General features: G+C 35.5%; 2 protein-coding genes across 2 annotated transcripts; both read left to right on the top strand.

The window, feature by feature from the left end:
- The first annotated feature begins 13,933 nt into the window (after positions 1 to 13,933).
- On the top strand, positions 13,934 to 17,849 carry LOC120346019 (uncharacterized). The gene is made up of 5 exons (XM_078114925.1): positions 13,934 to 14,098; positions 14,281 to 14,343; positions 14,990 to 15,115; positions 15,449 to 15,675; positions 17,538 to 17,849. The coding sequence occupies exons 1-5, from the start codon at positions 13,999 to 14,001 to the stop codon at positions 17,730 to 17,732; spliced, it is 711 nt and encodes a 236-aa protein (XP_077971051.1). The 5' UTR covers positions 13,934 to 13,998; the 3' UTR covers positions 17,733 to 17,849.
- Positions 17,850 to 23,529: 5,680 nt separating this feature from the next.
- LOC144425895 (uncharacterized) lies at positions 23,530 to 29,413 on the top strand. Its single transcript, XM_078115664.1, has 8 exons — positions 23,530 to 23,812; positions 23,945 to 24,028; positions 24,651 to 24,704; positions 24,908 to 24,970; positions 25,150 to 25,212; positions 27,365 to 27,466; positions 27,750 to 27,967; positions 28,967 to 29,413. The coding sequence occupies exons 1-8, from the start codon at positions 23,530 to 23,532 to the stop codon at positions 29,156 to 29,158; spliced, it is 1,059 nt and encodes a 352-aa protein (XP_077971790.1). The 3' UTR covers positions 29,159 to 29,413.
- The last annotated feature ends 26,607 nt before the right edge of the window (positions 29,414 to 56,020 follow it).

The raw sequence follows: 56,020 nt of genomic DNA, 5'->3' as shown, positions 1-56,020 counted from the left end.
ATTGCCAATACACAATGTTATAAAACGTGATTGCAACTGAATTCGTTTAAATCTGATGTGACAATAAATTCAAATAGCAGTTTTCTTTAGAAATTTATGCGTTTTAACTCGCCAATTCTGCAAGGCCCTCTATCAATGCCGTAAGATCAATGACAAAAAGAAACAATTTTTGTGCTTGCAACTACTAAAAAGGCTATCTTAAATAAAGGTGCAGCCCGCGGCTTTGCTCAGCTCCTTTTATTTGGCCACCCTGTAAAAATGATTGCACACCCCTGGCTTGGATGAATGTATTAGCTTTGATGTCTACTGATGATTGAAAATAGAACCAGTATTCATTTATTTCATGTTTACTTTGAGCCGAAAACTCAGCGTTTGTAATAAGTTTAAGTATATTTTACATGCAGTGGTAATTCATGTTCATTAGAGCGCTAGTGAGATTCGAACTTGTATGTTCGAGAGAACCAATGAGAACCAATGAAACGTCTGCCTGATTGTATTTTGTTCTTCTAGATCCATCATCGATTAAAATATAAATCATCGAATTCTGGTTTAAAATTTATACGATATTTGTAATAATTACAGAATATTACAGTAAATATCAATCAATAATTATTACAAATAATAACTAGTTAAACTAAATTGCGTTTGATAACGATAATTCTCAATGTTTGAATTTTTCAGTTCTGCAAACTCCTCCGTTGAAATTGTAGTTTAGTTAAATAGGAATTGATTGAATTTTTTGTCAAATTGATTTGTTTTAGAATATAAATTTGAGAACTCATTAGTGATATAGTGATAAATTCAGATTTTGTTTGATATATATTGGCAAGGTTTGGAGTCTTAAATTTGATTTACCCAAGTTTATACGTATAAATATAGTGATGTCACAAATTTGGCTGCACTGTTAAAAATTTTTACATGGAATTCCATGGTAGCAATTTTTACGGTATTTTCCAATTAAAGTTACTCAATTTGCCATGTAAAAATTACAGAACAATCCCGTTTTCACAGCCCAAATTGCAGGGAGTTCCCAGTAATATTTATCAGACTTTCCGAGTTGATTTCACGTTTCATCTTAATTTCAAGTGAAACCAACCTGCTTTTCCCTGTAGAAAGTACACGACTTGCATGTATACTTGACATGGATGTTCGTGTAGTATGCGTGATAGAATTTCCCTGTATATGCAGTTACAGGGAATTCATTGGCAGCAATTCAAACTTGGTATTCCGTGTATTCTCTAAGTCAGGGATGTCTAACCCGCGGGCCGCATGCTGCCAACTTGAAGTTTTTATATAAATACGGACATAAAAACATATTTACCATAAAAATTACCTGGTATGATATCAAATCTTACTAGAATTTAGGCTGTAATTTAAATTTCAAGCGACTCCGGCATAAGAAAAGCGTTTTCAAGCGCCATAGAACATGATTCCACAGAGAGCCACTCAAAGGGAAACATCTGTGGCGATACAATGAGTTTGCTATCCATTCTGAAATCACATACCAGTACTTGTTTTATTGATGATTGTTGAACCACAAAAAACAAATCCACCGGTATATCTGGAACAAAAAATATGAAGCTTGAGGATGAAAATCGGGAATATCAAAAGGATTGGGAAGAGTTGTAAGACAACGATATATGCCTAATAAGCCGTAAAGATGTCTAATAATTTGAAAATTATGAAGTCAAAGCATAGGAGTAAGCTGACGAGCAAAAATTTGACAAGCCAGTTAGTTACATTGTGCGGTATCAAAACTACCCGTTGATATTAAACAGTTGAGCAATGACAATCGAAAGCATGTTTTGCACTAGAAAAATTGGTGACTTTTTTTCCCCTTCATTTTTTACGCCTATGTATGTGCATTTTGCATAGAGGTTGAGTTGAATTTCATGGTCTTGGTGTACATCTTGTGTTCAGAAATCCGCAAAACTGTTGTGCAATCCAGGCAATTGATTCAGCGACGCTCAAATTCTAACGTACATCGGAATTGGGTTGGTATTCAAGTTTGGTAAAAACGTTTGCGGCCCGCATGGAATTTCCCCATGTGAAAGTGGCCCGCGACACTAAAAAGGTTGGACATGCTTGCTCTAAGTAACACCCAATCTTATGACAGATCAACTAAAACAAACTTAGAGAAGTTTATTCTCAAAAACAAATCACTAAAAAATTAAACATAAAAATCACAGGCACAGACAGGGGGCGTGGTAACGACCCCAAAACTTTCAATATGTTTTAAGGTGATTTTTAAGCATATTTTCCATCACTATATGTCATCGAAATAACAAGTTTCTCAGCATGCACCAAGTCTTAAGACAATTTCCAAATGAACCCAAGCTAGCAATCCTAATATTTGACCCCCATCCCCCAAAAATATATTGTTTTCGGTTTCCAAATGGTTACGGTCCAAATCTGAAGAACAGTACAATATATTAATCGAGTTTGATTTTGAAAATTAGTGGATTTCCCAAAATCAGGTTTTCGTGGGAAATTTTAACAAAAAACAGCCAAAAATATTTTCATTCTAGTATAGTCTGGAGCGATTTTCTAGTGTTTTGATTCTCCAGTGCGGTATTCCTTGCATTCTAAGTAAAAAAGTCTTGAATAATTGAATACCGAAATTTGTTGAATAACTTTTTGGCAAGCAAAAAGACTGAAAATTGTTCAGAAAAAGGTGTTTTTTTCTCTAGATTTCCAACAGGTCAATTTAGGTACTGATATACATAGTCACCCATCTCTCGCTCATTGTACCGCCATTGATAATGGACGTTCACAAATTCAATATGCATATTGAACACGTAAACGTCCTTAACCAATGACAGTACTATGAGCAAAGGATAGGCGAATGGATATGAGGACTCACTCGTAAAATCTACTTGGACAATAGTTGAAAATCTAGAAAAATACAACTTGTTTGATCGATTTTGAGTTTTTTTAATTCTAGATGTCTTACATAGAATACAAGGAATATAACTATAAAATATCAAAACCCTAGAGAGAAATCGCACCAGACTATTACAATGAAAGTTTTCATACAATTTTCTACAAAAAATAAAACGATTTTAGGGAAATCCCCCATTTTCACAAAACCGAACTTTAAAAAGAAAAAAATGTGATTTCCTCAATGTAAGCTAACAGGGAAACTGGATTAAAAAAAACTGTGAGTTTTTTCGTTACACAGTGTATTCGAAATTATATATAGTGAGTTCGCATATTTTAGAGGTTGCTATTTTCTTCAGCAACCTCCGAACCTTCGAGTTGATCTCATGTCGAATTTCCTTTTCTTCAGTTTTAGAATCTGGGTAGTTGTATGCAAAAAAATATATTTACTCACTATCATTAAGTTGTCATAAAATGCTCAATAGAGGTTGTTTCAACCTACCTTTGAATGAACTCAAGAATAGAAGCAGTCTTCTTTGGGTACACCAAAGGCAAAAATATGCCATGAATAAATACGTTATTCCATTAAAAAATCCTCCACTGTTGCCAATATTATCCTCTCAATAGACATATAGTAAGAATATTAGAATGTCAGAGAACCCCCTGTGAAAAAGGAAAGTGTACTTAGCTCAAACCCAAAGTCTACATATTTGGAGAGACTTACAACGCAGTGCTATTGACACACATCAAGATAAGATGGTGGATCGTTTTGCCTAAGAACAGGAAAACCGCAGTGTGAACAGCAAAAAATGAGTCTCGAGTGTATAACATGAGAAATCACAATACTACTTGCGGACGAGCACGTGAAAGATATATTTAAAAACAGGTCTTATTCATCATTGCTCAAATTTGGCCGATTCTAGCACAATTGGCAAGGAATTAATGGTAATATTAGAGATTTAGGAAACATGATATCGAAGTTATATGCTTTGTGAGTGTGCCACTTGATTTTTTTGTTTATTATGACCACATATGGTAAAAGCACTTCTCTCTGTAATCCACCACGTAGAAATGCATTATTGGTAACACTTACCTGCAGACATTGATCGATTTTTTGTCGAAGTTATTGAGAAACTCATTTTGCCCTGCTTTGTAAGTGGAATGTTCGTCTAGAAACCCACTCTCAAATAGGAAGGGCCACCCTGTCTGAATGTCTGCAATCGGCAAATTGTTACATTATTGATATCACGTCTGTGTTCCGTGTGATGCTTTCATAATATGGTATCTCCCGCAATAACTGCAACTTTTACAGATTTCTTATACCCTAATTCTAACATGCTCTAATTGAGATTCCTGACAATCATGCTGGAAGTTTGAAAAGATTTCTGACAACTTGTTAATGAACAATTTAAATCCATTTTTGGAGCATTTACATATAGGCCTATAAGTCATCTTAACTTTCTTACATTATATAGCTATCACATAGTTCGGTAATATACTGGTATCGCCTACCCATCAGTATAACTCAAACCTCCTACATTGATCAACTTCCTCATTAAAACGGAAGAACTCGCCTTCTTGGTCAATGGCGGATCGCGGTTCGTGATAGTCAGTCGCTTTATCGCTTGCCGCATAAGTTTTGGCGCGAGAAAAAAAGCGTCGGTGATTGGTTTGTTTAAAAACGAGAGAACACAGTAGCCAATAGAAAAGCAAAAGAGATGATGTACAGTGAAATCCCTTCGTTCTTTCAAGAATTCTAAGTATATTTTACGGCGTCACAAAAACAGGGAAGTGAAATGTATTTTTAACTGCCATTTCCTTGTTAAAGCTACGAAAATTTTTAACAGTGTAATTAACAAGCAATGAATTCAGTTTTTGTGTAAAATCTTCCGTTTTTCTTTGCTGTTGCTCAGCGAGATCAATTTGAGCACGGCTCAGGTTCGTTAAATTTAAGATAATTTATCTCACAAGAACGTAAAGCTTGAAATTAACTGAATAGGTAGAATTCTGAAAAGATCAACAAAGAAGTACATTGCAATAAGTGCCTTAGAAATTTGAAATTATGGCGGTGTTTTTCACGTACTAACTTTTGGTGAAGAGAAATGGTCTTTGAGCAAAGTTTCACGCGACAACAAGTTTCATGAGCTCCCGAAACTATTCAGAAATATCATGGTGAACTTATTCAGAGGTAAAGAAGACCCACATCTCAGAGAAGTTAGGGGGGAGCTTTGAATGGCCGAAAGTTACTGAAATCACATAGAACTATGGTGGTGTCTTACATATTTTCAGAAGTAATTAGTCTCATCTTTGAGCAAAATTATTGGGGATCACAAGTGCCAGGGACAACTGAGACTGTAAAAAATCCCACCTCATTAAATACCGGACCTATATTTAGTTAAACTGCATCGTAAACCACAGTCAATTTTTTATTTTTCACTTGTAGCGTCAAAAATTCAAACATGTGGTGCATCGATAAACGTTAGGGGTTCGATCGGCTGTCGTTCTTGAACCGGTATACCGTCAGCCACTCCCACGACTCTTACCTCAACCCCAAAAATTGAAGCATGAAGAACATCACACTCTAACAAAAAAAGAGATAGGCTAGAGCGAAAATAAGATGAATTCAGAAGTTAAGTAGGTTACTAGAATTTGTATAGTTTGGTGATGGAAGATATGCAAGTTCGCTGAAGCAAGATCCCGAGCTCTCAACTAAAAATGTAAAGAGTACCGATAGAAGAATTGCAAGTTTGCTCAAAGCAAGGTCTTGAGCTCTCAACCAAAAATGTGAAGAGTACTGATAGAAGAGTTGCAAGTTTGTTAGATAGATACCAGTACCGGTATTGGTGAAAAACTGTGTAGATCTTTGCGTAGCTTTACGCTTTACACGTGCAGTACTTGCATCAGGACAGGGGCAATTCGATAAAATTCATATGTGGAAATAGGCTCGGGGAACAGTTCTATTGTACCGTTATGTCATAAACAGTAGTAACAGCACTGCTCCCAGTAATCCCACATCAGTATGTTTTACTGTGGTATTTTGCCTATTGTTATATTGAATCAAGCTTTATCACAGATTTTTTATCTTCAAAATATTAGTATATTGTGTTACAACAATTTGTGACATGGGAAAATACATAAATGGGGGAGGGAATGCTTTCTGAACAAGGAGATACTCGGCATATATTTATGCTAGCAGCATAGTGTAATAAAACAAATACCCATTCTAATTGCATTTGAATTGGGAAATGATAACAGGAAGACGAAAATATTAACCACAATTAAACAAATTTCGATAAATAAAATCGTAAATCTGACTATGTCTGCAAAAAATATATTTCCCCAGATATTAAAAACCCGTAGATTTTCCGGCTGGAACCGTTATTATCAAATTTGGGCTTTACTAACATTTTAAACTACGTTTAATTTTGTATTTCAGAATGTCTCTAAATATTAAAGACACGTATATTTTACGGCTAAAACCATTATTATCAAACTAGGGCTTTATTATCATCTTGTACTACGTTTAATTTCGTAACTCAGAATTTCCTAATGTGCATAATAAACACGGCATTGACGAGCGATAATTGGTCGACGCAGTTTGTAACACGATCGTTGTAACTAAAGTATGACGCCATTCACATATTTTGCTTGGTCTGGTATTAAATCTGGCTTGTGTTAATATAAAATTGTGAACAAACTGCCATTTCTCAAGTTCTATCAACTCCCACCGTTCCGTTATGACACATGCTAGAAATAACTACTTTTTATTTCAATCAAATTTAAATGTATTCCATAAATCGGGTGCTGTTTCTTTATCTAATCATGCTAGGCGTACCATTAGTTGCAGCGCAGGCGTGCTGTTGCAAATTTTCATCAAAATTGTCACTACTTTTAGGTATATAGTTAAATTCACGTAATACAAACTAAGGCTTTCATTGGAATACTGAACTAACAGTTTCGGGTTTTTTTCGCCACACAGTGATACGTAAATCAATGCGTTGAGCTGAACTTGGAAACAAAATGCGGCAGATTAGTAAAATTCAATCACGAAAAATGAACTTAAATTTCCGTTCTGTAATTTAGTGTTTTGTATTGCCGCATGAACGCATTCGGCATATTCGAAACCGCCGAGGACAACGGTAAACAATCGTTCAATGTTTGTTTTTTCTTAGGCCATTCGCTCCATTTTCCAAATTGCGTAAATCTGATTCGTAAATCCAAAATTGCCATCCTTAGTTGAAAATTTGCTCAAAGCAATGTCCCAAGCCCACGTTTGTTCAAGGAAAGTTCTCAAGAAGACTAAAAGAAGAAAGCGCAGTGATAGAAGAAATGCGAGTTAGATCAAAGCAAGGTCTTGAGCCGTCAACTAAAAGTAGAAAGAGTCCTGATAGTACAAATAACTACTGGTGTGGTAACGCCTGTATTGATTTTTAAAAGTATGATAGAAGTTCGGCAAAGTTGAATCATTTTCATATTTCTCCTTTTTTTATTCGATGTAGATTTAGATATATTTTACCGTTTCTTGAGGTAATCTTTTATTTGGGTTTGTCCGAAAGATTTGTCCAAGAGTAAGAGATTTATTCTTCTACAGCTTCGTTGTTCTGAGATGACAACAAATGCTAACTTTCATATTTATTTTTCTTAGAAATCACTGCACAAACCTAAAAGACGTAGCAGACTCGCGTCACTACCTGACATAAATGACATAAATGTAAGTCTTATTGCTATAAAGTTTCACGGGTCAAAGTTCAATCTCATTGCCCATCCTGAGTGAGGTGGTGTGTTATATTGAATCCAGTATTGTGACTTGCGATACCAGCTCTCTGAACGCTTGACATTGAAAAACCTACCAGTACTGCCCAATTTAATACACCATAATCAATTACAGAATGCTCAGTAAAGTATAGCAACAAAGAGTTAGTAAATCAGCGGGTCAGTATAATAAACCCCAAGTTAAAAATTTATAAGGCTCAGTCTAAAAGTCTTCACGAATCGGCATCAAATTTTGTAATTGCTGATCGCAGCCTTATCATATACTTTCTGCCAAGCTTTTGAAACTGCGATACGAAGCAAAATGCATTAACCGTTGATTTAATAGCTGATTCCTAACCATGTTTTTTTTTTAACCTGAAGACAATTCAGTGGACCCGGAGGACGGATCACCCTTGACGTTTGATGAGAGCGAATTAGACGACCCGTTTAAGACTCGGCACGAGATCCCACATGAATAATATTTTACCTTCGATTTATTTATTTTTAAAAACTTTACCACGATAATTTATTTTTTTGAGCACAAATTTAATATCATTGAATTATGTTTGGCCATCAGTTGATTCTCACTAATCATAAGATAGACTAGACAATTTCCCTGAAAGTATTGAATTTTTCAAGTCCGATTTCACCCGTTATCTACTGACATTTCCAATACGAGAATAATCTATATATTTACATTAGAGTTTCAGTGATTGCATGCAATTTCTTTTTCATTTGTATGTTTTTACCTCTATTAAGAGAGATTGCATTGCGCAAGCTCGCAACTTTTATATCGGTACCATTTCCACTTTTAGTTGAGGGCTCGGCACCTTGCTTTGAACAAACTTGCAACCCTTCTATCAGTACTTTTTCCACCACTGGTTTGGGATCTTGCTTTGAACAAACTTGCAACCCTTCTATCAGTACTTTTTCCACCTTTAATTGTGGGTATGGTCCTTTCAGCCGACAGTCAAGCAAAATCTACTAAGATACATCCAATAGTTTTGGCCCTTTTCATGCATATCCGTTTTTAAATTTATTCATTGCACTACCTTGCACGTTATACCCAGTGTTATAGTTAAAATTAATATTCCTGCACAAAGGCTTTGAGATTGTCAAACAGAATATTTATGGTTTTACAATTCGTGTAAATTTGGAATAATTCATTTTTTTGTATATTGAGTGTGTTATAGTTGGGTGCGGAAATAATCTGAAACGGATTGTACATCAAGATATCGTTGTCCATACATGTTCGCCAAACCATTCGCAAATGTTTTTAAGGTTTGAATTTCAGAATAATTATGAAACAAAATTGCTGACGAACTACCATAAACTTTGCATAATTTTACGCTTTTCTTCTATGAGTATTTGGGAAGTTATAAACTGTTTAAGCCAACATTACTGTAGATTTTAATAGCATATGTAAACTTATGTTTTAAAATTTATCGCGATTTCCCTAAAAATGGAATATTGCAAAAACCATGCAATGCATAGGGACAGTCAAAGTTTATTACATTCACGTATATATTCTGAAATTCAGAATATCAAATCTATGACTAATATTGATTGAATTCGCCAACATTTCCTAACTCACTTACATAACAGCAGTCTGGCTGCACAAGTCACTGTTTACACAGAGTTTGTTTGCAATAAAATAGTATAGTATTTGCATATTTATTCTGTAGAAAAAGAAAGCTGGAAAGACAGGTGAATCACATGGCTAACCGCAGCCCCTCATTGTGCTTAGATGAATCGCAGTGGTGAAGCAGGGTAGAGCAATACATTTTCTTAAACGTATAAAATTGAAATAAAGCAATACCTGAAAGCATTTTCGAATTCATCGTCCCATCGTTTAGCTCTGACCATTGATTTGGGTTTCAGGGAATCGCCCATCGCACTCGTCGCTGCAGCCGCCATAGCTTATTAATTAATATATTAATTTTTATTTAAAATTAAGGAATTTCGGCTTCAGATACCAGGATACAGTGATTCCAGTTGTTCGTAGCAGATACTACACATCGAGTTTCGTGACGTATTTTGACTATTGACTATTCAAGTCCTGGTATTGCTATATATTGTGATCTCATAGGCCGGATGACGACCCTTGTTCAGCAGGTGACACGTGTAAAGAAGAGGTCTGAAAAAAATCTTAGGATTGCCGCATTTCGGCGTAGAGATGGCGGGAATTGACTTATAGAGGCCTGGCTACTAGACACGGGGAAATACATATACAGTTCATACAGAACTGTCACCCCTTACACTCGCTGTGAAATGTTAAATGAGGCAATAGGTGTCACGTATGCCCCTCACGCATAACTAATATTTCAGAACATCTTGAAGAAGATCAGAGAACCTAATGTATCGGTCTATTTTGGCATCGATACAATTATAAAATGGCCAATATTTCCGTTACCGGTACTCGTTAACAATAAAATAGGTACATCTCTACTTTTAAACTGTGGTAAAAATTCTGCGTTGTTTAGGCGCATCTACAAGAACTTTTACAATTTCTTTATCGCTGATTGGCATTAATGTAACTAAGACAGCATTAAGCGAAGAGTATCTGATTTTAAACTATCTTATTTTATTGATAAATTGCAAAACACTTTGGCTATTTTACGGCATATAAGCATCTGCGACGTTGTAATGGCGTTTACTTTCAAAATACTTGCAACTGCATTGTTACTTAACTGTAGATTTTAATGGCATATGTAAACTTATATTTTAAACTCATTGTAATTTCTTTAAAAACAGAATATTTAATAGAATAGAATAGAATAAGCTAAATTAATTCTGCGATGTAATTGTTTATTCCATCACGCGATATTGCTAATCCGATTAAGTTCTGAAACTGCGTCACGACATGACAAGCGTCTGCTTCCATAAATATCCGAATGCGGTAAATTTTCAAGCATAAAAGCAACGCAATGGAAATACATCAGTATAGTTTTATATCGACTATATGAGTGCGACTGGTTGATAGAATAGTTTGCAAGATTTTTAGAGTTTGAAAAAATGGAACCTCCTATGATGCTAGTAATATTTGAAAACATTCCGTATGTGATGAGAAGTCTCGATATTGTTGACTTGAATTGATTAGTTTTAAAACCAGATAAATAATAAACGCAACGGCATATGATAGTTAGGCAACCGAGAGCACTTTAGTGCGAAAGCCCAGGCAGTGTTAGAAATCGTTGCGCGTTGGGCAAGAAACTTAGTACGTAGCCTAAGTATATTTAGAGTTTCTGCGTGAAACGAAGGTTTCCCAGCAAACTGTCAGGCCGATCCGGACGAAACTTGGCATGTAGGTCGGGGATGCTGTCCACATGATCGGTCATAGAGAGTGGGCCAAAACGGGCTTTCAGTAATTCGGGCGTGGTTACCTGTCAATCAAGACACGCTCGAGTGATTTCGGCGTTTAGAGGCCGTTTAGCTCGGTTTCCGGGGCGGGAAAGCGTTTGCCCGAGTATTGGGAATTTTTCCAAGTAGTATTGGCGGTGGGAGTGAAGTCTCCGTCCCCTAAGTAGTGGGAAACGCGTGGAAAGCCACGCCCACTTAGGGACTATTGATTTTGGACTATTCTGAGCACTTAGAATGGGATTTCGGGCAAAGCGATGTTCGATTGTTGAAGAGAAAAATTAATCTGATATTTCACCGCCGTCAACTTGGTAATTCCCCCTCCCCGTAACGCTCCAGCGACGTCGAAACGTTACGCACCTTAGATTAAAGCTATCAAGAAACAAAGTAGATAAGAATAGTTGGAAAAATTAGTTAAATGCTTCTTTCAAGATTTTTATTTTCCCCACTTCCCAGTCACGCTCCAGCGATTTTGGCCTATTTATGGCCTCTGAGAGACCCCAGCAGAAATCTAAAGACATGGGCTCGGCTGGAAAAATTATTCGAATCACTTCCAGGTGGAATTTTTTTCCCCATACTCCCCAGTCACGCTCCAGTGACTTTGGCTTATTGTACGCCTCTTAGAGGTTTTTTAGGAATCTGAAGAGATGAGTATGACTTGAAATAACGTTTGAATAATTTTTAAACCGAGTTTTTTTTCTTTAACCCCCAGTCCGATGATTTTATAATATATCTCTAAAACGGTAACAGGTAGAGATGTCATATTTAGGTAATACAAAGTAATTGAGGTCAAGTTTCGTCACTGATGAGTGATCACAGACACCAAAATTAATAAAACTCGACTTCCGTTAGAAGTGACTGTTTTATGATGTGTTATTTAAACAACTCAACCGTTAAAAGACTTCGGGAGTAGCGCGCTGGGCAATTTCCGCCATTCGTACGGCACAACAACTCTTGTTCTTCCATCGCACACCAAAGGAGCGTCCGCTTTTTACCTTGTCCAAAACGTTTTCTTACGATTCCCCTCGTAGCTATGGACGAAGGAGCGACTTCCCCTGGATGTTGCCAAGACTTCCATGAGACTGCAATATGTGCTGATAGATTATGGCTAATATCAATATGGACATACTTGGAAAACTTCGGATAATAACACAAATATTCTGATCATTAGTGCGATATAACAGGGAGAGTGGCAAATAATTATCAATATGCTTCATAGACAGTTAAACAAAGCTACTCCGTCTTTATAGAAGATCACCGCTACTTTAGCATATGCCGCTCTAAAAATGTTATACACCTTCTAATAAGGCCACGTGTGGATAAGCTATGCCATTTTTAAAAGGCTTGAGCTGATTCTGAAATGATCATTTTTAAGATTTTTTACGCCTCATTTTAAAAGCATATGCCTTTACCTTAAATCGGCTATAATTTACAAAACGGTCATATCTTTTATGAATTTGCAATGTCGCTTCCAAATTAACTTTTCCCATTCTATAAATGCTAAGCTCATTTTTTTATTGTTACTATCTCGGCTACAGATAGCGTCATCTAATGTACGGGTTTTTCGAAGTAGATCAAACCTTCTCTGCGCCAGTATGGACGTATATTAATGGATCCTGGGATCCTGCCACAATCCTTCACTCCGAATACAACGCACAAGTCCTTAGTGACAAATAATAATAAATGTAAATAACTTAACAAGGAATGATTACAAATAGCATTATGCGCTCGAAGAGCCCGACGGGAAAAAAGGTTACACGCATGAGCGAGTTGATTAGAGTGTTACATGTAATAATGCAAGGGAAACACAAATAAACTGGCGCTGTGCCCGTTTGCAAAAAACATGATTCCTTGGAAAATGCTTTTGAATTTTATTTTACATTGACATAACGGAATGAACTTTTTAATTTCAACTTGAATTTTTTTTCATTTAGTTTTTACTTTTCTACACTGAAACCGCGAAATAAAAATCTCAATAGTTTTCATATTAATCTACGTCATCGTTTCATGCTGGTGTCAAGATGAAACGGTGTTTCACTGTTCATCCAAGCTTGGTTGTCAGATTGCACATTGTGATTCGGACAGACTAACCTTTGACATTGATAAAAATACCAAAGAATATCCGATCTCATGCAAGTCTAATAGTACTGTTCTTAGCTGGCTTGATCTGGCTTCTAGAAATTTGGGTAAAATTTTTCTTTATTTTCTTGTGCAAGTAATTAACAAACTATTGTTTTAATTAGGCTGAGTTTTGCGTTATTATCTGCCAAGAAATAAGGTTTTTCGATATTTTGTATGATGCAATCGAATCTAAATAAAAAACTTTTATTCAGATATCACAAATATCAGAATAGGATTGAAGAAACTGGAAAAAAAGTTTGATGGAACAATGGAGAGTTTCGGTAAAGAAATTTTTTCTCAGTGCCGATAGTTTTGTATTACAGTAAAATGCAAATTTTTCCCACACTTTGTGATTTCTGTTCTGTTTATTTCAAACTTTTATTTCAACCCTAAGTACTCGAACATACAGCCAACTGTTTAACAAAAAATCATCCTTCAAAACAAATGAGTGAAAGCTCCGAAAAATGTAAGAAAGTGAACTAAAGACCTTAGGCGATATTAACACATGAGAATCTCCTTGTAGCTTTCATCGTTAGATTTGAAATAAACGATCTATTGAGGGAAACTACGAAACAGTCTGATAAGATCAGAGAATTGAAGGAATTTGGTGGAAGGAAGGAAAGATTATTGCAACAGCGTGATGCTTGTTATACTGTAATTGCTAAACTTGGGGAAATGATTTGCAGTTCCGTCAAGTCAAGTGCTAACCATCGCTATCAACATTAAATCATACCCGAGTTTTCAACGCTCTAAGTTATTCTTAATCTTTTTCATATTTTCAGTGCCCGAAGGTTTTTGGCAATAATACAGTACAATAATTTTACCAAAACGAGGGAAATCAGAGTCTTCTATTTTTATGTCCCAATCATATTTTCAATACTGCAACGAATGTGTGTCTTGATCTACTGGATATTCATATTTTTAGACTTAGTTGAAATTCAAGAAATGAATGAAAAGTTGGTAGAAGAAAACAATAAGATGAAGAGAGGTGAGAACCATCAAAAGGGCCTGAATACTGTTGTTCTAGCTTATAGAGATGTTTTACATATTTTCTGGACTCTGGTAACTGCTATGACAAACATGGCTATTTTAACTGCTGCTTTGAAATCCTTAATATAATATTTCATACTGAGCAGCTGAATGTTATTTTAAATGTTATTCTTTCATTAGATTTGATTAAAGTACAAGAAATGAATGAGGAGTTGAGAGATGACAACGAAAAGATGGAGAAAGGTAAAATATGTCGAATAATTTTCGTTATTGACATTGTAGTTTGCTGGGAAATATTTTAGTGCAGTGTGAGTACATTTACTGGGATATATTTTAGGGAAAATGGGACATCTCAGAAATCGTATACGTATCCCATAAACATGATGAGAATTCTATTTGTAACATTTTTGAACAATCTGTACGACCTGGGGATTTTGTGTTTGTCAGAAGTAAATTATTGTAACGTATGAAACGGGGCATTTTTTACAAATTAGAATTTCTTACGAAATATTTTATTGCAAAGTTGGTAGACAGTTTATGCAGTGAAAACATTCTCCCAAACTATTTAAGTAAAGAAATGATATTTTTTTAAATTACTGCAACGAAACACATCACACGAAAATGCTTGCCGTGGCTGTAATATGAATGAAAAAAAACCAGAAAACATTTCAACAGAACATCATTTTTCCGAAGGAACATCAGAACTATCTTATAAACATCAGAGTATGTTTAAAATCAGTAAATATGGCACTAATTTTTCATTTCTACCAATGAACAATTAAAAACGCTAGAGATTTGTAACGATTGAAACTCGCATAAAGGCGTTGTTGTTTTGGAAAGTGGTAGATAGATGGAGGAGGTGTCTAATAATAATTATATGATAATTTAGCGATATCCAGGATTGAACAAAGACTTGCTGTTATGGAGAAGTCTCAGAAGCTTCCAAATAGATCCGGGCAGATTAACAGACCAACAACGAAGACTCGAGGAACATTGAAACCAACTCCTCCTCCAGGTGAATAATTTATCCAATCCAAGTTGTAATTTGTGAATAGTTGATGTATCATTCGAATTAAAGCGATTATTAAACAAAACGATATCCCTACATTCGATGGAGCCGAAGCCGAGTAATGTCAGCAAGTTATAAATGTTATTGGATTTTCTTCTGCATAATTACAACCAAAAAAAACATATTCATTGTTTTATTGGTTTAATTAGATTTTCTCAAGCCGGTTAGTTTGATTTGGGATATTGAAGTACTCTTTGAAGGTGCACCTTTTTTCAAAACATGGATTGATCAACATTTATTACTCGATAAATTTTCACATGTACAGGTATTTTATTCCAGAAAACTGCAAATTGAAGATAGGAAATATCTGTTATTTCGCTGTGATATATCATAAGCAGAATGTCAAATATGACAAAGCAGTTGATATCTGTAAGAAACGTAACGCAAATGTTGGTTTGATTCGAGATGAAGAATCTTACAATGCGATTATGAATTACTTGAGAAAGAATATTCCAACGAAACGAACGTGGGTTTATATATCGACAGGAATCAACTTTGATCCAATGGTTAGTATCATAAGGTTATGCCAATTATTCTCATATGTAGGAATATAAAATACCTTACGAGATGGGCAAAGTGTTAGTCAAAGATGTTTGAGACAAATTGGGTTGGTTCATTATCTACAACTGTTCAGGCGGTATATCGAATACTTTTTTTTATCTGTTTCTGACTCTGGATAAATTTACTCAGAAGTTTTTTTGCAAAGTTTTTGATTGTCTTGGCGTTAATGTCCATCGATATTTGAAATTTGTACCCATATTAATTCCACCTCAAGTTCACAACTTGGGCGCAAACCCAGCGTTGTAATAAAGCTTTAAATTGGTACATGAGCAACAACAAAACGCAAAATAACGAGGTGTCATATATTGGTGATATGCATTGCCCACAGGCTTGTCCATGGGACATATTTTATGTCCAATTCCATCTCGTAGCAATTAATGCTTGTTCCATCCCATCACATGGGACGTTTTCCGTGGGAATCACATTTATTTGTGTCACTCTTCCACCATGAATTAAATAATGGATACAATTATTGAAGAAAAGTGAAAACATTTGAAAGGTAAAATCATAAAGACTAAGGTTATCCATGACGTAATCAAGGTATCACAAATATCTCATGGAAAATACTTGTGTGCTGTCTCTCATTCAATTCGCATAGTCAAGCCTATGCATTACCACAAGACCACTAGCCTAAACTATTGACTCAAAATGATTGACTTTGTTTTGTTATGAAGTTGGCATTATTTTTACACTCGCTCTATCTTGCTTCTTCGTCGTACATTGGAACTTATTTATAGTCGTTTTTAACAACCTACTAATCAGAAGACTCGTCTTACTCTGAACTTCTTAAAGTTTAGTAATATAGTAATTTTGCAGTTTAATACATTCGGACAAATCTTCACCAAGCGCATGAATATGAAGGATTACATGATAACACGTGAGAGACTAGAAATACTTGCGTTCACATTTGACCAAGCATGGGTCGACAATAATATATCGCATTTTGACCGGGTCAAGCATTGTGAGTCAATAGTTTAGGCCAATGGTTCCCAAACTTTTTAGAGTTGGAACCCACTATTTATTACCATAGCTTGTGGCGACCCATTCAACTTAAAAAAATTAATTAAACATTGATGGAGGAAACAAAATTATTTTCTCAAACTGAATTTTCAGTGAAGCTAGTCAGAGAGATGAGCTTGTTTCTTGCTATTTTCCATAATAGACTTGACATTTATTTCAATTTCAGATAGTTTTAGGCGTAAAAAATTGAAAAGTTGCAGTTTATTTCAAAATTCGCTTTTAAATTTGCTTTGCCACCGATCCTAATAACCAGTATAATTAATCAAAGCTTTCTACATATTTTCACGACCCACTGAGATTCCTCTTGCGACCCACCAGTGGGTCGCGAAACATAGTTTGGGAACCGCTGGTTTAGGCTAGTGGTAATGCACAGGCTTGACTGTGCGAATGGGATGAGAGACAGCACACAAGTATTTTCCATGAGACATTTGTCGTGTCATACCTTGATTACGTCATGGATAACCTTAGTCTTTATGCTTTTTACCTTTCAAATGTTTTCCTTCTCCCTTTTTTGCAATAATTGTATCCATTATTTAATTCATGGTGGAACAGCGACACAAATAAATGTGATTCCCACGAAAAACGTCCCATGTGATGTGATGGAACAAGCATTAACTGCTATGAGATGGAATTGGACATAAAATATGTCCCATGGGCAATGCATATCACTAATTTATGACACATCGTTATTATGCGTTTTGTAATGCGATTTTAGGTAATTTATGAAATTAAATGGGCGATCAAGCATAATCCCGTGATATATGTCATCCAATTATTTTCTTTTAAGACTGGTGACGTCACACCTGCAGATTCATTCATTAAATGGAGTCGGGATGGTATTCCATTCACGGGAATTGATTTTGAAGATCGTACAAATGTTTATCTCGATGTTAATTTTAAACCGAGTTATCATGATCATGGGATGGCGAATGCTGCTCCTACCTGGGAGCGTAACGGAGTTATTTGGGAGATCCTGATCTAATTAAATGTCTGCTTGATTGTATTTTTTCACTCTGGATCCATCATCAATGAAATATAAATCATTGAATCCTGATTTAAAATTTAAACTTTTGGTATTTGTAGTAAATACAGTATATAACAGTAAATATCAATTAATAATTTAAATTAGCATAATTAATTAAACTAAATTGCGTTTGATGGAGAAATTTTCAATTTTTGGATTTGAATTTTTCAGTTCTGCAAACACTTTAGTTAAATTGGATTTCAGTTAAACAAATTTGCCTAATAAACAAGCAATAAATTTAGTTTCTGTGTAAAATCTATTGTTTTTCATAATGCTGTTTCTCAGCGGGATCAGTTTGAGTAAGGATTAGGTTCGTTGAATTTACAATAATTTATCTCAAAGGAACGCAAAGCTTGGAATTACCTGAATAAGTAGAAATATAAAAAGGTTTACCGACTCATTCTATGAAATTGCATGGCGTTTATTGACTTTGAGCAATGCTAAATTTTCTTTAAGGGTTTTTTGGCACCGCATCCCAACCCTTCGCTGATTCGATAATGCGACGGAAAAGTATCAACCAATTAACAGAGAAGTACATTGCAATAAGTGCATTAGAAATTTGGTATTATTGCGATGTATTTCATGTACTCAAACATGAGTGAAAAAAAGTCTTCTTTGAGCAAAGTTTCAGGCGACAAGAAGTTCTATGAACTAGAAGTTCTGAAACTATACAGAAATGTCTTGTTGAACTTATTCAGAGGTAAAAAAGTCCCATCCTCTTAGAGAAGTTATGGGTGACATTTGAAATGCGAAAAGTTACTGAAATAACATAGGATTATGGTGGCGTCGTACATGCACTCAAAAGTAAATGAGACTCTGAGCAAAATTCCGGGTGATCACTGAAAGTCCAAAGGCTACTGGGACTATCAAAAATTAAACGTAAATGAATACCGGACTATTATCTAGTTATACTGCATTGGAAGCCACCGTCCGATTCTTATTTCCCAATTGCTGCGGCAAAAGTTCCAACATGTGTTACATCGGTTAAAGTTGGGGGAAATAACTGTCGTTCTTGAACCGTTATCCCGCCCGCCACTCCCTCGACCCCTAACACGACTCGAAAAATTGAAGCATGAAGGTCAACAAACTCCAACAAAAGAAGAGTTAGACTGGAAGATAAAAAAAGCGGAAATTGAAGACAATAGCGTTTATATAATTTGCAATGAGTGTGTACGTATTCTTGCCGTACCCTGGACTAAAGGTAGTATTAACATAAAACACAAAAGACTTATTCATAAAAACATTTATCGAGTCAATAATTACTGGTTACTGAGCAGGGCTAGGCTTATATTCAAATATTCAACTATAAGAATAGAAATTTACTATTTGAAAATTTGGTAACAAGTTACGCGACAGGTCACTTGCGCGTCGCTTAATCAAACGATGGGATTTCACAACTAACTTGCGGATTCTCAACGAAAACACCAGTCTGCACTATAGAGGTTGGATCGGGCCCAAAAATTCCAGCCGGACCCAGGCCCGTGGGTATTAAACCCGACTAATTAACTGGATTTGCAGGTCCGAGACAGGAGCAAACCTGAAATTTCCAATTTTATTAGGAGTTCTTTGAATTGTCATTGCAAGAGTTTAATACAGTATGTGTCGTGATGATGAGGCAACTTCTGTTTTTTGCAGACCACGGTCTCTCGTGGCCAAAAACACGGCCGAAACGAAACGCCGAAACTCATTTATAAAAAGGGGAGGGGGGCGATGGAGAAGCCCGACCAGAACGTAATGATTGACATTTCAGGCCCGACCCGGCCCGAATTTTGGGTCGCTTTTTTAGACATTGCAAATCGCAAAATTTTGGGTGCTAGCAGTGAATTTCCCTCTAAGATTCTTTACGTTACTGCCTTCACACTAGTACGTACACTTCTAGAGCGCCGTAAGTGTTGTACAAACAGCTCAGATTTTTCGAATTCACAAAAATACGAATCAAAAAAAATATAATCGGACATTGTAAATTCTTGTCGTTGTCATGGATTGAATATTGCGCAACAGAAAAGGGTTTACCAGGCTTGTCCATGGGACATATTTTTCTGTCCCATTCCCATCCCATAGCAATTATGCCTGTCCCATCCCATTAGGAAGAAATTCAATAAAAAATGTTAAATTTAGGTTTAGCGTTTATTAAATAGGACTACATGTACGAAGAGACATGCTAAACAACAAAATTTACGGACTTTGTTAACTTTATATTCATAACTAAATACACGTATCCATCAGCTCTTTCACGAAGTATATTGTTAATGCTGATTATATATTGCTCTTTATAACTAACAAGAGAGCTAAGATCAAATATATGAACACGAAGTCCATAACGAATTGTTTTACCATAATTTTCCCGAAAATCATACGATTTTCGCGTCCCGCGAGAAATACAAATGTATGCTGTCCCATACCAACCCATGGAACGTTTGGCATAGACAAGCCTGGTCTTTACACACTAAAAAAGTCAGCTCTTTTAACGAACGCGTAATTGCGCCAAATTTCCGATTTCGAAATTCGTTAAAATTCTGTCGTGTTTGGTTTTACTGCTTCTTCATACAGAGTACGGTTGCAATAAACGCCTTTTGAAACCGCAAAGGTTTTCGCCGGTGAGAAAATAGTCCGCGACCAAAACAGGTTGGGAAACACTGGATTAAAGAGTTGCAAGTTTGCTCTAAGCAAGTTGTCGAGCCCTCAACTGAAGTAACAAAATTACTTTACTGTCGATTTCAATAACATATGTAAACTAATATTTTAAAATCTGTTGCGATTTCTCAAAAAATAGAATATTGCAAAAAACTAAAGTTAATTTTGCGATACATAATTTCTAGGAAACGGCAAAAAAATCTTCGACTATTCAAATTTTCTTGAGGAAGTTTTCTCTAAGCAAGTTCACTCGCTTCAAAAATTAAGGAGATTTATTTTTAAGCTAAATTGTGCGACCAACAAAATGCCCAGAGTTACTGAGTCTATTGGGAATGATAGTGTCGGATTCTTTTTAGTTAATAAGGATTGGCGCAAGACTTAAAAATAACAGCTATGCAGTGAATTAACCATAACTTTAATTATATGAATTTTTTTTTTCAATTCAAACATTATTTTTTCTGGTTTGAACATTCACTCTACACGGGCTATAAGTCGGCGAATGAGAACGGTTACTGAGGCAACAAGTTCTCAAAGATCAGAGGAAGATAATTCAATTTAAAATCTGCGAAAAAGCATGGTTACATAACATAGAGCTGATGGGGGAGAGTCTGCATTTTGGCGTAGGGATGGCGGGAATTGATCTGAAAACTTATAGAGGCTGGCTACTAAACATGTAAAATACATATACAGTTCATACAGAACCGTCATTCCTGACACTCGCTGTGAAATCTTAATTGAGGCAATAAGTGCCACTTATGCACTTTACGCATAACTAATATTTCAAAACATCCTAGGCCAGATCAGAGAACCTAATATATCGGTCTATTTTGCCCACCTCGATACAATCACAAAGTGGCAATATTTCCGTTACCGATACTCGTTAACAATATATCGGTACATCTCTACTTTTAAACTGTGGCAAAATTCTGGGTTGTTTTTAATGGTGCATCCACAAGAATTTTCAAAATTTCTATATCGCTGATTGGCATTGATGAAACTATGACAGCATTAAGCAAACAGTATCTAGTTTTCAACTATCTTATTTTATTGATAAATTACAAAAATGTTTGGTAATTTTACAGCTTATAAGCATATGCGACGTTGTAATGGGTGGCAACTTCATTGTTTCTTTACTGTAGATTTTAATGGCATGTGTAAACTTATGGTTTAAATTCATTGCGATTTGTTTAAAAATAGTATATTGCAAAAAGCTAATATTAATTCTGCGATGTAATGGTTTATTCCATCACGCGACATCGCTAATCCGATTAAGTTCTGAAACTGCGTCACGACATGACAAGCGTCTGCTTCCATAAATATCCGAATGCGGTAAATTTTTAAGCATAAAAGCAACGCAATGGAAATACATCCGTATAGTTTTATATCGACTATATCAAAGCAACTGTTTGATAGGATAGTTCGCAAGATTTTTAGAGTTCGAAAAAAGGAACCTCCTATGATACTGGTGATATTTGGACGATTGTTGGGCAACAATAGAGCACTTTAGTGCGAAAGCACAGACAGAATCAAAAATCGTTGCACGAATATCAAATAGCTAACCCGATTGTGCGGAGATATGGGGGTATATTCTAGGTTTCCCAGGAAACTGCCGGGCCGATCAGGACGAAACTTGGCATGTGGGCCGGGGATAGTGTCGTGATAACATAGAAAAGATCGGGCCAGAGGAAGTGGGCCTAAACGGGCTTTTAGTGGCCCGAGGCTGGTTATTGGTCAATCAGTTCTCAATCAAGTCAAGCTAGAGTGATTTTGGGTTTTAGAAGCCGTTTAGCTCCGTCTCCGGGCCTAGAAAGCGTTTGCCAGAGTATTGGGAATTTTGCAAGCAATATTGGGGGTGAAGGCAGTGACTCACTGACTTTTTGTCTTGGTTGAGTGATCACGGACCAAAAAATTGATAAAACTACGAATATCCGCCAGTCTTCCGGCGCCACAACCCTCCTGCTTCCATCCTACATCAAATGAGCGTCAGCTTTTTACTTAGTCCAAAATTTTTTCTCTCTTGATTCCCCTCGTTGGTAGCGAAGCGACCGTCCCTGGATGGTTAGGCAACCGAGAGCACTCTAGTGCGAAAGCACAGTCAGTGTCATAAATCGTTGCGCGTAGGGCAAGAAACTTGGTACGTAAGTATATTTATGGTTTCAGCGTGAAACGAAGGTTTCTCAGGAAAACTGTCGGGCCGATCCGGACAAAACTTGTCATGTAGGTCGGGGACGGTGTTCATATGAACGGGCCAGAGGAAGTGGGCTGAAGAAGACGCTCGAGTGATTTCGGAGCCGTTTCGAGGATGTTTAGCTCGGCTTCCGGGGCGGAAAAACGTTTGCCAGAGTATTGGAAACTTTTCCAAGTAGTATTGGGGGTGGGAGTAAAGTCTTCGCCCCCTAAGGGTTGAGTAACGTGGGTAAAGCCACGCCCACTTCAGTACTATTGATTTTGGACGATTCTGAGCATTTGGAATGGAATATCAGGCAAAGCGATGCTCGATTGTCAAAAAGAATAACAATTCAAATATTTCACCACCGGCAACTTGGTAATTTCCCCTCCCCGTAACGCTCAAGTGACGTCGAAAAGTTGCGCACCTCAGATTGAAGCTATCAAGAAACAAAGTAGATAAGAATAGTTGAAAAAATTATTTGAATGCTTCTTTCAAGAATTTTATTTTCCCTCACTACCCAGTCACGCTCCAGCGATTCTGGCTTATTTATGGCTTCTGAGAGATCCCAGCAGAAATCTAAAAACATGGGCTTGGCTGGAAAAATTATTCGAATCACTTTTAGGTGAAATTTTTTTCCCCATACTCCCAAGTCACTGCCCTTTTTAAAAAAGCCTGTGCCGATTCTGAAAAAAACGTTTTTCAAATTTTCTAAGCCCTTTTTGAAAGAATATTACTTTTCCTTGAATCCGCCATGCTGATTAAAAATAAACGCCTTTACAAAACGTCCATAATTGTTATAAATTTGCAATGTCGCTTCTAAATTATCTTTTCTCATTCTATAAATGCTACGCTCATTCTGAATTATTACAATCTCGGCTACAAATAGCGTTGTCTAATGTGAGGTTTTTTCTAAATAGATCAAACATGCTCTGTGCCCGTTTGCAATAAACCATGACTTTATTCATTCAGTTAATACTTAACTACACTGAGATGGAAATCCCAATCGTTTACATATTAATCTCCGTCATCGCGTCATCCTTGTGTCAAGATGAAACAGTGTTTCACTGCACTTCCAATCCGGGTTGCCAGATTGCACAATGTGATCCGATTGCTGTAGGATGGGACAGACCAGGTTTCAACATTGATGAACATCTGCAAGACAAAGAGTACACGATAACATGCAAGTCCAATAGTACTGTTCTTAGCTGGCTTGATTTCGCAGCCAGAAATTTGGGTATGGTTGTTTTAATTGCTTGATTGAATAATTAATTTTGAAGCTCAGTTTTAAGTTTTTACCTAGAAATAATTTATTTCAGCAATTTGAATGATGCAATCGAATCTAATAAAATCTCCAATTTTTATTCAGATATCACTAATATCAGAATAGGATTGGAAAAGTTGGAAGACAAGTTTAATGGAAAAATTGAGAGTTTCGGGAAAGAAATTTCTGGTTAGTGTACGATAACCCCTAACAATAAAATGCTAAACCTTTCGCTTTCTGGAATTCATGTTCTGTTTATTTCAAACTTTCATTTCAAAGTACTCGAACATGCAGCCATCTGTATAACTAAAACTTATCTTTTAAATCAAAAGAGTAAACATACATAAAAATGAGAGGAAGTGAACTGAAGACCTAGACGTTATAAGATTTTCCTCGTAGTTTACATCGTTAGATTTGAAATAAACAATATTTTGAGAAGAACCACAAAACACCACACTCTGATGAAATCAGAGAAATGAAAAAAGATTCGTGCGACATCGTGATGGTTTTTTAATCTGCCATCGCTAATGCCAAAATAAATTATTGACAAATACTCAAAGTCTAGTGGTAACTGAACTTAACTTTAAACTTTTTTTCTGTCAAAGCTATCAACATTTAATCATAATCGAGCTTTCAACGCGCAAAAGTATTTTTAATCTTTTCTCATATTTTCAGTGCCGGAAGATTTTTCCAATAATATAACAAAACGAGTAAATGCAACGATTCTTCTCGTCTTATTTTCACGTCCCAATCATATTCTCAATACTGCAACAAACGTATATCATGATCCACTGGATATTTTTATTTTCAGACTTGGACGAAATGAATGAAAAATTGGTAGGAGACAACGATAAGATAAAGAAAGGTGAGAGCAATCAAGAAAGTCTCAATACTGTTTTTCTATTTTACTGAAATGTTTTCACACATCTTTAAACTTGGGTAACTGCTATGACACACAGGGCTATTTTATCTGCTGCTTCGAAATCCTATATAGGTTACAATGGTAAACAATGTAATATTTCATACTGAGCTACTGAATGGTATTTTTAAATGTTATTCTTTCATTAGATTTGATTAAAGTACAAAACATGAATAATAGGTTGATTGAAGACAACGAGAAGATGAAGAAAGGTAAAATATGTCAAATAATATTGTTTGTTGACGAAATATATATCTGCAAACAATTTTTTGCAATCGAGTAACCACTATGACGAAAGCATTCTATGATCTGCTATTTCTAAATGCAATATAAAAATTAAAAACATTATTGTTCAGTTTACTGTGAGCATCAAAATGCTATTTCTCATTAGATTTGACCAAAGTACAAAACATGAATATTAAGTTGACAGAAGACAACGAAATGATGAAAAAAGGTAAACTGACGAATAACTTTCTTTGTTGACATTGTTGTTTGTCGCGATATATTTTAGGGCTGAGAGTGAGTAGAGTGATTTAATGAATACTTGTAACATTTGTGAAAGGTTTGGTGTTCACAAATTCTCAGCTTTTCCCAAATTATTCTTTGAAGTCGTATAAGTATCCCAGAAACATTGAAATATTACCAAACCACTTTATCAAAATGACAATGTTAATCTTAGCATTTGTGAGCAATCTCCAGAACCTTAATTAGGATTTCTTGTTTGTCAATAGAGGAGTATTAAAAAGTTTGAACTTGGGGAATATTTTACAAATTGTTTACAAAATATTACATTGCAAAATTGGTGATCAATTTATGCATCGAAAGCATTCTCCCAAACACTTTATTTAGGAAAGTGATTGGGAGAATGCTTTCGCAGCTTAAACTGTCTACAAACTTTTCCGTGTTTTTTGTTTAAATTACTGCAATGGGACACAGCGACAAAATAATCCTGTCTCGACTGTAATTTGAGTAGAAAAATGACATAAAACAAGTGAAAATAATATGATTTTTTTGTACGCCCGTAGATGTGAACCAAGATGGCGGACACCGTAACGAAGTATGTATACCAAGTTAGAATTAGGCTATAATTTCAGGTACAAATATTACAGGAGTCACTCGGCTAGTCCCCGAACTCGTAATAGAACTATAAAATTAAAAAAAAAGTAATAGAGTTATGGTCTAACCCAGGGGTTCTCAAACTTTTTGTGTTGCGGAGCCCTTGAAAAAGTTGACTATTATTCACGGAGCCCCAAAATAAATGTTAAAATTGTTACTTTCCGAATAATATTCCTGAGTAAGTCAAAAGTACTGTACTTATTTTAAATGCTTAACCTCGTTTAATAGGGTTAATACAAGTCATAAATGAATCTAAATGTAAAAGATGAATTATATATACTAAAGCTGTAAACTTGATACTTGACAAACATATTAATAAATTAGGGGTCGGATCTTTTACCTTTAGATATTTTTGAAAGACTTAAAAGGCCGGTAATAACGTACTCGATTGCATTTTGTTACGATCGCCGATTGTTTTCGTCAGCATGGCGGTGTTTATTCTCCCTAAATCAAAAATTTTCCTCGACATATACATGTATGATGTTATTGTTCCACAATGACGACGAGTATCGCTTTTTTGTTCTCGTGGGGAATTATGAGTTCAATGTGAAAAACATGTTACCATATTATAGTCACCGGAGACGAAATGCTAAAAATAATAAATAATAAATGGTAAATCCGCAACTCCAATTTCTTGATTGAAAAGCGGCATACTGAAATATTAAAACTTAAAATGGGAGATAACACTAAGTTTTGTTTCAGCAGACTCACGTCAGATTAAAAACACGTTCATAGACATTGTGAATCAAAAATTTGGTGTTATGTTGGGTTTTTTTTGGTTATTCGTCGTAGTAACTGCGAAACCGAAACACAGTCAATTGTGCGCGCGATGTACCTATTTTTTCATTCTGAAACTACCGACGGAGCCGCATGCAATGAAATAAATTTCAATCTTTCGTATTTTGCCCCGATCTCTTGTTTTTTAAACGGCGACATCTTGCTCGTGAGTGCGAAAGAACAAAATCAAGCTTGACAAATCCCCAAGATCACAAAAATACGACTGCAATTTATGTATAGTTGGCAGTTTTTCGCGTATTTTATGTTATTTCAGAATAGTAGTCTTTCATTTCAGTAATCCTAATAGTAAAATTAGCCAATTCAGTATTTTAAAAAGTAATCGAATAGCTCGCGGAGCCCCTGGGTTTCTCTCACGGAGCCCTGGGGCTCCGTACGGAGCACTTTGAGAACCTATGGTCTAACCCTAACCTGGTACATATATGATGTTCCGGTGTTCGCCATCTTGGTTCACATACTACGGGACGCCGAGTTTACTGAAGATATATATACAATCTTCTGTGAGCTTGTTTAAGATTGGTAAATGTGGCCAATTATTCCCAACTTTATACTGAACACTACAAAACGTCAGAAGTTTGTGAGGTAGAGAAATGCGTGGCGGAAGCTTCGTTGTTTTGGCAAGTGAAAACAAAACAGATACTTAATTTTCAATACTTTTCAATAATTTAGATTTCAATACTTATATTAACATTTAGCGATATCCCGTATTGAACAAAAACTTGCTGTTATGAAGAAGCCTCAACTGATTCCAAAGGGATTCGCACAAATCAGCAGACCAAAGCCAACTCCTCATCCAGGCAAATATTTCATCCAATTTGTGGTTTATGAATATCTGACAAATAATTTACATTATAGTGATTATAGAACATAACATTGTTTTAAATTATTGAATATAGAAAGAAAATGGGCAATATATGATAGACTTTGTTGCATTCCCAAATACGATAAATTGAGTCGGCTAATTTGAATATATTGAAATATAGTTAGAAGTCTGTTTGCTTTTTATTTGTAGCAACGATTTATAGAGAAAAATATCACTCGTGTGGTTTCACATTGAAATAAACTGTCGTTACTTTTCAGAAAATTGCAAATTAAAGGTTGGAAATATCTGTTATTTCGCTGTGATATATGACGAATGGGATGTCGTATACAAAAAAGCATTTGATATTTGTAATGAACGTAACGCAGATGTTGGTTTAATTCGAGATGAAGAATCTTACAATGCTATTATAAAATACTTGAGAAAGAATATTCCAAGAGGAGAGGATATATGGACCGGAATCCAGTTTGATCCAATGGTTAGTATCTTATGGTTTTGCTATATATACTCTTGCATAAAATATATATAATTTTACCAGATCAGTAGGATAAGAGTTCCGATACGAACAAAGGTGGTTAGAGGCAATATAAGTTTGGTTAGAACAGTATTTTGCGATTGTATTCGTCCGCGTTGCACAATACGTACATGCGCTGAGAAAAACTTGTGGAATTGGGTGATAATTCATCCACATCCCAGCACCAGCTGAATTTGAACCTTCGTCTTGATCTATTCAGAGTTATATTTATAGTATATTCTGTATATAAACCTACTAATACAGTAATGGCTTAACATAGGAGTTCTGTACAAATGTCTGCCCAGCGTGTGGACACGAAGATTTTGTTTTTTATGTCGCATGAGAGACTGGTAATGGACCTTTCCCCGAGCAGCGACTTACTTGTTTACTTCGTGACATTGGCCAATCAGCAAGATGCGAAAAGTGACGTAACAATGCCCCCTTTTCGCATCCGCTCAGACACTTTTCTCACTCAGACAGATTTTCAAGCGTGGTTGTAAACATTACCTCGTTTTCGCGTTTTTGAACTCTATTCGTTAGTTTTCAGTTGTGTTTCGGAAACTGAAATAAAAATCAGATAATTCAATGATCACTCTGTCTTCCTAGGAGTTTTAATTTGATTGCAGTAATAAAAATTAGTGTAGAAATAGCTGTGATAGACTAGCCTGAAATTCTTTACCGGTACTTTTAAAAAACAGATTGTTGTATGCGATGAATCATAATGATGGTTTGAAACACATACCCCATTTTACAGGCGCCAACTCGCAAAAGCACTCTTAAAATAGCCCTGAAAATTTTGCAATGGTAAAGTATAGGAAGAATTTTCCAGGGGTCGAAGGTCGGGGAAAGGTCCATACTTTACAAATGACTTTTTTATTGATGAAAAACATAATTTATGATTTTCAATTTAATGTGTGATCGAGCATGATTCAGTGATGAATGCTATCAAATAATTCTTTACAGACTCGTGACGTCACACCTGCAGATTTATTCACTAAATGGTATCCGGGCGATCCATTTACGGGATTTGAATATAAAGATCGCACAAATGTTTACCTTGTTGTCAATTCCGACCCAGATGAACGTAGTCAAGGAATGGTGAATGGTGATCCTACCTGGAAGCAGAATGGAGTCATTTGTGAGATCCTGATCTAATGAAACGTTTGGATTTATCATCAAAAAAATATTATTTATAGAATCTCAACTAAAAATCATACCATTTGTATTTTGATGAATACAATATATAAGACTGAATATCAATTGTCAACGGAGTTATATGTGAGATCCTGATCTAATGAAACATCTGCCTGGTTGTATTTTGTTCTTCTTGATCTATCATCAAAAAAATATAAATCATTGAATCCCAATCTGAAGTTTGTACGATTAGTCTCTCCAATTATCAATGTAGATAATCAAAGCTATATTAAAGTTTAATAAAAATAGGTAACTTTTTAAACTGAATTTCACGTTATCCGATTAAAAATGATTCCTGATTTTTTAGTTATGTAAGCATACCATTTAAAATTATAATTTATCAAACAAAGTCGATTGATATTTTCAGATTTAATTTACCACATTTTATCGTTTCGTTGATTGAAAATGTTCAAATTTGAGCAAAGTTCAGAGATTTATATTTTTGATTTGAGTAATTTGATGGATAAATTAATACAAACACTTTAATTCGAAATAAATGTAGTTTCCGTGTAATATATTCGTTTTTCTTAAGTTTTTCAGAGGGATCAGTTTGAATGAGCTGAAAGCTGAAAAGGTTTCGCAAATTGTTCGCAACATTGAATAAATACATTAAAGAAAAACTTGCTTATTGCTCGATGCGTTAATGAGTTCAAAATTAGAGCTCGACCGATATATCGGCCAACCGATATATCGGGCCGATATTGCGTGTTTGCCGATATATCATATCGGCCCAACCGGCCGATATATATCAGCTTTAGTCGCTTTTCCACGTTATAAAAAATGAGTCTTTTTCCCCGGGAAATATCTGCGGCCGAGCGTTTTCTTTTTTTCGCTTCTCTCATTTTGCCTCTCAATGAACAGAGAGTTCTCTTCTATATTTCTCTCTTTTATCTCTTCGTGTGGCGCAAAATCCTCGCCTTCGAATATCTTGCGTCCCCATTAGACTTGCACGTAATCGACAAAAATCAATTTCGTAATTACGACAAAATCGATTACGTAATGACCCCGTAATTGCGATATTTTTTTACGCATTTAAACCTATTATAAAAACCATTTGAATCCACTTCTTTTCCGAATGGGACATCGAAGTTTGGTTTTCATATCACCGACAGTACTACACGCCGGCGACAGATGTTAAAGACAAATACCAAGGAGTGAATTCAAATTGTATTTATTCTGATTTTTATCTTTTGTGTTGATTTGATTTTCCTTTATCACCTTCGCAAATTAACCGTCCCAATTTTATGCGATCAATTTTATCATTACCAACACTGGTATACGGATATTTATGAAACAATAATTGCCTTTTTTTAAAATCGACTTTCGTATTGAATAAAAATGTCGGGTTTCCAAGTTATTAATCAACGACGAGCGTATTCTTTCGTTTGATTATACCTGCGCTTGCCTCGCGACGAAGACTTGCTATTGCTCCGTTTTTTAATTATCCGACTTTGCTACCTAGTTAGCATTTTGCAATAATTATTGATGCTGAATTATTGACTTCATTTTATATCAAATCATTTCGCGGCCTAAATGTTATGACATTATTTGCGATAAATTTAGATCACATATTAATTATTTAGCCCGCGGTAAATTCTTACCCGTAACTCGTTGTGAATTAATGCTAATAAATTCTATTTTGTTTTTTAATGTGCTGTAATTTGTATTAATAAAAGTGATTGAGTGGGAAAAGAAAGTAGCCTTCTCTTCCTTTACTCCATAACGGCGGTAAAATTCGTTTCATGTCTGTTTCACGGAGAGAAAGAAAAATACGCCTTCCGGAATAACAATCAACTATCACACATTCTTATTTATCGTTATCAGCGCCGAATAAAAAAGATACCAAATCGTGGAGACAAAAAAGTCTGTCGGTGTTAATTGCGTTACGGTGATAACGCTCATAATAATATCGTTTTGATCGTAAAACCAAACGCTCAAACGGGGTGGCGATTTTACGTAATTTGTAACTTCCCTTCCGTAACTCGAAATAATTACATAAATCCCTAAATTACGTGCAAGCCTAGTCCCCACCTACTACTGTATGGATCAAAATGGACTTCTATAAGCTTTTTACTGATTGCCCTTTCTGGTTTCACAACTCGCAAAAGACAGAGAAATGGCCAAATAACATGAAGTCTTGTGGCTTGAATGGAGTCCCAGATCGAAGTTGAATGTCATTACCCAATACACTCACGATATATCTGGTATCTAAAGACTACTGGTTATGAAAGGGCCAGATTCTATTACAGACTGAGTGAGGTGGTTTATGATATTTGAATCCAATATTTTGATCTGAAAAACCAGTTCTCGGACCACTTGACATAAAAAAAAACTGGAGAATGGAGATGAAAACGGCAGAAAAATTAGAATTTAATCAGAACAGTTATGGTTAGATGCAATGGTTACCCCGCCATTCGTGCCTGGACTCTCCCATCATTACGAGCGATACTGGAAACATCAGGTCGCTTAAACGTATTTAAAAGGCCAGTTTCAGTTAGTAAATTTTGTTCAGCTTTCTTGTTTTTTGATTTTTAACACTGTACGTTTTATTTCAGCCCGAAGACAATTAAGGCAGTTTGCGTAGATAATTTATTTGATTGAGCAGAAATTTAATATCATTGGATTAGGTTGGACCATCCGTTGGATCCTACTACTCGTAACATAGACTAGGAATTTCCCGGACAGTATTAAATGTTTTTAAGTCCGAAGTCAACCGCTCTCTACTGACATTTCCAATACGAAAACAACCGATATATTTATTTTGGAGTAGGTTATTGCATGCAATTTTTTTTTCTCATAGGTATTGTTTTTACTGTTATTAGGAGACCTTGCATTGGACCAATTCTATCATTACTCTTTCCACTTTCAGTTAAGAGCTTTGGACCTTGGTTAGAACAAATTTAGGGGCAGTAATAATCCGAAGTGAATTGTGCACCAAGCTATCTTTGTTCATACAGATTCGCCAAACATACGCGAACGCTTTGTAGGTTTGAATTCCAGGAGAATTATGAAAAAATTTGCTGACAAACTTCCGCAAAGTTTGGGTAATTTTACGCCTGGCTTGTATTAGTATTCGCAAAGCTATAAACTTATTGTGTTTACTCTTTAATTACTGTTGTATTCAGATAACTTTCCTATTGATTTAAATAGAATATCTAAATTATATTTTAAAATTCAATGCGATTGATTTATCTCTATAAATAGAATATTTTAAAATACTAAAACTAATTCTTCGATGTCATCTCATAATGAACTTCACGCGACATCGCTAATCCGATTAACTTCTGAAACTACGTCACGACATACTGAGCGTCTGCTTCTATAAATATACAAATTCGGTAAATTTTTAAGCATAAAAGCGAGGCGGTGGAACTGGTTCCATTACATTTTAACCCACGTACATTTGAACACATGACAATTGCACCTGTATGCTATTGCACTTATGGAATTTATTTTGTTTCACGGATAGGTAAACCCATACTAACCCTAACCCACGGGTTTTAGCACCCGCATATAGATTGAACCCGTGGATATACGCATGGGTTCAAATGTACGGTCACCGGTGGAACTATATCAGTACAGCTTGATATCGACTATATGAAGGCAACTCGCTGATAGAATAGCTCGCAAGATTTTTAGAGCTCGAAAAAACAAGAAACCGCCTATGATACTTGGTAATATTTGAACTTACTTATGTGATTAGAAGTCTTGATATCGTTAGGTATATAAGTCTTAATGTGAGTTAATCAATTTTAAAACTAGAATCATCAACCGCAACGTCATGATGGTACCGGGAGATTGCAATATAGACAGACAATAGATCCCAATATAGTCGAACTCAAAAATTTTCCGATAATAGAACAAATATTTCGCATGTTAGTGCGATGTTAGAAGGGAGAATAGCGAATACTTATCAATATGATTTATGTCATGTGTTGTCTAGCCAAACACATAAGGCATATATAAGAGGCTTTATGTATTATTCAGCAAGCATTTATTACGGATGACTCCTCAGTCAACAGAAACAGTCAGATTAACATACAACCAACACAGCCTAACACAAACACAGAATACCAGTACACGGCATGTCTACAGAGAACATCACTAGTGTGAAGGACATCTTCAGTGACCTATGACCTAACATGATCACTTATCATGACATCCCCCTTGTTAATAAAAATTATAGACATATCATGCATCACTCAGAACTAGATTCAAAGTTGAGAATGAAGCATGACAGAAAGCGTTTTAAAGGGACAATCATCAAATAATAAGCATATTAATATTCTTCAATAAAACGACGAGGTCTTCTTCTATTCCTTCTAGATCTTCTCAATTGTCTTTGTGGTACTTGAACATTTTCCTTTTCTTCATGATCATAAGTTGAGTCAACCCTCGGACCAGTATTGTAGGTATATCTTCTCTTGTTTTCAAAAGATGATATCGATTTCTTCTGTATCTTGTATCATCAGGAGTCTCAAAATAATATGATCTGGGTGTATTATGTTTACCAACCACAATTGCAGGAATCCATTCACCATCACGTCTGATTCTTACAACATCTTGATTTTGTAATTTTTTCATCTGCCTACAGATCTATCATGAATTTCTCTTTGATGCAAATGAGAGTGAACATTCTTTGCAACTTTTGGATTTAAAAATTTCTTTGAAACAGGTATTTTCGACCTTAGCTTCCTGCTCATTAGTAATTCAGACGGTGAATATGACATATCAGAAATTGGAGTATTACGAAATTCAAGTAACGACAGATGAATATCTCTATTAGAATCATCAGCCTTTTTTAGCAAATTCTTGATAGACTGTACAAATCTCTCAGAAAGACTTGCTTCATTGCTTCTTGGATAATTTGGACTTGAAGTTACAATTTGTATTTCCCAATCTGTGCAGAATTTCAAAAAATTTAAACTGTTGAATGGCATATTGTCAGCTACAATTTTTTCAGGTATGCCATGGCGAGCAATTATTTCTTTCATAGCTGATATTACAGAATAACTCGTCTTATTCTGCAATCTCGCAATTTCTGGATATTTTGAAAAGTAGTCAACAACCAACAGATAATCTTTTCCTTTGTAGTAAAATATATCTGAGGCAACTGTAGACCAAGGTATGTTTGGAATCTCATGTGGAATCAAAGGTTCTTTTTGATTACTTCTTCTATGTTTCAAGCATGTTTTACACTTGGAAATATAATCTACTATATCAGCTTTGATATTTGGCCAAAAGACGGAATCTCTTGCTCTTGATTTTGACTTTTCGATTCCAAAATGAGCAATATGAACTCTCTTCAATATATTCGATCTCAGTTTTGTTGGAATTATTATACGCTCTCCTTTGAGAAGTAAATTCTCACAGACCGTTATCTCAACTCGATAATTCCAATATTCGACTACGTCTTGAGATACTTGTGCCCTTTTCACTGGCCAGCCTTTTTGTACAGTTTTATACAATGATTGCATTTGTGAATCATTTTTGGTCTCTTGTAAGTGTTTTGTACACATCTTCTTTCATATCTTCATATTCAAGAAGATTGACATCATATATTTCTTCTTCCTTCTCAGATGAATACTCTGAGGAATCGTATGCTCGACTTAAAGCATCAGCAATATAAAGTTCTTTACCAGCTTTATATTTAACATCCAGCGGGTAAGAATGTATTCTTAGAATCATGCGTTGTAAACGCATCGGAGCACAATGTAATGGTTTTTTCAATATTGTCTCAAGTGGCTTATGGTCAGATTGAACAGTGATGTGAACTTGGCCAAACAAATAGTTTGTAGGTTCAGTAATTTTTTCAATAACATTCAAATCTTCCAAACGATTCCATTCAACTTTGAGCAACTCTCTTAGAGCAACAGGTACTCTACGAGGTGGATTTATTATGGGTTTTACATCAGTTTTAAGCTGAATTTTATGAACAAAATTGTCAATGACTCCCAGGCCATCAAAAATATCAGAGAATGCATCTTCAACATTATTACAATTATGTAAATTATCAATTCTCTTTATAAGATTTAAACTTATACATGCATTCAAACCAAGTACTAATGGTACATCCTGTTTGACTATCATTATATTAATATGTTTTGTGAAGCCTTTTTGTTCACAAGGTACACATATTTTACATTTAGGTTTGATTTTTCTGCCATCAAACATTTTCAATATTATGCTTGTAGTATGTATTTTCAAATTTTTGACTTTCAACTCTTCAAAAATTTTCTCAGATATAACATTGCAATCAGCACCAGTGTCAATTTTGAAATTGACTGATTTTTCTAGAATTTTGACATCAACATGCCGACTATCTTTGTTATTTAATGAATTTACATCATTCAGGCAGTACAATGTTGGTGTTCTGTCTTCAATATTATCAGCATTGTTAGTCTTTGCAAGGTACAAACATCTTTATTTCGTCCAGGCCTTCTTGACTTGAGTCTGCATACGGATTCAAAATGTTCTATTTTCTTGCAATAGTTGCATCTTTTGCCAAATGCTGGACATGATCTTGGAGCATGAAATCTTCCACAGTACTGACATGTTCTTTTTCCATAAGATCTTGACTTCTGTGTCTGCTTTTTTATATTTCTTGATTTCTGCAGATTGTTAATCTCTGAATTTTCTTCTTTCTTGAACATATTTGTATCGCATGCATTCGAAGTATTTTTCATTGCATCGATTTGCTTTTTTGAAGTTTCTATTGTGCGTGCTATTTCAAGGGCTTTCGTGATTGTTGGATCTTTTTCTCTCAACAATCTTTCTTTGACAGAATTGTCACTTTAACCAAGCACAAATTTATCTCTCACCATATTCTGTGGTGCTACAAATTAGCATTGTTTGACTTGTGTTCTCAATCTTGTTGCATATTCAACAACAATTTCAGTCTTTTCTTGCTTGTATTCCCAGAACTTAAATCTTTCAAACAATATACTTTTTTGTGGATCGAAATAGTTTTCAAATTGTTCAACCACTTTATTCAGGTTCTGTTTATCATCATCTTCAGCGAAGGTAAAATTTTTATACAGTTCTAAAGCATCTTCACCAGCAAAATTTAATAACATGGCAACTTTGGCAGCATCAGGTTTGTTGTTCTTCTCTGCAGCAATCAAATATATGTCAAAACTCTGTTTAAATCGTCGCCAGTTTTCAGCTAAATTACCTTGGTGAATATCAAGATTACCAGGTGCATTGAAATGATCCATGTTGAACAGTTATTTATCAGGGCTTTTAGTTTAGAGTTTGGCAAAATTTGATTTACCCAAGTTCAGAAGTATAAATATCCTGATGTTACAAATTTGCCTAGTTATTGACTAGCAATAAATCCCGTTTCTGTGTAAAATCTTTCGATTTTCTTAATACCGTTTTCAGGGGGATCAGGTTAAGCACGGCGTAGGTATATTAAATATATTTTATCTCACGAGAACGCGCAAGGCTTGAAATGAACTGAATAAGCAGCAAATTGAAATAAATAATTACCGACAAGACTCACTCTACGAAATTGCATGTCGTTTATTGACTTTGAGCATTGCTAAGTTGGTTTAATGATTTCTCGTCACCGCACCCTTACACTAAGCAGATTCGATAATACGACAAGAATATATTACCCAATTAAAAGAGAAGTACCTTGTGTAATAAGTGGAATTATATCTGTGTATTTCGTGTACTCAATCAGAATTGAAGGCACCATGATTTACTGAGACTATATAGAAATATCATGACGCACTCATTCAGAGGTATAGGGGACTAGTCGGAATTCGAAAGACAAGTACGTTTCTATAATGAACATATAAGTCAATATAAATGTATATATAAAAAAGCATTCACTAGATGTGGAACCGGTGCTTGATATAATTGTTGCAAATTTGCTCATAGCAAGGTCTCGAGACATCATGTAAAGTAGAAAGAGTGCTAGTAGAAGAGTTGAAAGTGTGCCCAAAGCAATATCCCAATTCCTCAACTAAAAGTGGAAAGAGTACTGATAGAAAGAAGAGTTGCAAGTTTGCTTAAAAGCTAGTGAATGAGATGGCAAACATCTGTGGCACACACTTCCTGACTTCAATCAGTAAGCATTTGTGGTGTTAAGAATTCTTCCGATGAATCACTAATGGGGAGCTAGCTTTCTGGGTTTGTATGCGCTGAATCAGACAGTCGCTGAATTTTTCATCCACGCAACTAGACACAGTTCTAAAATGAATTTTATTTTATTTACTCCACTCAACATAAAGTGCTATAGTGGCCACTCGTGTAAGGTTATGTATTTTATAATAGTTTGAACTACAACTTCTCCAAATCATACTTAATCAGATACACATATGTAACTAAATGCTCAAGGGCTAGTTAAGAAAGGGCACTAGATCACAATCACAAGTATTTTATCAATCAAACTTTTTCATGCACACAACTAGACATATATACTACATATATCGTTGCCGAGAAATTCAATACTTTTTTCAAAATGCAACGAATTCTATTAAAAACGGTCGTTGTTGACACTTCAGGTACCGGAATTCGACAACTGAGCGTACGGACGCCCATATGAGACCATCGGCAGAACTTAGGTTGAACATTATCCGTTTATTTTTCAATATGTATTTGTATGTAATGGTGGCAATTACGGGTCGTTGGGCCTTGTAGTGCAATAAGTATGCACTCTTTACTGCGTTATGTATATATTATTAATGTTATTTATATCAAATTCGGAATCATTAATTTTTTGAGACTCATTTGAAGGTCGCAATCTTCCAAACGCTATCGTCAAAACAGGTGGTACATTTGCCTGTGTTAAATATACATTTAATTTAACAGTAGCCACAATAATGATTGTAGTATCAACAAAATGCATAAAAGTAAACAAGATTCTGCGCTATACTTCCCATACAAGCAGAAGAGATTATAGGTGAATTCGAACATTTTGAAAAATGGATTTCAAAATGAAAACTAGATCTGATTACGTGATAATATTTTGTTTAATTTGAAATGTCACGTAATAGGATATCAATAATTGGTAAAAAGTTGTAAGAGTTCAAAATAAGCAACATTTTTGCCCTACTTATACGGCGCCGCGACCACAAAGTACTTGCGCCAGAAAGTTCAAAAATAGAAGCATAGGTGAGTTCATTGACCTACGATCGATTTATCTGAATGAACGAAAACATACGACATAACTAGGTTAGCCCCTTCTTTGGTCACATGAAAAATGAATACGAGAGAGAATAAATAAGAAAGAACTCTCTCGTTTACATCGTGGCACGGAACAGTAAAAATTGAAAAACCGACCTCGGCATGGATAGTGTTAAAAAAAGGCACTATATGACAATCACAAGTATTTACTCAATCAATTAGGAGTCATCAATTTGGATAATGAGCCTATACCTAACACACTTCTAAATAAGTGGAATGATATGCAACTACTAATATATCGGAATATTTACATAATAAAGCCAATATGTGGGAACACTTTAAAACAATGGGCTGTATTATACAGAAAAAAATGGTAATTGTCTCTATGAGGCCACCTAGCAAAATAACTTGCGGAGAATGAGAGCCATAACTACCTTGGCCCTCAACTAAAAGCGGAAAGAGAACTGATATAAAAGTTGCAAGTTTGCTCAAAGCAAGATCCCGAGCCTTCAACTAAAAGAGTAAAGTGTACAGATAGAAGAGTTGCAAGTTTGCTCAAACCAAGGTACCGAGCCCTCAACTAAAAGTGGAAAGAGTACTGATAGAAAAGTTGCAAGTTTGTTCCAAGCGAGATCCCGAGCCCTCAACTAAAAGTGGAAAAAGAGTTGCAAGTTTACTCAAACCAAGGTCCCTGACCCTAAAATAAAAGGGGATTAAGTACTGATAAAGGGGTTGCAACTTTGCTCAATGCAAGGTCTCGAGCCCACAACTTGAAGTGGGAAGAGTACTAATAGCATAGTTGCAAACGACGGCTAATGTTCCAAAACAAACTTAACAAGGTTGAACCAGTCAAAATATTTGAAATGAATTTTCATAATATATTGAACAGATTTTTCCTTTTTTAGTCGAACACACAAAACAATTAGTAATATGAGATTTAGAAATATTTTTCTAATGTTTAGAATATTCATTTATTTAGATTTGCCCATCTATGGCTAGAAGATTTGCTTTCTCACGGCTTTGTATGTAGTGCACAGTAAATATTGACGTTCAATATTTTCCTTTTTCTTAGAAATCAATGCACAAACCTAAAAGGCGTAGCAGACTCGCGTCACAACTCACAAAAGACAGAGAAATAGCAAATGACATTAATAATGTAAGTCTTGTTGCTGGAGAGTTTCACAAGTCAAAGTTGAAACTCATTGCCCACAGGCCACAACTTTACCACGGACATAGAAATCTTGTATCCAAGAACTACTGGTTATGAAATAGACTCTAGTCTAGGAAAATCTATTACAGCCTGAGTAATGTAGTGTCTGATATAGGAGTTACATATTTATTCCGAGGGAGAGGAAAGCCGATAAGACGGCTCTAATCATATTGCAAAGCACGGCCTCTCATTCGCTTACCAGTCCAAGTCGGGTATTGGATTAGTTAGCCAATTATTTGTGTTTTCGGAAACATGGACTCGTTGATGAAAGAAGCCGTAACTGACCTGTCCTGTATGGGACCATGTATCCTCGCATGGGATTCGGACCTGCAAACCCACGCAGGGTAATCAGAGGTGCGGTGGCGAGCGTATTGCTAACGCTCTCTCTGACCGCTTGACATGTATGGCGACAAAGACTTAGTAAATCAGTGAATCAGTTCAACAATCCCCAAGTTTACTCGACAATGTATACGCCCAGTAAAAAAACTTCACAAACCGGCACGAAATTTCATAATTGCCGACCGCAGCCTTATCCTATACTTACTGCCAAGCTTTTGAAACTGCGATACGAAGCAAAATGCATTAACCGTTGATTTGATAGTTGATTTTAAACCCTGTTTTTATTTAGCCTGAAGACAATTCAGTCGACCCGGAGGACGGATCACCCTTGACCATTAATGAGAGCGAAATAGACGACCCGTTTAAGACTCGTCACGAGATCCCACATGAATAATATTTTATCTTCGATTTATTTATTTTTAAAAACTTTTCGACGATAATTTATTTTATTGAGCAGAAATTTAATATCATTGGATTATGTTTGGCCATTAGTTGGTTCTAACTAATCATAAGATAGACTAGACAATTTCCCTGAAAGTGTTGTATGTTCTCAAGTCCGATTTCACCCGTTATCTACTGTATATATTTATATACATTACACAACAGTTTTCCACAACATACGAAGAAAAAAAATATTCATACTTTTCAACTGGGGAGGGAAGCGGCGAGGAATCAAATCTGGTTATCAAGCAGCGACGCCCAATGATCTAATTAAAAAGATCAGGAAGTTTGGTTGCGGAACTACTGTTTTTATCTAGAGCTGCGTTTCCCAACCTTTTTTGTTCGCGGACTAATTTCTCACTGGCGAAAACCTTTGCGGATTCAATGTGCGCGTATTGCAACCGTACTCTGTGTGAAAAAGCAATAAAACCAAACACAACGAAATTTGAACGAATTTGATAATCAGAAATTCGCTGCAATTACGCCACCGTTAAAAGGGCCGACTTTTTTAGTGTATAATGGCCTTTTCTGTCTCACTATATTCAATCCATGACAACGACGAGAATTCAAAATGTTTTTCTATGTTGATTGTGTTCATGGTAACTCGCGGTTGCGTCGATTTACGACAAGATGATAGCATTACTTGTTTAAAATGCCACAGCAATATGCTAACATATTGCCCGATTATATTTAGTTTTGATACATAATTTTAGAGATCTTGCCAATTTGTTATCATCGTCAGAAAAATCCTACTATCTGCTATAAATTTCCTGAAAGTACAATTTGATTCAGTACTTAGTTAAAGTATATTATATTAGTTAAAATATAGTTAAAGTATATTAGTAAATCAAGAATACATATACACCTTGTTGTAATATTAATTTAATGGTGATGATTTTAATCTGCGGTTGTGTTGACCAAATAAAAGCAATACTAATCAGAAAATATTATGACAATCCGTGGACACAAAAATGCGCTGTAAAGTGACCGATTATATTTTGTTTTGTTTCGTATTTTTGTGAATTCAACAAATCTGAGCTGTTCGTACAACACTTACGACGCTCCAGTACTGTACGTAACAATGTGGAGGCCGAAGGGGAAAGGCCCTGGTATATTATATACTACAGTATCACCCGAAATTTTGCGATTTGCAATGTCTAAAGAAGCGTTTTTAATCGGTCGCGTACAATCATAAAACAAATTTTATGGTGTTCTCCGTTTAGTATTTTGTATTGCCGCTTTTCAATTTAGAAAATTTGGGTTGCCATCATTGACACCAACTAGAAAAAAAAAATTATTCTTTATTGTTCGAACTCGCAAGAAACACCACGCGTGCGCGTGTTTTCTTCGGAAATTCGCAAGTGAGTTGTGAAATCCAATCGTTTTGACGTGTCGTGTCACCTGTTACCAGATTTTTGAATAGTGAATTGCTATTCTTATAGTTGAATATTCGAATTTATGCCCAGCCATACTCAGTATCTAGTAATAAATGACTTGATTAATGTTATGTGAAGAAAAATCGCTTTTTATGTTTTATGTGAATTTTACCGTAAATTGTAACTTGGCTGATAGTTAACTTACGCAATAACGTTTGAGGCCCGCAGTGAATTTCTGGCTCGTTGCGGACTCATTCAAACGCTTCGCGGACTCATTTGAGACCGCGAACTCGGGTTGGGAAACACTGATCTAGAGTATAGCTAATATATTGTACAGAAAATTAATCACTAATATATTCAGGGATATCTCTGGGAAACGGCAAACGAATATCGGACCATTTAAATTTTCTTAATAAAATTTTCTCAAAGCAATATCACGCGCCCTAAAATAGGAGATTGATCTTTGAGCTGAGGTTTGCGACCAACAAAATGCCTAGATCTACTGAGGCTATTAGGAATTACAATATGAGATTTTTTCCCGTGAATACGGATTGGCGCAAGACTCAAAATAGTTCGGGTGAAAACGATTGAAACAGCTATTTCAATATTGCTGATTGGCATTGATGTAACCAAGACAGCATTAGGCAAACCGTATCTGATTTTCAACTATCTTCTTTTATCGATAAATTACAAAATTTTTTGGTAATTTTACAGCATATGCGACGTTGTAAGTTATAACAGGTGGCGTTTACTTTTAATTACTTATAAATTCATTGTTACTTCACTTTAGATTTTAACGGCATATGTAAACTTATATTTCAAATTCATCGTGATTTCTTTAAAAATAGTATATTGCAAAATACTAAAATTAATTCTGCGATGTAATGTTTATTCCATCACGCGATATCGCTGATTCGATTAAGATCTGACGCTACGTCACGACATGACAAGCGTCTGCTTTCATAAATATCCGAATGCGGTAAATTTTTAGGCATAAAAGCAACGCAATGGAAATACATCAGTATAGTTTTATATCGACTATATGGAGGCAACTGGTTGATAGAATAGTTCGCAAGATTTTTAGAGTTCGAACAAAACGAAACGCCTATGATACTGGTAATATATTCGGACTCATTCCTTATGTGCTGAGAATTCTTGATATCGTTAAATTTTAGAAGTACTAATATGAATCAATCAGTTTTAGAACCGGATATTATCAAACACAACGCCTCTTGATTGTTAGGCAACCGAGAGCATTTTAGCGCGAAAGCACAGTCAGTGTCAGAAATCGTTTCGCGTAGGGCAAGAAATTTATTTCGTAAGTATATTTAGGGTTTCAGAGTGAAATGAAGGTTTTCCAGGAAACTGACGGGCCGATCTGGACAAAACTTGTCATGTAGGTCGGGGATGGTGCCCACCTAATCGAGCCAGAGGAAGTGGGCAGTAATTCGGGCGAGGTTACCTGTCAATCAAGACACGCTCGAGTCATTTCGGCGTTTAGAGGTTGTTTACTTCGGTTTCCGTGGCGGAAAAGAGTTTGCCCGAATATTGGGAAGTTATTTTTCCAATAGTTTTGGTGGCGGGGGCAGGGCCTACGTCCCCTCAGTAGTGATAAAACGTGTGACAAGCCACGCCCACAAAGGTATTATTGATTTTGGACGATTCCGAGCACTTGGAGTGGGAATTCAGGCAAAGCGATTCTCGATTGTCGAAGAGAAAAATTAATCGAATATTTCACCACCGGGAACTTGGGTAATTCCGCGTCCCCGTAACGCTCCAGTGACTTCGGAATGTTGTGCATATCAGATTGAAGCTATCAAGAAACAGCGTAGATAAGAATAGTTTGAAAAATTAGTTAAATGCCCTTTTTAAACTTGTTTTTCTCATATTCCCTAGTCACGGTCCGGTGACTTTGGCTTATTGCAGGATTCTGAGAGGTCATATCAAAAATCTAAAGACACGGGCACGGCACACCGAAGGAACGTCCGCTTTTTACCTTGTCCAGAACTTTGTTTAAGATTCTCCTCGCAGGTAGCAACAAAGGAGCGACCTCCCCTCGATGGTTTTTGGAGAAATATAGTCTGATAGATTATGCCAACGTCCAATATGGACATACTCTGGAAATTTCGAACAATATCAAAAAAAGTTTGTATATAAGAGGAGATAAGCAGAGAAGAGGGCAAGCACTTAACAATGTGGTTTTTATGCCAGTTAAACAAAGCTACACCTTATCTATAGATGCTCATCGCTAATATAAGGATATGATGTTATAAAATTATATGTCCTTGTTAATATTGCCATATTGCGTGTGGATAAGCTATGCCATCTTTAAAAAGTCTAAGCCGATTCTGGGAAAGATCATTTTTAAAATTTTCTACGCATCTTTTAGAAAAATATGCCGTTGCTCTAATCGATCACGTTTATTAGGATTAAACGCCTTTACAAAACGCCCATGTTTATTATGAATTTTCAATGTCGCTTTTAAATGATCTTTTCTCATTCTATAAATGCTAGTATGCTACGCTCCTTCTGAATTTTTACTGACTCGGCTACAAATAGCGTTGTCTGATGTATGTAATTCTCGAAATAAATCAAACTTGCTCTGCGCACGTTTGACATAACTTTTTAATTCTAACTAGAACTATTCTTCATTCAGTTAATACTTAACTACACTGAAACGGAGTGATGAAAATCTCAATCGTTTTTATCTTAATTTACGTCTTCGCTTTATCCTGGAGTCAGGATGAAACAGTGTTCCTCTGCTCTCCCAAGCAGGGTTGCCAGATTGCACAATGTGATCCGGTTGCTGTAGGATGGGACAGACCAGACTTCAACATTAATGAACATCTGCATGACAAAGAGTTCCCGATAGCATGCAAATCCAAACTAGCGCTACAGTCTCGAAATACTGCTGACTTGTTTCCTTTAGTTTCCAGAAATATTTTAGGCAAGTATGATAGTTGTTGAAGAGCCTCGTTCAATTAGATATAAAAACGTATGAAAACATTGGAAAAGATACCGTTTACAATTTTTATTTTAGGTTATATATTGAAAATAATATTTTTTTATCCAGTAGATCTGAATCCATAAACATATAGAAGAGCATAGAAACATTGGGTGCGGCATCAAATCTTTGCATTTGGACATGGCATCAAAGTGTTATCATTTACCAACGATTTTATTCCTAATCTGATAAAATGATTTAAATTGATATTAATTGGTTTTCTATCTTCATCCAGATATTGAAAATATCAGATCAGATTTAAGGAAACTGGAAGAAAACTTCGACAATAAAATGAAAAAAATTGATGATACTGCAAATAACGGTTAGAATTCTTCATTCAATCAATTTTTATTGACAAATAGCTAGAAATATGTTTACAAATACTCAAATGTATGTAAAGTTTCTTCATAAATGTTTGTGGTTCTACAAAACATTGAACTGAAATTCAAGATGTTTAAAACAGAGTATATTTTTCAACAGAAAGTGGCAGCAAGTTTGAAGAATATTCAGCAAAAATTAAAGATCTTGAAATGAGAGATAAACAACAATCTGACGAAATAAAGAAATTGAAGAAAGGTTGGTTGTATTAGCACAAATCAAAATTTAGAAAATGAAACAATCCATTTCAATTTAAACTTTTATGAAACACCAGAGGAATTCTTCAAATCGTGTATATTAGAAATGTATAATGAATTCACGCTTTCGTTAAACCTATTAAACGCAAAGTATGAGTGACGACTCGTCTAACATTGACATTCGTGATTGTGAGACTCAAATGGCAGCTGAAATCAGGGAGTGCGGTACAAAACGCAACCTTTTTTTTACTTTTCATTAGGATTTGAAGAGCTACAAACAATGAATAGCAAGTTAGTAGAGGAGCAGACAAAAACTGCGCAACATTCTATTGAGATCAATGATTTGAAAAAAGGTTGTTGCACATTTCTGACTGGTGAAGTTGTTTTCAGTCCCCTTTCTAGTATTTGCACCCAATAAAGCCAAAGATTTTATTGCTTCAAAATTATTAATTAACTAATTTGTTTCGGAGTTTGGCTATGAATGAAGTTTTCTGAGAGTTGGGTGCTGTAGTCGTGAAAAATCTTTCAATATCACACTCGACTCGGTAGTGCTCGGAACTCTCTCTAACTCATTGAATATCCCCGTATTTATAAGAAGCTACACTGACTGACCCTACATACGAGTGAGATCAAAGGTTTTATTGCTTCAAAATTATTCATCTAACAAAGTCAGTACTCTGCATGTTATTTCTTTCCTTAGATTTAGGTAAAGTTCAACAAACGAATAACAATTTGGCAGAAGAATTGAAAAAACAAAATAAAACAAACAAGCAGATGAAGGAACGTAAGGTAAATTATTAAAGAAGTTATATTAGTCAATATAGCAAACAATTATGATAGGCCACAAAAACGTTCAAGGCTATGATAGGTAGCTACTATCACAAAAACGTTTTTAAGCTGATGTTTTCAGGGACAATATACGAAACAAAAGATATATATATAAGAAAGAATTTTTAATATTGTATTCTGAACTTCTAAATGTTATTACTTCATTAGATTTGGTTCAAGTTCAACAAACAAATATAAATTTGGAAAAATAATTAGATAAACAGAAGAAAACGAACGATGAGATAATTAAAGGTATTTTCATGTCATTTTAAATCACTGGAATACAGTCAAGCGCAATAGTTGAAATGTTACAAAGTAGAAAACCTCTTGCTCAGAATAGCAGTTTTTATATTATGAATTTTTTTTATTCATATTTTTCCACGAACTAATTTATACCAAAGTAGATTTTTAATTAATTGAGCGGAAAGTGCGCATGTTTCTGGCTTTTGAATGTAAAAATTATAGGAAACCGGTTCAAATGACAATATTTCCCCGACGAACTACATTTTTGAGTCTGTCTAGGAACAGTAAATTTGGAAAACAACAAAGACTAACACAACATTGGAACCGACTCTTTCTTCAGTTGAGTACTTTATCCAATAAAATATGACATTCTTTTCAATTATTTATTCCAGGAAGAACATGAGCAATATATGATAGGCTTCATTGCATTACCAAATACGACCAGTTGAGTCGACTTATACGATTAGATTTGAATATATTGAAATATTGTTAGAAGTCCTATTACTTTTTATTTGTATTTCGATTTTTTGAAAAATATTACTCTTTCGATTTTGAATTTATAATAAATTGTTGTTCCATTTCAGGAAACTGCAAACTAAAGGTCGGAAATATCTGTTACTTCGCAGTGATACGTGATGAGTATTATGTCGACTACGACGAAGCAGTTGATATCTGTAAGAAACATAACGCAGATGTTGGTTTGATTCGAGATTAAGAATCTTACAATGCAATTGTGAATTACTCAAGAGAGAATATTTCAAAGGAAAAAGCGTTGGCTTTAATATGGACCGGGATCCACTTTGATCCAATGGTTAGTATCATATAGTTATGTCAATTATTCTCATCTGTAGGAATATAAAATATATTACGATGTGGCCAGAGTGTGAGGTAGTGAGACACGGTCAAAAATGTTTGAGACATCTTGGGTTAGTTTATTATCTACAACAGCGCAGGCGGTATATCGAATACTTTTTCAAGTTTCATTTGTTTCTGAATCCGAGTAAATTTACTCAGAAGTTTTTGGCAAAGTTTTTTGAATATCTTGGCGTTAATGTTATACGATATTCGAAAATGATACCAATATTAATTCCACTTCAAGTTTACAACTTGGGCCTCAAACCCAGCGCTGTAATGAAGTTTTGGAAATAGGAAATGAGGAATCACAAAACGCAAAAAAAAATATTGCTATATCTTAAATGATTTGCAATGCCACCAGTCTTACCACCAATATTTTATGAGTATTCCATTCATTTATGTCGGTGTCCCACCATAAATTAAATAATAGATACAAGTATATGAAAAAAAGGGGAGGAAAAAACATTTGAAAGGTAAAAATCATAAAGACTAAGGTTAGCTTTGGGGTATGGTTCACAACCACGACTGAAAATCCGTCTGAGTGACAAAAGTTTCTGAGCGGATGTGGAAATGCGTATTGTTACGTCACTTTTGCATTTTGCCGATTGGCCAATGTTACGAAAGAAACAAGGAAGTCGGTGCTAGGGGAGACATCCCTTGGAAAAAAATCGCGATTTGTTTCGTGTTTATTGCGGGCCATATGAAAAGACGCTACGGCCGGATTTGGCCCGCGGGTCGTAGTTTGGTGACCCCTGGTCTAAACAATAGAGCCTTCAATTACTCACGCGGAAATGAGAGAGAATCCCATTCTTTATTTATATATCTCTGTGGTTGCACTGAACTGCTTCAAGTTTAATCTAACAGTAATTGTGCAATATTATAGTTTTGGAAAAGCCTTCGCCCAGAGCATGTATATGAAGTACTACATGGAAAGCCAAGAGAGAATAAAAATATTTGCATTTACTTTTGACCAAGCATGGATCAATATTAATATGTCTCGTTTAACCTAATCATCAGAAGACTCATCTTGCACTGAATGCGAAGAGTCATAAAGGAATTGTGCCGTGTAATAAACGCCATCTAATTATTTTTTTAGACTGGTGACGTCACACCTGCAGATTCATTCATTAAATGGTCTCCACGTTATCCACGCGCGGGAATTCATAAAGATCGTACAAATGTTATTCTTGATGTTCATGCAGGCTCGAATGATCGTTATCAAGGGATGCAGAATGTACCTCCTATCTGGGTGCATCATGGAGTTATTTGTGAGATCCTGATATATTGAAACATCCGTCTGCTTGTTTTTGTTACTTTATTATCAATAAATTATAATTGATTCCCAGTTAAATTTATTCGATTAGCCTCACACCGATCCATGTCGTTATCACAGCTATAATAAGGTAAATTAAAATACGGTAAATTTTCATTATTCAAACGTAAAAATCATTCCTACTTTTGAAATTTTTCAGTCCTGCAAACAATTTATTTAAAATCATATTTTATCGAATAATAGTTGGGCTTTTCATAATGGTATTTTCATTGTTTTGCTGATATTACTATACTGACTTGTAAATAATTTAAATTTGAATGAAAATTGAAGATTTATTCGCGTAATTTTGGAATTTGAGAATTTTAACTCATAATAAATTTGGCTAATGTGCAATAACTTTGTTTTTTTTGCTGTCTCTCAAAGGGATCATCAGGTTGATCACAAAATAGGTTCGTCAAATTAGAATAATTTATCTCGTGGGAACACGAAAACTGGAATTAATTGAAAAGCAGAAAGCTGAAAAAATTATCCAAATTGTTTCAACAATGAATGGAAACATTAAAAGGTTTAAACATAACATTATTACGTTTTTAATGCAAAAAGTCAGAAAATGCGTCCCCTCGTTGGATCAGTTGTGGTATCATATCATTCATCCAAGTTAATTCGAAACTCGTCGCCAATTTCACAGCTTGGCAAATGTTCACAAAATTTACTGACCCAAAAACGATGAATCTCGTAACTCAGATTCATTTTAAATGCCGTTTTATTTATTTAGACAAGACTAGTTAATATTACACGCAACATAGTATAGATAAAAATGGTGAAAAAATATATATTAGCAGTGCAAAAGCATCACAGAACCTTAGTAATTAATTACTCGGAAAATTACATGAAGGGACAACTTTGGTCGGTGGGTTTGTTCAAATTGACAATGATCTTGATCAACTTTGACAGATTGAAATATGTCTGTGGTCTGAGGTTTGGAGCTCTTTATGACGGTAGTGATTAAAATTTTTCAATCTCGGTGAAAATATCCAACAATATAATGTGATGTAGAACAGGATATAAGTGTTGGGAAATTTGACTTTAGAAAGTGAAATTGGTAACTTTGACAATAGAACAGTATATATATTCAAAAGATAAATAAAGACTTAATTCGGGTGCACATCGTGTTAGAAACATCCTTCCTATCGCAATGGTGAACAACCTCTGTAGATGTGTGGGGGAATAATTATGTGCGACAGCATTACTGGGTGGTTCATATATCCGATGGTGGGTTAGTACATCCACCATCATCCGGTTTCAAACGTTTCGAACTATGAACTCTTATTATCCTCGCACTGGGCACAGAAAACTGGGGTTCTTCATGCAAGTTTTATACTTTTCTCTGTCCTGAGATAAATGCTAAATATACTGGTGTATTCGAGATGCTGAGGGTTATTGTTATCGGATAAAAAAAACGTGATATAAATCTAACATATGGCAACAAAACATATTACATTAAATTATAACAGTGTTAAAAAATATATGGAACAGTTCCATATCTAATGACAGGACTAGCAGACATGGATTATAATGGATAAACATTCAATTCGAATAAGTTTCTCTACACCAATAATCGTAAAGGCGACTTTGATAACTATAAATGGGGAATGTATATGAATGCAAAAACAAGGACTTGTTGGGCAGTAAAGGAAATGGATGTAAATTTCAAGGCGACATATAATAACAAGACTAGTAGACACAACACATACTTTTGCTGTTCATTTATTGTCATAGTGAAGGTATTATGATGCTGATCATTCAAGTTCAATTACATTCTCGACAAGTTACCATTTAGATGCAGGTTCTGCTACTACATGTTCGATTTGAGGCAATATATAATAATTGAGTCACTGGAAGAGAGCCCACAAAGAGAGAAATGGGCGCAAACTTCAGAGCCGCAAATATCTAAACGTGAATAAAAAACTCTCATTGAACAGAAATGGACTATCAACTATCTAAAAGAGGGAGGAAAGAAATAGACAAAAACAGTATCTGTGAGTTCTCAGCTGAGTAACGACCCAACAGGTCATTTAAAATGGAGTTACTCCCGTAGTATGTGTACCAGGCTAGGGTTAGAACATTATATATGACGTGCTCTCAACTGGGTCACATTTAGGTCAAATTAGGAAACTAGTTAAACAGGTTGTTGGGAGGAGTCATAACCAAATGTTTTGATGGCAAGGATTTCGGACAGAATTATACATTATATTTTCCTACCTTTAGAATTCCCACTTTCGTCTGGTTTCAGAGTCAAAAGATTTAAAATTAGTGAGGTTGCCGGTTCGGATAACGCTTCGTCACCTTCTGACCATTCCATCTTTGTAGGAAAAAACTTATTTACTTCAAAAACGTTTTGCTTTGGAAATCAATCTCTACAGGTTACCATATATTTGGTTTATATATGGAAAGTATAGACAAGGGTGTAGCAAAGAAATAATGTAAAAGAGACTCATCTCTGAGCAAAGTTACTGGCACTCAATCAGAAGTAAAGAAGACTCATCTCTGAGCAAAGTTACCGGAACTCAATCAAAAGTAAACGAGACCCATCTCTGGGCAAAGTTACCGGCACTCACTCAAAAATAAATAAGACTCATATCCGAGCAAAGTGTCGGGCACTCACTCAGGAATAAATAGGACTCATCTCTGAGCAAAGTTACTTGCACTCACTCAGAAATAAATATGACTCATCTCTGAGCAAAGTTACTTGCACTCACTCAGAAGTAAAGAAGGCTTATCTCTAAACAAAGTTATGGGTATCTCTGAGTAATGTAACATACTTAACAATTAAGGACGCTTATTTTTGAAGAAAGTTACTGTCCCCGTGGCCCCCTAGAAGCAGTTCCCAGTCACAATTCTAGGCCCAAAACTGATTTAACCTTTTCTTTACAAAAAATGTCCTGTTCCTCCCACTTTCATTGCTTGATAAGTTTATTGTTAAGCATGGATTGTTCGATTTGGAACCCACCTATCAAAATACCACTGGAATGATGAATAGGGGACTATAGATCACTGAACGAACCCCCTGCGGAAGGGAGCCACGAGCCATGAAAGGTATGAACCACTGCTATATAGAATTATGGTGTTGCATTACGGCATTACGCGCATTACAATTTATAACATACAGCATCAGGATAGTTTCACCAGTAGCAGATGGCTATATGCAAAAGCATATGATGGATATAACAAGCAATTAAAATGTCTCAACGGTTTCTTTTGACACTTCTCGGAGTTCGCGGAGGAGTTGGTTTCAAAGCCATGTGTCTCATCGAGGTCAAAGGAGGCAACGGAAATCTTTGTTTTGGTGTGTTGAAACAGATACGGTTGACTGATCGCAACCCGAACGATGGTTACAGACCTGTATTCTGATAAATGACTAGGATCAGGAAACAGAAGGCAAAAGGCCCATGTGTGGGCAAGATCCGATAATCTACTTTTCAGAATACATTCCTAATTAAGGGTTCCTTTGTGAAAGTGAACTTCTTATTTCTGTTTTGGGATAAAAAAAATTGAAATTTTTAGGTTCAGGAGCTGAAGATTCAATTACTAAAATGAAAACTGGCATGAAAACCCGGAAAAGACCTTTATTCTGATAAAATGTCCATGAAATAGCACACTTATATATGGATTAGGAAAAAATTGATGCAATTCTGAAAAAAACCCAGGCATGGCTAAGTTAACATAATCTACTATTCAGAATTAGGATAAGTCATCATTTTCATCCCGGGGGAAAGAAATGCTGATAGAACAGCTTGATCATATAGACAACCTTGATGGTGGAGGAAGCCATAACCGACCAGCTGTTACATGAACAAGAAACAACCTACGGTGACAAGGAGTCCAGCAATTCCCTTGCATTTTATTATCCTTATTGGGATTCGAACCTGTGAACCCAGGCAGAGTAATCAGAGGTGCGAGGGAATATTCCTGATGCTTAGCATGATGTACCACCACACTAATCATACTATTCTAGTTTCAAATACGAAATGCGGAACGCATTCTGATGTCATCAATTGGAGCAGAATTCCGTTATCCTGGTTATTTTCGGATACATTCTTTCGATTAGGTGTGTGAAATTAGTTTCTATCTGCTGTCTAGCACGATTGGGAGTTTTGTCTGATTCAAACGAAAAATGACGAGATTTTGAGAACGATGGTATCGGGGAGTGAATTATATCAAGTTTGGGTATACGCAATAGCTTCTCCCGGTGGGCAAACACCGAATTCTCCTCCGCGAATATGACGGAAGTCCGTGCAACAGTGGGTTTCGTTTCAGTTTCTTTGGACAAAACAACTTCTGGTGAAGAAAAGTTGGCAGCCATAGACTCCAGGCCAGACTTAGCCATAGACTCCGACGCAGCCATTAAAATAGCCTCCGGTGCAATCCTATTTACTCCACGGTTAAATGATTTTTGTTGGATTGGTGACACATTAATTGTTTATACGCGGAAGGTATAGAGCGCCACATGATGAATCTATCACCAACGAACTGTCCAGATCTTAAAAATTCAGCGGAATGCTGCTTGCTCTAAAAAAAGATGAAATATGCTGAGTCAGCAAAATCAATATGCCGGAAATCAGCCATAAGCCAAAGGAGAATTTTTAATCTTCTATATGGTGAGGAAAGCTAACAAAATTATTTCAAAGTGTCATTCCGATCCAATAACCATATCCAACACTCAAATTTTGGAGTATGTAAACCTTCTTCAAATATCTGTTGAAAACGCTCAGTCAACCTGATGCTTTTCGAATTTTTGTAAAAAGTTTTGACTGAATATTATTGTATGAAAAATCCAAAATAAGTATATTTTTTCAAGTAGTTAGCCATAGTGCTTGGTTGACTATGAGCTCCCACCCATCACCCAATCTGCCTACTTACTACTTCACCCGTGGGTAGATAATACTAAGATTGAACATGATTTTACTATGAGAGTGTGAGGGCGTAGTGATTTGATTTCTTCAGCTTGGTATGAAGTACACAGTAAATAATAACGTTCATATTTTCATTTTCTCAAAAATCAATGCACAAATCTGAAAGGCGAGAAAACTCGCAAATGACAGAGAATGGAAAATGACATGAACATAAGACTTGTTTCTAATGAGTTTCGCAAGTCAAAGTTCAATCTCATTGCCCACAACCGTACCCAAGATATAGAAATCTGGTATCCAAGGACTACTGGTTATGAAAGGGGAAGAATCTATTACAGCCTGAATGAGGTGGTGTGTGTTATCGCTGATCGCTTGACTTTGAAAAACTTACCAGTACCGCCCATTTTACTACACCATGATATATTACACAATTGTTAACAGTTAAAGTTAAGTATGGGAACCAAGATTTAGTAAATCAGTGTGGGTCAATTTAATAAAATCCCAAGTTATATTAAGCATATATAAGTCCAGGTAAAAAACTCACGGACCGGCATGAAATTTTGAAATTGCCGACAGAAGCCTTATCAGCCGACCCTGAGGGTTCACCTTTGACCTTTGATGAGAGTGAAATCGACGACCCTTTTAAGACTCGGCACGAGATTCCACATGAATAATATTTTATCTTCAATTTATTTTTTTTATAAACTTTTCGTAGATAATTAATTTTATTGAGCAGAAATTCGATATCATTGGATTAAGTTCGGCCATTCGTTGGTTCTCACTAATCAAAGACAGACTATGCATTTTCCCTGACAGTGTTGAATGTTTTTAAGTTCTATGTCAACCGCTATCTTCTGACATATCCTATACAATTATAAACTATATATTTAATTTAGAGTTTCAGTGATTACATGCAATTTCTTTTCCATGTGTATGTTTTTACTTTTATTAAGAGATCTTGCATTGAGAAAGCTCGCAACTTTTTTATTGGTATCATTTCCAATTTTAGTTGAAGGTTCTGAACCTTGCTTCAGGCAAAATTCCAACTCTTCTATCAGTACTCTTTCCACTGGGGGCTCGGCACCTTGCTTTGAATAAACTTGCAACCCTTTTATTAGTACTCATTCCACTTTTAATTGTGGGTATGGGACCTTTCAGCTGACTATCAAGCAAAATCTACTATGAAACATCCAATGGTTTTGGATTTCAAGCCTTATTTCATGCATATTTGTTTTTAAACTAATTCATTGCACCTCCTTGCACGTTATAGCCAGTGTTTTGGTTAAAATTTAATATTTTGTACAAATGCTTTTAGATTGTCAAACAGAAGATTTATGTTTTTATAATTCATGTAAAGTTGGAATAATTTATTCATTTGTATATTGAGTGCGGTTTGTCGAAAGCAGTAATATAATCAGAAAGGAGCGTGTCTGAGCTATCTTTATCCATACCGGTTTGCCAGACCATTCGCGAACGCTTGATAGGTTTAAATTCCAGAAGAAATATGAAATAAAATTGCTGACAAACTACCTCAGTAATTTTACACCTATCTTTTATTAGCATTGGCAAAGTTATAAACAAATTGTGTTCAAATTACTGTTAAATTAAGTAAACTACACTGTAGATTTTATTAGCATATGTAAACTGATATTTTGAAATTTATTGCGATTCCGTTAAAAATAGAATATTGCAATATACTAAAATTAATTCGGTGTCTATCGAATAATGAACGTCACGCGTAACCGCTAATATGATTAAGATCTGAAACTGCGTCACGAAATAACAAGCGTCTGCTCCTATAACTGTGGTAAATTTTTAGGCATAAAAGAGACGCTATATTAAACTATATTATCAGAATAGTTTAATATCGACTATATGAAAGCAACTAACTGGTTGATAGAATAGTTCGCGAGAATCGTGAGTTTGAAAGAAAAAGCTACCTGCGATACAAGCAACAGTTAGACTTATCTAATATGCGCTGAGAAGTCTTGATATCGTTAAATTCTATATAATCAGTTTTAAAACTTATCAAATGCAACTACACTTGAGGGCAGCGGAAGACTGAAATATAGGTTTGCAGTAGACTACAAATAATGTCAGAATTGCCGCATTTCGGAAAATTCATATAATAACAAAGAGTAGCGAATATTTCCAATAAAGTGTGTCTTGTATGTCAGCTAAACAAAGTTCGTCGTTTTTGAATGGGCTATTATCTATCAGGATATGCCGTTACACGCAATGTCACCTCTGATAAAGCTACTTTGTATCTGAATAGGATATGCCACTTCTCTAAAAACACTAAGCTATTTCTGGAAAGGGAGTTTTAAAACTGCTACATTTTTTTTTCATGAAGTATGCCTTTCTTGATTGAATCGGCCGCGCTCATTTTCTAAAATAAACGTTTTTTAGAAAAATGCCCATAGCGTTTTGAAAAATGCAAGTTCTCTTTCCAATGGGCTATGTGTTCTTGCTAATTTGTCAATATCACACCAAAAGCTATAGCACCGATGTATCTAAGCCTGGATTATGCAAAACGCAGCTGAGTTATTGATAAATCATCGTATAGTTATGACAATTTTACAACCAACTTTCAATAGCAATATAATATTGTAATCTTACAGCGTGCTGAAGAAT

The sequence above is a fragment of the Styela clava genome, chromosome 8 (assembly GCF_964204865.1).
Source record: "Styela clava chromosome 8, kaStyClav1.hap1.2, whole genome shotgun sequence".
Lineage (NCBI taxonomy): Eukaryota > Metazoa > Chordata > Ascidiacea > Stolidobranchia > Styelidae > Styela > Styela clava.
The sequence above is the reverse complement of the archived record's forward strand: the minus strand, read 5'-3'. Positions and strand labels throughout refer to the sequence as shown.

What these genes read in the sequence shown, in the direction of transcription:
- LOC120346019 (XM_078114925.1), top strand. Translation starts at nt 13,999, where the DNA reads ATGTGTGTCTTGATCTACTGGATATTCATATTTTTAGACTTAGTTGAA. An exon ending in GAAACCAACTCCTCCTCCAG is followed by an intron (nt 15,116 to 15,448) that starts GTGAATAATTTA and finishes ATTTTATTCCAG; the next exon opens with AAAACTGCAAATTGAAGATA. An exon ending in GAATCAACTTTGATCCAATG is followed by an intron (nt 15,676 to 17,537) that starts GTTAGTATCATA and finishes TTTTCTTTTAAG; the next exon opens with ACTGGTGACGTCACACCTGC.
- LOC144425895 (XM_078115664.1), top strand. Translation starts at nt 23,530, where the DNA reads ATGACTTTATTCATTCAGTTAATACTTAACTACACTGAGATGGAAATC. An exon ending in CAACGATAAGATAAAGAAAG is followed by an intron (nt 24,705 to 24,907) that starts GTGAGAGCAATC and finishes TTCTTTCATTAG; the next exon opens with ATTTGATTAAAGTACAAAAC. An exon ending in GAATCCAGTTTGATCCAATG is followed by an intron (nt 27,968 to 28,966) that starts GTTAGTATCTTA and finishes AATTCTTTACAG; the next exon opens with ACTCGTGACGTCACACCTGC.